Genomic DNA, 71,069 nt, shown 5'->3' with positions numbered 1-71,069 from the left:
TCAAAAAGTTCCCATAAACTGTCCTGTGTTTCTACTGGTGTAGATGTTGATGGTGATGATGATGATGATGATGATGGGTGTAGTGGCTCTCCAATGCCGCTGCCGTTGATGATAGAAGTATGCAAGCTTAGCACGCGTACAAACAGTCCATGCAGATGGATGTAGATGCATAAAAAATGTCTCTTTATTACTTGTGCTCCATTAAACATGATCGCAAACTTCCTGTGTCCTGTCCTTGTTCACATGTACACACGAAGCCATACCTTTTGGACCGTATACTAAATTCCACCTTACAAGCTACTCTGTTGTGCGGTCAAAAACTGTGTGCTTCCCAATCACCAACGCCACCACCTGTTGCTCAGGGAATCTAATTTATACACAGCACCACCCCGTGGACAAAAATGTTACTCTCATAAAAAATGGCTCCTACACACCGGCCCCTTAATTGAATATGACATATTGGCATAACAATTACAATCTCATACAAACGGAGCCATACATAGCAATTACCTTTTTTGCACAATTGTACAATACATGTTGAATGCCCTATGTTAGTCTGCGTCTAATAGAAGACAAAGCTTGTTAATTGGACGTTCTAAGATGTTACTTTTAGTTTGAACTTTTACTGCACGTACCAAACCCTTGTTGTCAGGGTAGGTATCTACAACTCTTCCAAGTAGCCATGAACCACGTGGTGCTGTAGAATCAGCAATAATCACGATGTCTCCGGGAGTAAAACTTCTTCATTCTTTGTTCCACTTTTGTCGCTTTTGCAATAAGGGTAAGTATTCTTGTATCCATCTTTTCCAGAAGAGATTGGAAATATATTGCACCTGTCTCCATCTCCTTTTGGCATACAGATCAGATCTTTCAAACAACCCAGGTGGTAACGCAGGATTTCCTCTCATGAGCAGGATGTGATTTGGTGTGAGGGCTTCCAAATCACTAGGATCGTTGGATAGTTTAGAGATCGGTCGATCGTTTAAAATAGCTTCAGCTTCACATAATACAGTCTGCAGGGCCTCGTCATCCAATGTTTGTTGCCGAAGGACTGCACAAAGAATGTGTCTCACCATTCGAATTATGCGCTCCCATACTCCTCCGAAATGAGAGCCCGTAGGAGGATTGAAGCTCCATTGAACTCCCTTCTGCAGTAAGGCGCTTTGAACCTTCTCATTGTTTAATGCGGTGAGAGCCTCCTTTAACTCCCGCTCAGCTCCGATAAAATTTGTCCCATTATCAGACCTCATGTGCATGACCCGTCCACGACGACAGACAAATCTGCGCAAGGCATTAATACATGAGTCTGTATCTAGGGAGTATGCCATTTCCAAATGGACAGCTCTACTTGCCATACAAGTAAAAATCACTCCATAGCGTTTCACTTTACTTCGTCCCCTTTTTACTTCAACAGGCCCGAAAAAATCCACTCCAACGTTAGTAAAAGGTGGCAGGTCAGGGGTGATCCTTTCCACTGGAAGGTCTGCCATCTTCTGTTCACCCAACTTCCCTTTATAACGTCTACAGATGACACACTTGGAAATTATCTTTCTTGCAACAGAGTTAGCGTTTGTAATCCAATACTTAAACCGGAGCTTGGAAAGCATCTGATTTCTGCCACTATGAGCCAACTCTTCATGAATGTCTCGCAGTATGAGATGGGACACATGCTGATCCTTAGATAACAAGATGGGATGTTTTCTTTCAATCGGCATAGCTGATTTACCAAGTCTTCCTCCCACTAGCAACAGTCCATCACACAACACAGGATCCAGACTATAAACACTACTGTTTCCTTTAACACCAACGTTTCTACCCTTGAGTTCAGCAATTTCCTCGTGGAATTGTTCCTGTTGACTGAAACGAATTATGCCATGCTCAGCCACAGAAAGATCCTCCAGTGTCAAACTTTGTCTGCAAAAAGATGCTTTAAATTCCTGTACCTTTACATCCACAGCGACACTGTCAATCTGCTCCAACGACAGCTTTTTTCGTTTACGACTCAGCTCTATCTGAAGCTTCTGCAGTTTCAAATACCAGGCGACTGCAACCTTTAGACGTTTCCAATCGGAGAAGTAATGAATAAGCCGACTTGTGGCATTCTGTCCATCCTGTAAGATCACAGCATTGACTTTCAACTCCTTTTTAATCTCTGGGTCATCCGTCGATATCAGATCACTTGTTGGAAAATGTGTCTCACTCGGCTTCAAGAGAAAACTGGGACCATCAAACCATCGCTTATTGCTCAGAAAATCTTTTGCTTTCAAACCACGAGATGCATCATCTGCTGGATTTTCTTTAGTGGGCACGTATCTCCACTGATGAGGTTGTGTTCTGTCTCTTATGTAGGACACCCTATTAGCAACGAATGTATGAAACCGTTTGTCTTCATTCTTGATGTAATTAAGAACAGTCATGCTGTCCGTCCAAAAGACAGAATCCTCCAACGAAAGTTGCAGCTCCTTCTTTAGCATGATGTCAACCTTGACAGCCAGGACAGCCGCTGTAAGTTCCAAACGAGGTATGGTCACCGGTTTCAGTGGTGTAACTCTGGCTTTGCCCAGCAAGAAAGCTACATGTACCTTGTTTGCACTATTCTGCATCTTAATATAGGAAACTGTGCCGTATCCATCTTCGCAAGCATCGGCGAAGTGATGTAAACGAGCATGGGAGGTCAATTCAAATTCCATAGGTTTAAAACATCGGTTCACCTGGAATCCTGCAACTCTGTCCAACTCAAGAATCCAATGGTTCCATTTTTTTTGATAGATTGATGGTACGGCATCATCCCAGCCCAAGTTCTGTCTGCACAACTCCTGCAAAAGTACTTTAGCAGGCAGAATAAGTGGTGCCAGAAAACCCAAGGGATCAAAGACAGAGCTTACCACCGATAAAATGCCTCTCCTAGTGCATGGTTGATTTTTCAAGGAAATCTTAAATTGAAAGGTGTCAGTTTCCACACTCCATTGAAGACCCAAAGCTCTTTCAACAGGCAGTTTGTCTCGATCCAGATCCAGCTGCTGTATATCCTTAGCTCTGTGTTCCTCAGAAACCGACTGCAAACTTTGCGACTGTTACTGATCCATTTTGTTAAACGGAAACCTCCTTTTTGACAGAGAACAGTGAGATTAGCAACCATAGAGATAGCCACTTCCTCAGAAGCAACGCTCTTCAGACAATCATCCACGTAAAAGTTATTGGTAATGGTGTCAACTACCTCAGCTGGAAAGCCTGCTTGATTGTCCTTTGCTGTTTGTCTCAAGGCGTAACAAGCACAGCTTGGAGAAGACACAGCTCCAAAAAGATGAACAGTCATCCTAAATACGATGGGTTCTCTTGCCAAATTTCCATCAGGCCACCACAAGAACCGAAGAAAATCTACATCTTCCTTGGTCACCTTAACTTGATAGAACATTGCTTCGATGTCAGCCATGAAGGCTACTGGCTCTTGCCTAAATCTCATCAGCACACCTACCAAAGAATTGGTAAGATTAGGGCCTTGCAACAATTGAGTATTAAGAGATGTTCCTTTATACGTTGCTCCACAGTCGAACACAACTCTCAGTGATCCCTTCTGGGGATGAAACACCCCATGATGAGGAATGTACCAAACTTTGCCATCCACCCGATCTAGTTGGTGAGATGGTACTTTCTCTGCATAACCTTTAAGTACAACATCAGCAAGAAAATGAGAGTACTTCTCATGAAACCCTTTGTTTCTTTCCAATCTCCTTTTCAGCCCATTTAATCGTTGCCTAGCGACGCAGAAGTTATCAGGTAACATAACATTACCATTCTTGAATGGCAACTGTAGGCTATAATGTCCATCCTGCAGTGTGACTGTGCGGGACATTATGTCCACAAACTGAAGGTCTTCCCTTGACATTTCTTCTTTATCAGCAGTCCTTTCGCTGAAATCATAATTGAACTGACTGTTGAGCAACTCCTCCAATTTAACCACAGAAATTCTGTTAACGGTAACCGCAGAATGCCCAGCTTCATTCTTGTGGTCACCGTTTCCCTCCAAGGTCCCATTAACAACCCATCCCAGTAGGGTTTTAATGGCAAATGGCCCATTACCATGACTGTTTATTATTTCATATGGCTCAATCACATTAGCCGCATTAGTTCCAATTAGTATATCAACACCTGCTTGAATGTGTGGTATCTTAACCTTGTCCAGGTATGACCATCTGGATAACTCCTCCTGAGTAATGATATTTTCAGAGTCAACAGGCATCTTCTGCTGTGTATATACAGCAGGAAGTGGGAAGAAATGGTTGGTATCTATTCCACTGATTTCCAGTCCGTCGATAACATTACAAGAGACAGATTTTTCCTGACCCATGGTACGAAGAAGAATGTTGACCCTCTTTCCACTCAGATTCAGTGCTTGCATTAGATGTTCTGAACAAAACGTAGCTGAGCTTCCCGGGTCCAGAAAAGCATAGGTCTGCATCACTTTGTTACCTTTAATAGCTTTCACTTGAACCGGTATGATTGGCATTAAACTCCTCTCATTACCGGCCCCTGTATGACCACAAGTTTGAGCAGACACTACCTTACGCTTTTCCTCTAGCTCTTTCACAACTACCTCCTTACGATATATATGCAGGATAGTTGGATGAGCTTCTCCACACACATCACAAATCAAACGATTGTCACATTCCTTACTCAAATGTCCTGTCTTTAGACATCCAAAACAAATTCCCTTGGCTTTCAAGAATTCAATCTTGTCTCGTTGAGTCTTCCTCTTCAAAGCAAAACATCTTTCCAATGAATGTTGATTTGCACAGAACAAACAGTTTCCATAAGACTTGGATACAGAGCTGTAACCTTGCTGTGATGACACAATGTCAGTCTTCTTAGAAGGAACTGAAACCGCAACATCAGTGGCAAAACTATTCCCTCTAAATGGCTTGTGCACTTGGGTTTTGAATTTACCAGTGCCCTGTTTGTCCTGGATATCTCCAAACACAGGATCAGATGCCACCCTGACCTGTTTTTCAATAAACTCAACAATGTGTGAAAACTTTGCTCTGCCATGACTGGACTCCATAATCTCACAAGCCTGAGCCCTCCATTGCTCTCTCAGCCTGTAAGGTAACTTTGTAACAACAATCTTCATGTTGCTAGGCATGTTAAGTTCTTGCATGTACGAAAGTTCATCGATGGTATTGCAACATGTACGCAAAAACAAAGCATTAGCCTGTAATCCCTGCACATCCTCTGCCTTTAAAGCGGGCCAGCCCAAAGCTTTCTCCAGGTAGGCAGTAGATACCCTGAATTCATTGCCAAAATGTTCTTGTAGTAATCTTTTGGCCAATGCATAGCCTCTGTCTGGGGCCATATGCTGACAACTGCGGACCAGATCTTTAGGCTGTCCTCTTGTAAACTGCTCCAGAAAATACAAACGCTCCTTTTCATTATTAGTTTTCTCTTCAATGCCATGTTCAAACGTTCTGATAAATGCAATATACTGCAATGGGTCACCATCAAAAACTGGGATCTCTCTTTTTGGTAGGATACGAGGATTTCCTTGCTGTTGAATGAGATAAGATGTTAATTCCTCTTGTCTTTTTAAGACTTCAAACAGTGGATCACCATGACGAGGAAGAACGTGTGCCATTTGATCGACTCCCATATTGCTTTGTTGCACTTGAGCAGAATATTGGAAATCAGATTGTTGAGCTGTGTGGAACCTTTGTTGTTTTCTCCATCCTTCCCTTTGATTTTCCGTTATGACTCGTGATAAAGAGAGATCAGCTGCTCCAACTGTATTCGTTGGCATTGAATTCACTGGTACATATTCATTAGCATTGTGATTCAGACACTTTGGCCGCAAAGAATCAAACTTGAGGTTTTCATTTGGATTAATCACACTTGGTTTTGCACTTAACTTGCGTGAGCATTTACTGTGATTGTCAGACTGTTGAAGCACGGCGATCTTTGCGGTTGAAGCTGCAATTTGAGCATCCAACTCCAGCTGTTCCTTCTTCTTTCTCAACTCCTCCTCCTGAGCTTCAATGGCATGTTTGACTTTCAATGCAGCAGCATGTGCCATGAGTGCAGCTTTTTCTGCCTCCGCTTGTATGCATGCGGATGACGTAGATGAGCTCTTACTGCAGTTTGAACTGCGTTTACTACGTTTGGAGGTAGCGCGAGACACATTAGAGACACTGTCTCCAGGACCAACGTCAATACCTATTTCACCCACGTCAGAGCTTTTCTGACCTTTTACGGTGTCCGCTACCCATTTATTCACACGCTCAATTAACTCATTATTTGGTATCATCTTTGCTTTAAACCATATTTCGTGTTTTTCAACTTCATCAACAGGTAAAATAACCAACAGTGATTCATGTGCTTCTTTAGCTTCTGAACATAACCTCTTAAAATCTTCAAAAGGCAAACGTACCTCAGGTTCATACTCTTTGTCATCATTGATTAACTTGTTAATTGACTCTCTTAGTTTCTGAGCCTTGTTTAACTTAGCCTTTCTTAAATTTTGCAAAGTGTCAAGTTTATCCATTAAAGCCTTAGCTGTTAATTTAACAGGTCTTTTCCCTCCTTCAGCCTGAGCTTCAACATTAGGCAGATTTTGATTTGACCCATTAAAACCTTCAGCATTCATAGATATTTCATTTTCCATTTTGCAAACATTTATGAACAAACATACAATTCAAATACACAAACAATGCTCGTCTGTCTTTGGCAACCAATGCATTGGAATTACGCAAATGTGTGCACACAATCTCACATGGCCATGTTAATGCTGCAACAACGTACCTACAATCCAGTTGAACGATCGGCCCTTTAATACAGCCAGATGAGCGCGCGGCAGTCCAATGCTGAAACCAACAAGGGAGGAAAATATAATCCCAACGAGTCCACTGAGGCTTGAATCCGGCCAGACGTGTTGACGAGACGATCCTCACGTGAAAAAACACAGATACTTTATCCAAACAGCCTCCCTCGGTCCATTGTAACAAACGTGTTGACTTCTACTCCAGACGATCTCCTTTGTCCAGTGAAGATAAGTTTTTGACTATGTAGTGGCTCTCCAATGCCGCTGCCGTTGATGATAGAAGTATGCAAGCTTAGCACGCGTACAAACAGAGTCCATGCAGACGGATGTAGATGCATAAAAAATGTCTCTTTATTACTTGTGCTCCATTAAACATGATCGCAAACTTCCTGTGTCCTGTCCTTGTTCACATGTACACACGAAGCCATACCTTTTGGACCGTATACTAAATTCCACCTTACAAGCTACTCTGTTGTGCGGTCAAAAACTGTGTGCTTCCCAATCACCAACGCCACCACCTGTTGCTCAGGGAATCTAATTTATACACAGCACCACCCCGTGGACAAAAATGTTACTCTCATAAAAAATGGCTCCTACAATGGGTCTGATGTTGACATTTCTGGCTCTGAATAAAAATGAAAACAGCAATTAGTAACAAATCCTAAACTGACGGCATATAGCAGTGCAAATAGCAGGGGATGTTCATGCTTTAAAGCTACACTGTGTGATTTTTACCCCCATCTAGCGGTGAAAAGGTATATGACCATCCAGTGAATATTAGTTTTATGTTTTCGTAATTTTTTTACCATTTCATTGCTAACATCAGCTATCAGGTTCCCAGACGAATGCAAGCTAATCTTAGTAAAGTAACTTTTATCAGTGCTATCGTTATTCTGTATATTGTACGACATCACTAGCGTAAGGCAAAGTTTACATTGTAGGCTATATAATTTTCTCCGTGAGCAGAGATCAGTTGATGTGACGGAGGTGCGAGGGAGAGGGAGAGGGAAAGGAAAAAATAAAAACAGGGCCGGTGCCAGTGAATTGCGGAGACGCGAAAGGCGAAGCTTGAATTAACGGGTATGTCCCTCTCTGGCTAATGTACTTTCAAGATGGAGGGGCAAACATGGCGACCGACATTCGAACCAGGGGGGCAGTGTTCCGAAAGACATTGAAGCCGACCTGGGCGCCGCCATTGGCTAGCGGACCCCCACCTGCTGTTAGCATTCCATTGACTCCCATTCATTTTGGCGTCACTTTGACAGCGAATAACTTTACATCTGAGGCGTTTAAAGACACCGTTTGTCCATTGTTTATTTATTTCTAAAGAAACACGAAAATGTATAAAAGGCTCCATTACCTTGTATCTTACGTTATGGCCCCGTAGAAGCAGTTTTTGTAAAAATAGGCTAACGATTGCGTCATACCCGCGTGACTCTGTCGCACAAGTCGAAAAATTACCGTATGGACAGGCAGAGAAGCTCGCAAGCAATCAGGAGGACGTGGAGGCATAAAGTCAAGGGAGAAGCCCATAGAGAGTGATAAAGTTGCTCCCGTTGCTAGCTCATGGACAGCTAATGCCCACGCTCTCCGTCTCTGCGAGATTCGGAAGGGAATGATTCAGATTTCTCTCGGCACAGCTACTAGAAGACCTACAGGTTGCTCACGTCACATCTACGTCGTCAAGCTCAGTTTGAGCCTGCGCAGTTCGCCTTGCGATCAGGAAGTGAGTGCTTCTAATTGACTTCATTTCTCTCCGTTGAAACCTATGGGGTCGCTGTGTCCAGTTTATATACTGTCTATGATTCGAACCCCTCACCCGTATGTATTTTCAATGGCATATTATACACTCACGAGAATACTTTATTACTTGAACAAAGTAAATATACATTAATGAGCACATATATTTTTGAAAGAACTAAGTGTTTTTAGCTGTGTGTTTAGAATAAACTAAAAAAAGTTACACAGTGTAGCTTTAAGTTCAATAAAGACAAGGGAGTGGATTGAACTGGTCAGATTGAATGGTCAAAGCACTGAGTTCAAGCTGGACACTGGCGCAGCTGTTACTGCAATCCCAGAAAGCAATCCCTGAGTATGACTCTAGAAGTCAGCTGGCAGAGGGCTTAAATAAGTTTTATTTACGATTCGATGTGCCTGATTTTGGTCCAGCGATAGAGTCTATGAAATCTAAAACGAGTTATGGTTGTGCTTATAACTTCTTTGATGAATTGTCTGTACTGAAAGTCTTCAAGGGTTGTAATGTTAGAAAAAGCCCTGGTCCACATAAAATCGGAGGGCGTTTAATAGACTATGTGCACGTTAGCATATGCTACTTCCGGCTGCGAAACCGATAGGGGGTGTCTAGTTTCCGGTAGCCTGATGGACGACGTAGTAGAGGATGTATATTCCGCCAAGGAGGCTACAGTACCCCACGTTGTGTAATCCCCTTTCTCTGGTTGTGCAGTCATTACTGCAGGGGCTCAGTGCAGCTTTCACTGTGTCATTGGGAGAGCGGAGAGCCCTATTCTCTTGGAGATAATCCTCAGAAAACTTGTAGTGGGAATTCTACTGTAACTGTAGTGACATTGCAGCCTTAAGGATGCAGCGGGACATGCATATCTTCAAAGCAGATAGAGTGTAACCCGGATAATCCAGGCTACGAGTAAGAGTTGAAAGATGTGTAAAAAGATGGGAAAATTAAAAAGAATAAGAGAGAAAAACGAGTGCTTTAGAAGAGAAAGTGTTTCGTCCAATCATTGATCGCGCTGCATTGATTGACACTCCAACGAGCCAATGGTAGCAGCGCACTGAGACTGCGCCGGTGACACTGCCGCTGTCAGAGACATTGAGAGAAAGAGCGAGTCAGATGAAGCAGGATCTCCAGACACTCCGTATCAAAGGATAGATAGTTGAGAAAGAGAACTATAAATGCAATCAAACGATTACAGTTATGAGTGAAAGTGATAACTTTGAAGAGCTGACGACGAAGTGAGAAGACGACGAGAGACAGAGAATCGAGAATAAAAGCCGATGTAGATACACGGAGCACCAAAGCACCGCAGATAATCTTCCTATTGAATAAGATGTGACTTTTTTGCCTTGGTGAGTTGTTTTCTTATATTAACTTGACATTTCACAAGTTTTTTTTGAATGTTTTAGGTGCATTGCGGACGATTAAACTAACTTAACGCCGGTCCACTGATGTAAACAAGACAGCAACCGGAAACGAAGTACCCAATTTCCACCCTCAAGCCGGAAGTTAGCATTTTTCTCGTGCACAGAGCGAATTAAGGTCTGTGCAGAACAATTCACCTTTGGCTAAGCCCCGCCCCCCTTAGTTACTGTTGCTACGTCCATCAACTTCATCTGGGCTCTGGTTTGGTATCAACATGGCTTATGCTGTGACAGCTCTTCCTGCTGAAATTTTATCAAACTTTTATAAAGCAGCAAATAAAGTGTCCGATACAAGTAGACAAAAGGGGCTCAGTATGCGTTCGAAGGCTATATTCAAGACATACCGGTGAAACGCAAGCAAGAACAAGGCATCCAAATAGAGCCAAAAGCATAACAGTCACAGTTTAAAAAATGAACCACCGCATATCCAGCCCGATCTCATCCCAAGGCGTCATATACTGACGCTTTTGACATATCGTCTACATCCAACGCACATGGCACCCTTTAGCGTCAATATGAGACGCAGATAGATATGAGCCAGAAGGTGCCTCCTAGCGGTCTAACCCTAACCCTAACCCAGACCTAAACCCAACCATAACCGAACAAAGCTCTGTGCGTGTCATATTGACGCTAAAGGGTGCCATGTGCGTTGGATGTAGACGAAATGTCAAAAGTGTCAGTATATGACGCCCTAGGATGAGAATGCATTGGCATATCCTAATCGAGACGGAGGCTGGGAGTAACAATATCAAGGAGCAACACTGTTCATGCAAAGCTGGGTAGGTCTCTATTCACTTCTATAATCGTTATTACAAAGCAAACGGACTACGCGAGTATACCGTTGTATTTATTAGCAGCGTGTGCTAGCGTATCAACAATTAGGGGGCGAGAACCGAAATCATAACCTAAACAGCATAAACTGTCTAACTAGTATAACTTCACAGTAAGGTTAAAAGCAAGATTTGTCTTAGAGCACAAAAGTGAGCTTGTTGATCTTGAGGGGTTTCGCTGACCGTGAGGACGTCCACAGTTTAATCCAAAGATGACACTTGTCAGTAACGTATTTGAAGGGAAAAAAACGGACACCCCCCTCCAACCTCTCTGGGAAACGCGTATCTGTGTTACAAATGCCCCAGGCACAACGTTTAACCATATTTTTGATAAAACTACGACGGTAATAGCCTGCCGAGACCAAAAATATGAGACGCCTGTTTTAACGTCAATGGAGCGCTGTGAAAAAGTGTCGGACCTCTGTGGGAGCTCGTTCTTGGCTGCGCTGTGATTGGTCAATCTACATTCTAGGGCGTGGCTTAGCCAAAGGCGATTTGGCGCCAGTGTTTTGTAACATCTTTCAAAGATCAATTGCCCTTCAGAGAGTTCCAAAACGTTGGAATGAAGCCACTGTAGCGCCAGTGCCGAAAACTACACATGCTGTAACATTAAAGGACCTTAGGCCGATAGCATTAACATCCCTTATAATGAAATGCTTTGAGAAATTAGTAAAAGAAGAATTATTAGACAAAACTAAGGATTTGTTAGACCCTCTTCAGTTCGCATATAGAACAAAGCGAGGTGTTGAAGATGCAACAGCAACTCTACTAAACATGGTATTGCAGCACCTGGAGGTTAGTAAGACTCATGCAAAGCTCTTATGTATTGACTTCTCGTCTGCTTTTAATTCTCTACAACCTCATATTTTAGCAGATAAGTTAATTACTAATTTTAGTCTTGATCTTAACTTGGTAGGTTGGGTCTTAGATTTTTTTATCTGAACGAACTCAGAGAGTGAGAGTAAATGGTAGTCTTTCAGCCCCCCTGACAACATCTACAGGTTCTCCTCAGGGATGTGTCTTGTCTCCCTTATTGTATATTTTATATACAAATGATTGTCTAAGTAAACATGAAAATAGGTACTTTTTAAAATTTGCAGACGACAGAAAGTATTGATTTTAGAATACAAACACATCCTTCCCAAGACACATTTTTTAAGAACAATAAGGTTGAATGTGTGGATAGTTATAAATATCTCGGAACAATTATTGATAAAAAATTGAGGTTTGATTTGAACACAGAGGCCCTGTGTAAAAAGGGACAGCAGCGCCTTTACTGTCTTAGAAAATTAAGATCATTTAACATAGACAAAACTCTGATGGAATTATTCTACAAGTCTTATATAGAGCCAGTGTTGTCCTTTTCCATTATCTGCTGGTTTGGAAATCTTAGTGTGAAATACAAAAATGCACTAAAAACATTAGTTAAAAACAGTGGGAAGATTATAGGTAAAGAACAAAGAAGCTTGACAGTTCTGTTTAACAGAAATGTTTTGAGTCGAGTCCATTCTGTGATTTCAGACAGTGGACACTTCTTATACCCAGAGTTCTCTATGTTGCCCTCAGGTCGTCGCTATAGATTACCAAAGATTAAAAATAATCGATACAAATACTCTTTTGTTCCGAGTGCAATTAGACTATTAAATAAGTCTTAAAGGTATTTTTAAGGTTTTTATATTTATTTATTTTGTAATACGTGTCATATACTATCATGATGTATTGTATGTGTCAGTTTTTTTTTGTCTGTTTACCTGTGCTGCAACCAAATTGCCCAAAAGGGATCTTAATAAAAGCTTGACTTGAAAGCTATTTTCTGGCAGATATTCACGGCAAACTCCAACCACCCTGCAAAGTCCTATATGGGCCCGGGAACCAGGCCCTCGATGTTCAGGGCCTATTCCAGGGAGTGTTGAACATAAAAAATAAACGAACTAAACAAGACATTTATGTAGTTAAAGGACTGTCCAAAGCACTGTTGGGACTTTCAGCAATAGAGGCTTTGCATTTGATTACACGCTTACACACTGTGCAGACTAAAACAGAAGATTTTGTCGCTAACTATCCAACTGTCTTCAAAGGGCTGGGAAAATTGAAAGAGCCGTACAAGATCGAACTAGAGCAGGGAGCCATACCTTATGCATTGTCATCTCCACGTAGAGTGCCACTCCCTCTGCGAGACAAAGTGAAAGTTGAACTGCAACGCATGGAATCCATAGGAGTGATATTGAAGGTCACCGAGCCGACTACATGGTGTGCAGGGTTGGTAGTTGTGCCTAAAGCTCAGGGGAAAATTAGATTGTGCGTAGACCTAACTCACCTGAACAAGTGGGTGCGTCGTGAGAGGCACATCTTACCAGCAGTCGATCATACGCTAGCCATGTTAGCCGGGGCTAAAGTGTTTGATGCTTGATGCCACGTCAGGGTTTTGGCAAATTCCTCTGACAAAGGAAAGTTCGCTCCTGACCACTTTCATCACGCCATTTGGCCGGTACGCTTTTAACCGGTTACCGTTTGGGATTTTATCGGCCCCGGAACACTTCCGGCGCCGTATGACACAGATGCTGGAGGGCTGTGCAGGAGTAGTTTGTCACGCAGATGATATTGTGGTGTATGGGAAAGACCTACAAGAACATAACGAAAGATTACATCAGGTTCTGAGCAAACTTGAAGAGAAAGGACTAACACTGAATGAGAAATGTGTCTTTGCCAAGGACAAGATAATGTTTGTTTGACACAGTGTTACTTCAGATGGGATGTGCCTGATGGATGTGCCTGATGGATAATGGATGTGCCTGAGCCCAGCTGTGTAGCTGATGTTAGGAGAGTCATGGGCATGGCAAATTATCTGGGTAAATTTGTGCCGCACCTGGCGTCATTCACATGTCCATTGAAAGATCTGCTGTCAGAGAAGAATGAATGGTGTTGGAGTACACCCCAGCAAGAGGCCTTTCAGAAACTAAAGAAAAGAGCTCAGTTCAACGCCAGTGTTGGCCCAGTATTCCCCAACATATGAGACTAGACTGTCAGCAGATGCTTCGTCGTTTGGATTAGGAGGAGTACTGACCCAAAAACGACCCGAGAATGGACTATGGAAGCCGGTGGTCTACATTTCCCGAGGGTTGACAGAAGCAGAAAAACACTACGCGCAGATAGAGAAGGAAGCTTTAGCAGCGTCGTGGGCTTGCGAACGCCTTTCTTCCTATCTTCTGGGCTTAAAGTTCACCCTGGAAACGGATCACAAGCCTTTAGTCTCTTTGCTGAGTACCAAAGCATTGGACCAACTCCCTCCTCGTGTTTTAAGATTTCGTCTTAGACTGATGCGCTTTGATTATGACATCATTCATGTGCCTGGAAAGCAGCTGATCACAGCAGATGTGCTGTCAAGAGCACCTGTTAAGCACATGCTTTCAGAAGAGGAGCTGGAGCAAGAGGCAGATTTGAAGGTGTTTGTCGATTCAGTTGTGCAAGGCTTGCCAGTCACAGAAACAAGGCTGAAACAAATAGTTGAAGAAAAAAAAGCTGACTCAGTCTGTGAAAAAATCCGCCAGTACTGCCGGTCTGGGTGGCCTGGGAAAAGTCACCTGCAGAAAGAGCTGTGGCCATATTGGCAAGACCGAGGGCATTTTTCAGCAATTCAAACATACCAAACCAATAATTACTAAAAACCAAGGGGGTCATCTAGCACCCGGAAAGCGTACCTACTACCTTCCATGGGGGCCGCCATTGGCTAGCAAGCCATCACCTGCTGTTAGCATTACATTGGCTCCCATTCATTTTGCCGTCACTTTGACAGCAAATAACTTTACATCTGAGGCATTTAAAGACTCTATTTGTCCATTATATATTTAAAAAGAAACACAACATAGAGTCATAAAGTTGCTCCTGTTACTAGCTCATGGACAGCTAATACTCACGCTCTCCGTCTCTGCAAGATTCGGAAGGGAATGATTCAGATTTCTCTCGGCACAGCTACTAGAAGACCTACAGCTGTCAGACAGGTTGCTCTCGTCACATCTACGTCGTCAAGCTCAGTTTGAGGCTGCACAGTACGCTCAGCCATCAGGAAGTGAGTGCTTCTAATTAACTGTTTATGCTAAAAACATACAAAAACTGATAATGCACGTGCACTTTGCACTAATTGTACAAATGCAAGCAATACTGCATCTTTAAAATATCTGTTGATTCGTCGATTTGAATGGCAATCAAGGGGCTTGCTCGCACTCGATCCAAAAGTTGCGTTTCAGCATCGTCGCTCATGTCTATAATCCATCTTGAGACAGTGCCATTGGAGAGTGGGATTTATTTTATTTTGCTAGCAGCACTTTCCCCAAGTACCTCCTGGCACATGTCAACTGCACATGGGATAACTAGCTCTTCACCAATATTAAACGATTTCTTAGCACGGTCGATATGGCCAACTGCCAGATAACTTGCCTTCAGGGTGCTTTTTGGTGCTGTTGTGAGTGACACCATACTACTTTGCTGTCTTTTAAGTAGGTCTCGCTTTCGTACAAAGTAATCCAGAGGTTTACCCACGGATGTTGGATGTTTAGTCTGTAGGTGACGTTCAGGTTTGGATGGCTTCGTGGACTCCTTTGCTAAGACCTCACCACACTCAACACTGTGGTTTTTCGTCCGACGCAGTAAATCCATATTTAATATAGTCTGGGTTGTACTTGCGTTGTTTACATTAAGCTGCCTTCGAAGTGGAAGGAGTTTCCGAATCTTCTGCTTTTTTTCTTTTAAAAAACGGATGCATTTTGTCAAGCTAACAGGCCGCGGCTGCGTACAGTAGCTATAATAAGGTCTGGCATAGCAAGTAGGGCTAGTGTGTGTAACATTAGGCCTACGTAAAGAGAGTAGGACCTTGTCCAATAAGAGCCGTTCACGGCAATAATAAATTATTGTGATAGGACAGTGAACAGCGTTAGTTACGGCAATAATGATTCAGCGTACAACATTAGAAAATACGATTCGTTGGAGGACCGGCTACGTTTACATGCACAACTTCTGTTTCAAACAGACTGAATTCATTCCGATTGATGAATCTGAATGTTTACATGAACGCTAAACATGATCGGGTTGATGTGCGTGTTTATGTCACAAGCTTCAAATCGGTATAGATTTTTTGACATGCGCACACTGCACGAATATACAGTTTCCTGCTGTTTGCGCATACTAACTATTCTCTTACATTGGTTCTTTATTTGTTTTAAACAGCAGACTTAATATGTATCTATTTCTGGTCATAATTTGGAGACAATGAACATATGAACCGTTGTGACAGTAGACCTTGGTTCCCTGTTAGAAAATGTTGTATTACAAATGTATTAAATGTTTAATTTAGGAAACTGCAAAAGTTAAGAGACTGAATGTTTAGATCAGCTGTGAAACAGTTTCCAGCAAGAGAATCCGGCCAGTCCTGTTCTCGCGTCTCAGTGTTTGAATAGTTATGCTGATTGGATTAGGATTGGTAACACTACTTCATTTACATGCTTTGTTCTCATCACAATGTAAATCCCTGCTCCTAAATGTATATAAATTGCAAGGGAACGTTCCCTTAGTTTAGACTGTTGGACGACCTACAGCAACACACAGCGAAGTCCTCAATAAAAGAATAACTTCTGTTTGAACGCGATCCCATCGTCTCCTGGTCTCTGCTTTGATGAAGGAAAAAGTTTCCTACAGTATTAAGAGGTGTGTTAAGGAAGGGTTTTTATAAGATAGGTAAAAATAGGGCCCTGAAGTTCCCATATATAGGCAGGCTATGCATACCCTTCCAATAGGCCTCCTCTTATTTAAAATAGTGAACAGGTTGGCTTTATTATACGAAAAATTTCTAGTGATGCCACTGTTCATCCGAGCATCAAACAGACATTTCTGCGTGAGATCGCTTCCTACCTATCGGGAGTTATTCTACTGACGCCACTAATCTGTCAAGCTCCAGATAAAACTACAAAATCAAGCGTTGGCCCTTCAGTCTACCACCTTATACTAGAGTAGCAGCTCTCCTCTCACTCTGGAGAGTCGTTTTGAACTTCAGACATATAATATTTGTGTGTCGGCCCGCATGGGGGCGCCTCGATATCTGGCTTAGGCTTAGTATCTAGGAAGTTTTGGTGGCGGTCTGCTAAGCATTCTTGTCACAAGCCTCTCAGTATCTGAGTGTAGGTTCCTTAGACCATCAGGAGATTTCTTCCTGTAAATCTAGTTATTCCTAACTGTCCTCTTACTACAAGAGTCGTCTAGACAAGGCTTTTGCATTAGGTGTAAAATGCTAGTGGTGTTACAGGGTAGATAGCAGCATAGATAGATTTTCGTATAATAAAGCCAACCGGTTCACTATTTTAAATAAGAGGAGGCCTATTGGAAGGGTATGCATAGCCTGCCTATATATGGGAACTTCAGGGCCCTATTTTTACCTATCTTGTAAAAACCCTGCCTTAACACTTAACACTTTGTTAAGCTTTTATTAATCTAGGTTCAGGTACTAAGGTCAGTTGGATTAGATTAATAAAAGCTTAACAAAGTGACCTAAACATTTTACTAGTAATCACACGTTTTATGTGTAATTTTACATGTAACGTTACAATAAATCGTAGGTATAATTTAATTATTTTTTATTTCAGTAAATGCAGATGGAGCTGGGAAAGGTGTATGGTTTCTGAAAACTGCAACTATTACAAATGCTAACAAAGTGTTTGAAGGTTGAGCACGCTAGCTCATTGGCTACTTATACAGCAGGAACCAATCAGCTGTGCCCTACATTGCCTACAGTGCCCTACTGTGCCCTTGACCATTATCTCTCTAATAATGCATGAATAGCTTCTTTAACCTAAATAACCAACGAGAGTGTCATGCAAAAAATTATATTATTGCCCACAGACTCTAGTCTCATTTATTATAGGGTGATGTTTTAGACAGGCTGTGTAAGTTTGCAACCATGTAGATATATTTTAAACCGTTTCACTTCAAAGGTTTCTCATAGGCTGAGACTGTTTAAAAGCATTTCTTTTTTTGGATTCATTGAAAGCATTTATTCAAAGGGGTCATATATACAGATTGGTTATTTGTAAAGCACTATATACATAAAGATGACTTGTCTTGACTTCTAAAACAAAGCAAATGTGGCTGTGATGACTTGATGTCTTCTTTCCAATCTTCAGTCTCTCATGTTCTTGCTCAGATGTGGACAGGCTCTGATCTCCAGTGTGGCGGCTTGAGTTCCTGTCAGGATGGGGTTGGACTTGAGGCTTCAGGTCAAGTCTCAAGCTCGAGCCCTCCACCAAGGACAGCAAGTATGTTATTCCCTGTCCAAGACAAAGATTTTATAAGCAAATCAACACATGAATGTGTTTTTTTTTTTGGTTTATAATTTTTTTTAATGCTGATTTACACAACAGAATTTAATTATAGCAATTGCATCACTTATTCTGTTATTTTCCTGTTTATTACCATGAAGCCGCTTTGAAACAATCTGTATTGTTTAAAGCACAATATAAATGAAGGTGACTTGACTATAAAAAGAACATTAAAATAAAAAGAAAATGAAAACCTCACTACAAATAATCCAGAATTGAAGACAAATGCTAATAATCTCACTCTGTCTGTTACACTTCCTCACACCTGAAATCACTGATCGGGTGAATCTCCTGAACGTCTCCATTCTACAGTAGATCATTTCTAATCCATTTATGTTGTAAGATCTGTTCTAACGTCGGCCGTTTAGTTGGATCCAGGGTTAGGCACTGGCTAATCAGATCACTGCATTCTGTACACATTTTATTAAGGAGAGAGCTGGTTAGTCATGACCATGTGACACTAATGTAGGCATGAAAACAGCATCTGAAACATGATTAATATAAGGTAAAGTGTTCTTTGTCTTTACTTTAAAGGTGAAGTATGTATTTGCTGCTGCACTAGTGGCACATTGCGAAATTACAAAATAAAGCGTATTTTCAAAAAACCTAGCAAACGCCTTTTGATGCATTACATCTTCCCCAACTCAAACATCACAAACGCAGCTCTTACGGGTTCTTTTCCCATGGCTCCGCCGGCAACAGTAGCCACGGCGCAAACTCTCACTATACGTTTAACTATATATTACAATTTGACATAATTCACCTTTAGCTGTTTCTGTACTGAGACTTTACTTTATGTGTGTGTTTATCAATGTTATCAATATTATTCACTCACCTTTGGATAAGTTGGAGTTCTGAAATGTAAGTTTGGCTTCCTTGATTTCCGTTGGATTGTGAAAAGGAGGAACTGCGTTCACCATCTCGTATAATAACACTCCTAGAGACCAGACATTTGATGGGACGGCGTGAAATCGAGGTTCTGTGAAGACTTCAGGTGGGCAGTAATCCAGTAATCCTGTAATCAAGACATTTGTGCATTGTTGAGCATTTTTTTCAAAGTGACAAATAATCAGCAAGTCACTACATCCAGGTTTAACTCCCAAAATGCTCACCAATGTATATGTAGCTGTCGTAGCCATCACTACTGAGCAGCTGACCAGAGCCAAAGTCTATCAGCTTGAGCTCTAACGTGTCTTTCTTCAACAGGAAATTGTGCGCATGAACGTCATTGTGAAAAACGTCATGCTCAATGCAGTGTTGCACTGCCAGCACAGCCTGTCGCATGATGACCCGTGCTGTTGTTTCGTCCATTTGAGGATTGCGAATGATGAAGTCCAGCAAGCTCTCGCAGGGTTCGGGATACTCCATCACCAGGGTGAATTTATGAGGGTGTTCAAACCAGTCGTGTAGTTGTATGGCGTAGGGGCTTATGGGTTCTTGCCTCATCATTAGGAGCAGCGCCACTTCTGTAATGAGAGGTTCGGGATGTCCAGGCTGGAGAAAAGTAGTAGACAGAAGGTTAGCTGGGTAAAAATCTGAAGAAAACTTAATTTTTAAATGTGTTGTTCTTTGATTTTGGTAGATACGATCAACAGAGCCTTTCCAGGCTTATTTGTCTATTACATTTACACCGAATGCTTCCTACAGGGGTATTAACTACAGTAATCAGCACTTAAACAACTAAACACACATTCAGCTTTTGGCCAACTTACAATAGCAAGATAAAGATCGTTGCAAGTCTTGTGCATCCGCTTGATGGCAACCTGCAAAAACGAAAAAGAAAAACAATGTTCAATAACAGTAACAGCATTCAAGCGCCTGACCTTGCACATAATATTAACGATTTGAGCATCTGAGTATTATGTGTATTAAATCAGTTTTGATGCATGCAAGAGCAAAATATTTGTTCAATTCAGCAAAATTGCTTTACCTTTTTGCCATCAAATTTGCGTGTTCCCTCGAACACTCTTCCGAATCCTCCGGATCCAATCATCACTCCCGCGTTATAGAGAGACTCAAAGGAGTCTGAAAAACAAACAGGAAAATATGAGAAATATATGAGCCTGCTAGATACTTTGTTTTGTGCTGGTGGAAAAAATCATATTAATATTCTCTGAAAACAAGCCTCAAGATATCTTTAGTGGAAACCAAGATGATAAAACTGTTTAAAACGATGTTTAAGAAATAATGACTGCAGATTTACCATGATTTGGCTCGACACCGGAGTAATCTGGATCAGAATCAGGCTCTGAGTCCAGATCTAGTGGAGGAACGAACGGCTCCACAACATCCACAGCTTTACTGTCACAACAGCTGCCGAACCAACTCTTCAAACTCCACACGTTCCTGAAGAAAGAACAAATTCTTCCCATCTTCTTACGTTTTCTAGGATTTTCTGAAACAAATGGGGGGGGGGGGGGGGGGGGATTTAAGCATACACAAAAATTAGAAACATCTCTGACCTCACATTTAACATAAGTAATATAATATAAGTAATAATCATTTTATTTCACGATAATGATAAATATTTTTTTGTTATTTTATTTAATCTTTAATAAAAAAGAGAGCATACATTCCCAGGCCTCATTTGGCACAGTTCTGGCAATGGTAAAGGCCATATGAGCCAGGTCTTAAAATATATTTCACATTTCTTTTTTATGAAATAAAATGTATTTAAATAAACATTGATTTTCATAAATACAGCAATGTCTTATTAAGACATAACGGTTTACATGAATACTGGTCACAACAGCCATTTTGACATAATTTTGTGTGTATTTGACCGTTCAAGCGCAATACGTTGTGAAACAGAACTCAATCGGGATCGTATGCGGTCTGAGAAGCTGTCAGAAACTTGTCAGAAATGTTAAGCAGTCACCATTCTGCCTTATTTCAGTCTCACCTGTCGAGCTCTTGTTCACAGGTGAATCCTCTATGGCATCCTGAGGAGTCGGGACATTAGAAGTCTTCATTGGCTCGACGGGAACTTGACCAGGCAGTGGAGGACACATCAACTCAAAGCTGTTGGATCTGGACAAACTCCCGTTAAGACTGTTGGATCTGGACAAACTCCTGTTTCCGCCACTGCCCTGTTCATGTTGGCTCTCAGATCTGTTGTTACTGCTCCTCTTCTCGATGATGTACGTTCCTCTGCTGCTAAAGCTCGACAACCCGCATAGCCACCTCTCCACATTCCCCACAGAGCGGGACAAAGATGGTGAGGACATGATGCCCGGTGGAGAATATGTGGAAGCGGCTGGAATATTCCAGACATTTTTAATAATATTAATAATCAATGTCAGTGGTCACACCAAAATGTTACTTTATTTTTTTCAACTTTCTATTTTCAATGACAAATCATTTATTAACTTTAATAAAAGCCTATTCTGACCTCTGCGAGAGCGTTTGGATGAAGTGGACGGACGTCCATCATCTGGGCTCTGCAACTCTCTCTTCCCGTGAGCCGGACCTGTGGACACAGAAACAAACTCACAAGACAGAGGTGTTAAATATCCAGGAATAAGCTCCTGGCTCTGGGTCGGGCCTGGCATCCTCCTTCAAACTGCAATAAAAACAATACAAATGCAATACAAAATACAATACAATAAAATATAATTCTCCTCAGAAGTACCCCACCCCAAAAATAAATTAATAATAAAATAAAACTCCAAACCCCCTCTAAAATAAGAAAAGAACAATCAAATATTAGTGTCCTCAGAAAATAATATGATAAAACTATAAATAAAACTATGTAAAGGATATCATCCGGTCTCCTTCTAGAATAAAAGTCCTCCGAACAGTTTCAAAATCACAAGATCAGCACAGAAAATATTCAGCAAAAGTCTCTGAATTCGCCTCGTCTCTCAACCACCAGAAAGCGATCTAGCGTGTTGATATTCGCTTTGCCATAGCAACTAAAATTCGAATCGCTCATATGCATCATATCATAACAAGCGTCGCCATAGCAACTTAAATTCTAATCACTCATGTACGCGCACCTGAAGTCGCGTACATCGATGAATGTTATTGTTAAATAACCATTTATCACACTTTTATTTTTAAATAACCATTTAACAATATACAAATGTATAATTACTGCTTAGCTGAAAAATGGCAGTTGAAAATTCAACTGTTAAAGCATGAAATAATTATTAAATTATTACTAACCTCAAGGTAACGTTACCGCGATTCAGTGAATATGACTTTGCTGTGGGTATATTATCAGTAATAAAATAAGCATGAAAAAATTGTTCAGAAATCAGAAATTCAGTAATCGTTCAGAAAAACAGTATCAGAAATTGAATAAAGCCCAATAATGAGTTTGCAAAAACTTACAGACCATGATTTTTTTATATTTTAATGATATTGACAACATATTTGTCAAGTTGCAGAATTGACTCAATGTATGTCCAATTTAAGAAGATTCACTATATAATTTGTCTTATTTTATATAGTAACGTTACATATATTAATACTTCCATGATAAAGAGACACTTAAAAACTCATATTTCTCCTCAAGTTAAACTGAATTGTTTCATTTACCTTCTGTGTCCGGCCCACAACGCTTCCGTGACAGGACTTTTAAACAGCAAAATGGTAAAACAATAAAAGGCATGATTTACATCGCAACCGGCTAGCCAACTCTGTCCAAATCCGTCCAACATGCATCATAGTTTGTTTTTTTGTTTTTTTTCGTTTGAACGCCCTGAGAAATTATTTTTGTAATGATATAAGCGAATTTAAATTCATCATGAAATAGATATTGGGCGTGGCTTTGCCTTGGAAGTCGAGAATGGTCCAATCACACAAGGCCAAAATATTCTAAAACAATTTTGATTCGCTTAAATCAAAAGTGGGAGGCTCTGCCACAAGGTCAATCTGAAACAAGCCAATTAGAGCTCAGCCTCAAGTCACATGCGTTTAAAAAAATACGACATTCATTTGTCTATCACCCCTGCACACACTAAACGAACGAAATACAATTTTAAGTTTTTTATTATTAATAGGTAGGTACTAACATGATTACCAGTCGAATAGTACGACTAAATAATGTTATTTTAAAATTATTTTGCAATATATATTACACTTATGTTTAACATGTTGAAGTGCCCTTCTTCGTATATCCTACATTATCTCTTTATGTAGATTCAAAAATGTGTGCCGAGGTTGACAACATTTTATTTAAATTTATCTGGAGAGGCAAGGAAGATTATATTAAAAGGAAACCCATAATTACAAATGAATCAGAAAAAGGATTAAATGATTTTGACACTATTAATAATATAGGCTTTGTGAGAATAATTTCCATGGTTCTTTATTCCCAATCTAATCTTTAAAAAATATGGTGGTCTTGAATTTTTTACTTGCCTGTGATTTTAAATGCACCAAACTCCCAATTAATTTGTCTAATTTTCACAAAAAAGTTTTGGATGCGTGGAAATTGGTCTACAAACACAATTTTTCTCCCCATTCCTGTGTTATTAGGAATAATAAATATATATTATTAAAAAACAAGACTACTTTTAAAGTGACTGGTTTAACAAAGGTTTAGCTTTTGTTACAGACTTATTCAATCAGTCAGGTGACCAATATAACTTAATAATCAATAATCTTAAAAGTCAATAATCTTGAGACAAATGTATCTTCAAAAGAATATTTAAAACTCATTAATTGTATTTCCCTGAAACTACTTTACCTTATATAAAATGAAAAGATGTATAATCCATAGACAGTATATAAACTGGACACAGCGACCCCATAGGTTTCAACGGAGAAAAGTGAAGTCAATTAGAAGCACTCACTTCCTGATGGCTGACCGTACTGCGCAGCCTCAAACTGAGCTTGACGACGTAGATGTGACGTGAGCAACCTGTCTGACAGCTGTAGGTCTTCTAGTAGCTGTGCCGAGAGAAATCTGAATCATTCCCTTCCGAATCTTGCAGAGACGGAGAGCGTGAGTATTAGCCGTCCATGAGCTAGCAGCAGGAGCAACTTTATGACTCTCTATGGGCTTCTCCCTTGACTTTATCAGACTTTATGCCTTCCCCCGATTGCTTGCGAGCTTCTCCGCCTGTCTATGCGGTAATCTCTCGACTTGTGCGACAGAGTCGAGTGGTTATGACGCAATCGTTAGCCTATTTATACAGAAACTGCTTCTACGGGGCCATAACGTAATATACAAGGTAATGGAGCATTTTATACCAAGATGCCTGTCTCTATGATCCGGTCTGTGAGCGACCTACCGGAGGCAAATAATGTTAGAGACTCTGTTTAGGAAACAGACAGGTTGTTGGCAAGACTAAGTCAGTAAAATAGACCAGGTCAGCCTCCCTGGCGGCTCAAAAAGTGACTGGACGGGACTCCTTTATGGACCCCCTGGCCATATTACCTTAAAGGAACCCCTTCCAAGGAAGCTGTTGGTTCCAAGCCTTTGAGCGGCCTTAGTAGGACTTCATTGTATCGGAGGCCTCTTTGAGGCTTAAAGCTTGGGCAGTGGCCGTAGGGAATAGTGTCACTGACAGTATATGACCCGAAGGGGAGTGTTTGGCATTTCAGTGAAACTACCATATCTGACGTTTTTGTCACAGCCATAATTTGGCACTCCCCTCAGCAAGGTGGGTTTGTATATCGATCCCCATAGCGTCATTGACGCAGTGCGAGTTCACTTTAGAAAGGGAACGTCTCAGGTTGCGACTGAGAACAGGGAACGAGACACTGCAACGCCAGCAATGCCTCTGGGATACCGGCTGAACAGTCCCTTCAGACGATAAGTGGATGACATGTTCTCTAGACGCCCGTTTTATACTTCCGGGTCGCACTAGTAGTGACGTCATAGGCTGTCGCCCATCAATAACGATTGCCATGATTGGATCAGCTTTCAGACACCGGTTCACGTGGAGACCGTTCCCCATAGCGTCATCGACACAATGTCTCGTTCCCTGTTCTCGGGGAACATAGGTTACAGTTGTAACCCAAGACGTTATTAGTTATCATCCTTAGTGTGAAATTAGATTAATCAGTTAACTGAACTAGTACCTGAACCTTGATTAATAAAAGCGATTAATAAAAGCTTAACAAAGTGACCTAAACATTTTACTAGTAATCACACGTTTTATGTGTAATTTTAAATGTAAAGTTGCAATAAATCGTAGGTATAATTTAATTATTTTCGATTTCAGTTAATGCAGGTGGAGCTGGGAAAGGTGTATGGTTTCTGAAAGCTGCAACTATTACAAATGCTAACAAAGTGTTTGAAGGTTGAGCACGCAAGCTCATTGGCTACTTATACAGCAGGAACCAATCAGCTGTGCCCTACATTGCCTACTGTGCCCTTGACCATTATCTCTCTAATAATGCAAGAATAGCTTCTTTAACCTAAATAACCAACGAGAGTGTCATGCAAAAAATTATATTATTGCCCACAGACTCTAGTCTCATTTATTATAGGGTGATATTTTAGACAGGCTGTGTAAGTTTGCAACCATGTAGATATATTTTAAACCGTTTCACTTTAAAGGTTTCTCATAGGCTGAGACTGTTTAAAAGCATTTCTTCTTTTGGATTCATTGAAAGCATTTATTCAAAGGGGTCATATATACAGATTGGTTATTTGTAAAGCACTATATACATAAAGATGACTTGTCTTGACTTCTAAAACAAAGCAAATGTGGCTGTGATGACTTGATGTCTTCTTTCCAATCTTCAGTCTCTCATGTTCTTGCTCAGATGTGGACAGGCTCTGATCTCCAGTGTGGCGGCTTGAGTTCCTGTCAGGATGGGGTTGGACTTGAGGCTTCAGGTCAAGTCTCAAGCTCGAGCCCTCCACCAAGGACAGCAAGTATGTTATTCCCTGTCCAATACAATGATTTTATAAGCAAATCAACTCATGAATGTTTTTTTTTTGGTTTATATTTTTTTTTAAAGCTGATTTACACAACAGAATTTAATTATAGCAATTGCATCACTTATTCTGTTATTTTCCTGTTTATTACCATGAAGCCGCTTTGAAACAATCTGTATTGTTTAAAGCACAATATAAATGAAGGTGACTTGACTATAAAAAGAACATTAAAATAAAAAGAAAATGAAAACCTCACTACAAATAATCCAGAATTGAAGACAAATGCTAATAATCCCACTCTGTCTGTTACACTTCCTCACACCTGAAATCACTGATCGGGTGAATCTCCTGAACGTCTCCATTCTACAGTAGATCATTTCTAATCCATTTATGTTGTAAGATCTGCTCTAACGTCGGGCGTTTAGTTGGATCCAGGGTTAGGCACTGGCTAATCAGATCACTGCATTCTGTACACATTTTATTAAGGAGAGAGCTGGTTAGTCATGACCATGTGACACTAATGCTGGCATGAAAACAGCATCTGAAACATGATTAATATAAGGTAAAGTGTTCTTTGTCTTTACTTTAAAGGTGAAGTATGTATTTGCTGCTGCACTAGTGGCACATTGCGAAATTACAAAATAAAGCGTATTTTCAAAAAACCTAGCAAACGCCTTTTGATGCATTACATCTTCCCCAACTCAAACATCACAAACGCAGCTCTTACGGGTTCTTTTCCCATGGCTCCGCCGGCAACAGTAGCCACGGCGCAAACTCTCACTATACGTTTAACTATATATTAAAATTTGACATAATTCACCTTTAGCGGTTTCTGTACTGAGACTTTGCTTTATGTGTGTGTTTATCAATGTTATCAATATTATTCACTCACCTTTGGATAAGTTGGAGTTCTGAAATGTAACTTTGGCTTCTTTGATTTCCGTTGGATTGTGAAAAGGAGGAACTGCGTTCACCATCTCGTACAGCAACACTCCTAGAGACCAGACATTTGATGGGACGGCGTGAAATCGAGGTTCTGTGAAGACTTCAGGTGGGCAGTAATCCAGTAATCCTGTAAGCAAGACATATGTGCATTGTTGAGCATTTTTTTCAAAGTCACAAATAATCAGCAAGTCACTACATGGTTTCCAAACTCCCAAAATGCTCACCAATGTATATGTAGCTGTCGTATCCATCACTACTGAGCAGCTGACCAGAGCCAAAGTCTATCAGCTTGAGCTCTAACGTGTCTTTCTTCAACAGGAAATTGTGCGCATGAACGTCATTGTGAAAAACGTCATGCTCAATGCAGTTTTGCACTGCCAGCACAGCCTGTCGCATGATGACCCGTGCTGTTGTTTCGTCCATTTGAGGATTACGAATGATGAAGTCCAGCAAGCTCTCGCAGGGTTCGGGATACTCCAACACCAGGGTGAATTTATGAGGGTGTTCAAACCAGTCGTGTAGTTGTATGGCGTAGGGGCTTATGGGTTCTTGCCTCATCATTAGGAGCAGCGCCACTTCTGTAATGAGAGGTTCGGGATGTCCAGGCTGGAGAAAAGTAGTAGACAGAAGGTTAGCTGGGTAAAAATCCGAAGAAAACATCATTTTTAAATTTGGCCAACTTACAATAGCAAGATAAAGATCGTTGCAAGTCTTGTGCATCCGCTTGATGGCAACCTGCAAAACCGAAAAAGAAAAACAATGTTCAATAACAGTAACAGCATTCAAGCGCCTGACCTTGCACATAATATTAACGATTTGAGCATCTGAGTATTATGTGTATTAAATCAGTTTTGATGGATGCAAGAGCAAAATGTTTGTTCAATTCAGCAAAATTGCTTTACCTTTTTGCCATCAAATTTGCGTGTTCCCTCGAACACTCTTCCGAATCCTCCGCATCCAATCATCACTCCCGCGTTATAGAGAGACTCAAAGGAGTCTGAAAAACAAACAGGAAAATATGAGAAATATATGAGCCCGCTAGATGCTTTGTTTTGTGCTGGTGGAAAAAATCATATTAATATTCTCTGAAAACAAGCCTCAAGATATCTTTAGTGGAAACCAAGATGATAAAACTGTTTAAACCGATGTTAGAGAAATAATGACTGCAGATTTACCATGATTTGGCTCGACACCGGAGTAATCTGGATCAGAATCAGGCTCTGAGTCCAGATCTAGTGGAGGAACGAACGGCTCCACAACATCCACAGCTTTACTGTCACAACAGCTGCCGAACCAACTCTTCAAACTCCACACGTTCCTGAAGAAAGAACAAATTCTTCCCATCTTCTTACGTTTTCTAGGATTTTCTGAAACAAAGGGGGGGAAATTTAAGCATACACAAAAATTAGAAACATCTCTGACCTCACATTTAACATAAGTAATATAATATAAGTATTAATCATTTTATTTCACGATAATGATAATTATTTTTTTGTTATTTTATTTAATCTTTAATAAAAAAGAGAGCATACATTCCCAGGCCTCATTTGGCACAGTTCTGGCAATGGTAAAGGTCATATGAGCCATGTCTTAAAATATATTTCACATTTCTTTTTTATGAAATAAAATGTATTTAAATAAACATTGATTTTCATAAATACAGCAATGTCTTATTAAGACATAACGGTTTACATGAATACTGGTCACAACAGCCATTTTGACATAATTTTGTGTGTATTTGACCATTCAAGCGCAATATGTTGTAAAACAGAACTCAATCGGGATCGTATGCGGTCTGAGAAGCTGTCAGAAACTTGTCAGAAATGTTAAGCAGTCACCATTCTGCCTTATTTCAGTCTCACCTGTCGAGCTCTTGTTCACAGGTGAATCCTCTATGGCATCCTGAGGAGTCGGGACATTGGAAGTCTTCATTGGCTCGACGGGAACTTGACCAGGCAGTGGAGGACACATCAACTCAAAGCTGTTGGATCTGGACAAACTCCCGTTAAGACTGTTGGATCTGGACAAACTCCTGTTTCCGCCACTGCCCTGTTCATGTTGGCTCTCAGATCTGTTGTTACTGCTCCTCTTCTCGATGATGTACGTTCCTCTGCTGCTAAAGCTCGACAACCCGCATAGCCACCTCTCCACATTCCCCACAGAGCGGGACAAAGATGGTGAGGACATGATGCCCGGTGGAGAATATGTGGAAGCGGCTGGAATATTCCAGACATTTTTAATAATATTAATAATCAATGTCAGTGGTCACACCAAAATGTTACTTTATTTTTTTCAACTTTCTATTTTCAATGACAAATCATTTATTAACTTTAATAAAAGCCTATTCTGACCTCTGCGAGAGCGTTTGGACGAAGTGGACGGACGTCCATCATCTGGGCTCTGCAACTCTCTCTTCCCGTGAGCCGGACCTGTGGACACAGAAACAAACTCACAAGACAGAGGTGTTAAATATCCAGGAATAAGCTCCTGGCTCTGGGTCGGGCCTGGCATCCTCCTTCAAACTGCAATAAAAACAATACAAATGCAATACAAAAAACAATACAATAAAATATTATTCTCCTCAGAAATACCCCACCCCAAAAATAAATTAATAATAAAATAAAACTCCAAACCCCCTCTAAAATAAGAAAAGAACAATCAAATATTAGTGTCCTCAGAAAATAATATGATACAACTATAAATAAAACTATGTAAAGGATATCATCCGGTCTCCTTCTAGAATAAAAGTCCTCCGAACAGTTTCAAAATCACAAGATCAGCACAGAAAATATTCAGCAAAAGTCTCTGAATTCGCCTCGTCTCTCAACCACCAGAAAGCGATCTAGCGTGTTGATATTCGCTTTGCCATAGCAACTAAAATTCGAACCGCTCATATGCATCATATCATAACAAGCGTCGCCATAGCAACTTAAATTCTAATCACTCATGTACGCGCACCTGAAGTCGCGTACGTGAGCGCACATCGATGAATGTTATTGATAAATAACCATTTATCACACTTTTATTTTTAAATAACCATTTAACAATATACAAATGTATAATTACTGCTTAGCTAAAAAATGGAAGTTGAAAATTCAACTGTTAAACCATGAAATAATTATTAAATTATTACTAACCTTAAGGTACCGCGATTCAGTGAATATGACTTTGCTGTGGGTTTATTATCAGTAATAAAATAAGCATGAAAAAATAGTTCAGAAATCAAAAATTCAGTAATCGTTCAGAAAAACAGTATCAGATATTGAAAAAAGCCCAATAATGAGTTTGCAAAAACTTACAGACCATGATTTTTTATAGTTTAATGATATTGACAACATATTTGTCAAGTTGCAGAATTGACTCAATGTATGTCCAATTTAAGAAGAGGCACTATACAATTTGTCTTCTTTTATATAGTAACGTTACATATATTAATACTTCCATGATAAAGAGACATTTAAAAACTCATATTTCGCCTCAAGTTAAACTGAATTGTTTCATTTACCTTCTGTGTCCGGCCCACAACGCTTCCGTGACAGGACTTTTAAACAGCAAACAGGTAAAACAATAAAAGGCATGACTTACATCGCATCCGGCTAGCCAACTCTGTCCAAATCCGTCCAAACTGCATCATAGTTTTTTTTTTTCGTTTGAACGCCCTGAGAAATTATTTTTGTAATGATAAAAGCGAATTTAAATTCATCATGAAATAGATATTGGGCGTGGCTTTGCCTTGGAAGTCGAGAATGGTCCAATCACACAAAGCCAAAATATTCTAAAACAATTTTGATTCGCTTAAATCAAAAGTGGGAGGCTCTGCCACAAGGTCAATCTGAAACAAGCCAATTAGAGCTCAGCCTCAAGTCACATGCGATTAAAAAAAAGTACGACATCCATTTGTCTATCACCCCTGCACACACTAAACGAACGAAATACAACGAATTTTAAGTTTTTTATTATTAATAGGTAGGTAGGTAGTGTACTAACATGATTACCAGTCGAATAGTACGACTAAATAATGTTATTTTAAAATTATTTTGCAATATATATTACACTTATGTTTAACATGTTGAAGTGCCCTTCTTCGTATATCCTACATTATCTCTTTATGTAGATTCAAAAATGTGTGCCGAGGTTGACAACATTTTATTTAAATTTATCTGGAGAGGAAAGGAAGATTATATTAAAAGGAAACCCATAATTACAAATGAATCAGAAAAAGGATTAAATGATTTTGACACTATTAATAATATAGGCTTTGTGAGAATAATTTCCATGGTTCTTTATTCCCAATTTAATCTTTAAAAAATATGGTGGTCTTGAATTTTTTACTTGCCTGTGATTTTAAATGCACTAAACTCCCAATTAATTTGTCTAATTTTCACAAAAACGTTTTGGATGCGTGGAAATTGGTCTACAAACACAATTTTTCTCCCCATTCCTGTGTTATTAGGAATAATAAATATATATTATTAAAAAACAAAACTACTTTTAAAGTGACTGGTTTAACAAAGGTTTAGTTTTTGTTACAGACTTATTCAATCAGTCAGGTGACCAATATAACTTAATATTCAATAATCTTAAAAGTCAATAATCTTGAGACAAATGTATCTTCAAAAGAATATTTAAAACTCATTAATTGTATTTCCCTGAAACTACTTTACCTTATATAAAATGAAAATATATAATCCATAGACAGTATATAAACTGGACTCAGCGACCCCATAGGTTTCAACGGAGAAAAGTGAAGTCAAATAGGCCCTGTCCCAAATGGCACACTCCGGACTTGTGGACTTCCTCAGAGTCCACACTTTGGTGACGTCATGTAGTGCAGACCTATAGGGGCCTTGGCGCGAGTCCACGAGGGCGCATTGAGAGGTATTTTTGGGACAGACTCGATCGTCACGCCGGAAATAGGAAGACGGTCCGGTTGTTGCTTAAATATTATATTTCTACATTTACACATGACTCAGTTAAGCCCTGACATTCGGTTCTATTTATTTAATGAATCATAATGCGATCGTAGCCTATTATTCAGCAAGCTATTTATGTTTATATTAAATATAAATATATATTTATGTTTGAGACATCAACCACTGGTTGATGACCATAATGTTTGTATTAACTGTAGGTAACAACTGGTAAAATGTACACCTAGTCATACAAAACATAATGATATTTACACTTAAATATTTTCTTCTCAGACTTTTAACATGTTAACAATTGTCCGTGAGCGAAAAGCTCCTCCCATCCGTTGTCTGATTGGCCTTTCGCAAGGATTCCTGGATAGTTAAAGTGCGTGAAGCCTGCATCCATGCGGGCTTCGCTGAAGACCGCTTCAAGGGTACAAAGGGGGCGCTGCTGAGCACACTTCAGAGCGTTAAAATTATGAATGGGACGGCCTACGGACTCGTAGACTCAGCGAGCACGCGCAATTTAAGTCCACGAGACCGAAAGTCCACATGAAGTGTGCCATTTGGGACAGGGCCATAGAAGCACTCACTTCCTGATGGCTGAGCGTACTGCGCAGCCTCAAACTGAGCTTGACGACGTAGATGTGACGTGAGCAACCTGTCTGACAGCTGTAGGTCTTCTAGTAGCTGTGCCGAGAGAAATCTGAATCATTCCCTTCCGAATCTCCCAGAGACGGAGAGCGTGAGTATTAGCTGTCCATGAGCAGCAGGAGCAACTTTATGACTCTTTATAGAGCTGGTAAGTCCCGCCCCTTCCGCTAACCCAATTTTCTCAATGTTTTCTTCAAAACTACACAAAAATGCCCTCATTTTGCACAGTTTTAACCATGTTACAATTCAGGAAACATTTATCCATGTGAAAACATTAAAGGAGTGATTGATTATGATTTAACTTTTCTAACTTTAGTTAGTGTGTAATGTTGCTGTTTGAGCATAAACAACATCTGCAAAGTTACAACGCTTAAAGTTCAAAGCAAAGGGAGATATTTGCTTTTAAAGAAATCGTTTTTTAAGGACAACAACAAACGGATGTATAGGGACTACACGACACATCACTCAAACTGTAGCATCTGTCTTTTCACATGCAATAGAAAGTCACTCTGTGTGTATCTCACAACAGTTCCTGTACGAGCTATTTATAGATTATAATGACAGAATATGCTAATTGAAGATAGTTAACACATCAGTAACATAAATTCATCAACTAACCATTCAGAGACGTCCTTTTGCTTCTACATGTTGTCACTTCTTCTTGAGTCTCTCCATCTTTGTCTGACTCCGTTTAAACATAAAAGGCAGAACAGTTTCTGTCATTTTAGTGTGTGTCTGCGTGAGATCGGAGCTGCTAACACACACGAGCTCTTGAAGCTCCGCCCTCTGTGTCGGGAGCAGCAGCTCTTTTGCATTTAAAGGGCCAGACACAAAAGGTGCGTTTTTGCAAACCCTCATAAAATGACAACTTTAACATGCTAATTTCTGTGAGGTATTTTGAGCTAAAACTTCACACACACACACACACACACACACACACACACACACTCTGGGGACATCAGAGATTTATTTTACATCTTGTGAAAAGGGCATTTTACCACCCCTTTAACTAGCAGAACTGATGACACAACAATCAGAATCGCAGGATAATATAATTAAGTTCAGAGGTGATTATGTGCTTTGGGAAAATGAATCCTAGTTGTGGGAGACAAAGACTAAGAGGACAGAAAAAGTAAAATAACGGGGACGTGGTCAAAAGACATTTGCTCCTGATGAAATACAAAGCATTATAGTTGGCCATGTTCTTGTGCTGGAATGACCATGAGGGAAGTTTGTCTACAGGCTCTTCATTCTTACACATACAGTATTACAGCACAGCAGCACTTTAGATGGGAGAACTTTCATTAATAATTTCAACAGTAATTTTCAACCTGATTTGTAGTAGGCTCCTTAAATTTTTTTGCAGAACTGAGAGACAAATGCCAAGGGGAGGGGGAGAAATTATTTTGACAGAAGACTAAGACTGTTATAGTATGGCAAATATGGTCATTACCAGTACTGCAATGCGATTTTGAATTTATTTTTCTGTTCTGTAATTGACAGTATACTGTATATGTTATTGCAATTCCAAGTTCAATTCTTTAGTATTTAAACTTTTCTTTTCTAGTGATTTTCATCTACTGCAAGATCTCTTTACATTAGTGCAATGAAAATAAAGCTTTCTTAAAGCTCATTGTTGAATTTCACTGTATCTGCACCCCTCTGTTTATGTAGTAAACTGTAATAGACATTACTGTATGGCCTGACCCAGACCTGAGACAAGATGATGTTGATGCGGAGTAACCTGAATATTTGCTGCATTTGGAAATAAAGCTTTAGAAAATGTAAATATTTTACTGTGCATGGACTCTTCCTTGCATGTTTGGTCAGTGTGACATTTCAAAGGTCAGGTTTTGTCCAAAACGTCATGCACAGGAGTATTGATTTATCTACTTATGTAAGAGTTATTACAGTACTGTTTTGCATCTTTTTTGTCAGGGTTTTCAGTCAGTGCTGTGATTTCACAAAGTTCCAAATTATTAATCTGAAAACCCTTTGCAAAGCGTTTGGTATTGTTTTGAATTAATCCCTCCAGTGTGTAACAAACAGTCATGTAGTCTGTGTTTTTGACACTTTGTGTGTTTTGTTGCCTGAGGGAAAAGTTTGAATAGGTATTCAGCTGTTTGTACCGTTGGGTGTGAGTTTTTAAAATTGTGTGTGAAGATTTGAGAAAATGGTGAGTTGTTCCCAGAATTGTGTCTAAGCAATTGAGACAGTCTATATGCAAAAAAATTAATTTCAACAAGAGCAAAATCCTGAAGCAATAATAACTAAAAAACGACAATAACAACAACTTTCTTTGATCAATGTTTCCAAACATATTCATTCTGACTTAAAAAATAATATTACTACTATAATAAAGACTAAAAATAGGACACCTGGGTAAGCTTTCAACTGAAATTGCAATTAGTTGTCCTTGTAATAATTATTATTTAATTTCATTGTAAATATTCTGCTAATATTTTATATTTCAATATAATTCTTGCAGAAATGCAGTTTGCCATCGTTCGGATTTCAATGTGCTTTTATCAGTTTTGAAAGCAGTGTGTTAGCATTGGAAAAATGTGCTGCAAATATATAGTGTTTTGCAGATGGTAAAATATGAATGACAAAAGTTATGGATTATGGGAAATGTGGTCATTGAATGCATTTTGTGGGAAAGCAAAAAATGATTCACAGTTTGGTCCGTTTAGACTTCTGGTTCGCTGAATTTGTGAAGAGTTTTTAAAATGTCGCTTCAGTATTGACCGATGCTTGTTAGTAATTAATTACAGACATTTAATAACACGTGTATAATAAAAAGGAAGAGTAGTAGTTAAAAGTATCTTAGTGGCTGATTAACCAAGCTTTCCATAAAACAAGCCCTACAGTGTAATAAAATAACATTGTAGAAACACTTCAAATTTAGTTGTTTTAGATGATTTGTTAATTGCATTTTATAGAATACACTTTTAATAAAACATTTACAGTTGGTTTATAAAAGGTGTTGTGTGTTTTTTTGTTCTGACCGGCAGGAGTTACCGGCTTGTGGCGTTTCGATATAGGGAATTATTTTGTGAAGCAGTTCAATTGATTTAAAGTTTCGAAACGCTTCATTTCTCCCATCACTACATAAAGGATTCATCATTTCCAGAAATCTAAATACAAAAAAAAAAAAATACAAAAAAGAAAGAATGAAAAATAGTGAATCTGAAGACAATACTTCCAAATGAATTGACAAGAAAAAGAGGATTTAGTAGTTTTAATGGGACTGGTATTATGGATGGTCCGCATCACATTTCAGATTATGTAACCCCAGATATAAAACAAACTTAAGCCTATGGGAAAGAATAAAATTAAAGAAATGCTAAAAAAAAATATATAACTAAGACGGGGTGAGTAATTCAAGCGGTTTTTAAACTTTGATTTTTAGTTATAAACAAGCCATCTTTAAAAAGGATGATGCTCCTCGACACATGGTCACTATGAACAACACGGCATCATGGACAGTCACATGGTAAATGGCACGCTTCTTAAGCAAGTCCAAGTGCATTGAGATATTTGTTGTGTTTAATCTCAAAGTCTGCAAAATATTTGTAGAGAAAATTCAATGCGTTTCAATCAATCAAGAAAACCTTATGTGTTTTCCTTTGTGGGATTGCTCAGTTGTGTTCTTTCTTTTGGTGTCCTTTCTTTTCTTGTCCTCTGGCTCCCACAGTGCGCTCCGGACAAACCGTGATGCTGCATCTTTGTCCAGACGGGCAGCTTTTCTTCTGTCCGTGATCTCTTTAACTTTGTTCATATATGTCCTGATTCTCTCCTGTGAGGTAGAGGAGGATGTTAGTGTCCGTTCTCTGTTAGTGCAATTTCTAAACCAATATTCACAAAGACAAGTAGTGACTTTACGTAGAATTCTACTTTCACATACTGGATTTCAGTTCACAGTTTTAATCAGGGTTTCTGCTGGTTTTACGAAGGTAATTTTATTTAAAGATCTTTAAGACCAAGTAAGGAATACATTGAAGGGAAAACAATATGTTGTATTAGCAACACTACAGGCTTTGAAAATATAACTTCCAGATTTCCATTATTTTTTTTATTCATTTTAAAAACCTCTGCTCCCAACCACTAGAATTTGGACATAACTTTTACTTTACATCCTGATGATCACACTGCAAAAAAGTATGTTCTTGCTTTTTGTGAAATTAATCAAAACACAGTGACTTTGATTAAAACAAGAATAGATATCTGGCAGTGGGCTCAGAAAAATTAAGGGCAGTTTTCATAACTTATTGACAGATATTTGTTCTTGTTTAAAGCGTGAACTCACTTAATTTGGTTCAGTTTTTCAAAACAATGTATCTTAATTTAAAAATGTTTAGATATGTGTATTGGGAAACAAGATTTTTCCAATGCAGGCAACATTTAATGCTCTGCTCTGATTTAAGACCTTTTAAAGCCTTAATTGATGTAAATTAAGATCATAATTGAGAGACCTGAATTAAGACTTTTTGGCCTGGTTTTAAGACCCGCAGAAACCCTGTTAGAGCCACAGCATGTAATTTTCGCCACTAGAGGTCGCTTATTCAAACCAATAATAAAAGCGTAGCTTGATGACACTGTGATTGAGCGTTGAATCATGGGATGTGTCGTCTTCACCTTCAAGCCAAAAGAAAGCAATCTAACGGGACTCATGTTCATGTAGGAGCTAATGTAGGCTATCAATGTTGTATTAATGTTACTATGGTATGAAGGAGGGCGGGGCGAGAGCCTGGGACATTTTACCTTGCTGTTTTTATTATGCTTATATGCTGCAGTCATCCTTTCGTTTTGTTCTTTATGCATATTTTACGATTTAAGTTACATTTAACGTCTGCCTCTTTCTTCCCTGATCTTGAACTTTGTTACGGTTACGTTTCATCACTTAAATTCACATTTTATTTCATCCCAATCAAACAGCCACAGGTGTTGAATTACTACTCATACAAGTCACTTTATTTGACGTACTAAAGTTGTGGGGTAATGCAGCGCTGTTTAACTAAAAAACGATCATACTAAAAACACATTTGAGTGTGTTGAAAGTTATAACGTTACTTGTCGTTCGTTTAGTGGCTGGTATGAGACACTTGTTGAACATTGCCTTAAGCTAGATTGATATTAGAATATCATATTAATAAAAGCTGGATGACTTATGCTGCTAAATGGCATGCAATTAATTTTAAAACATTGTATGGTGTGGAAAATGCTGCATTACTACTACAACAAATAAAGCCCTGAGTATGCTGTTAGCCACTTGAAAGAATAGCAATGTCAGTTTATCGCTCTTAGGCCCCGTTTACACTAATGCGTTTTCGTTTTAAAACGCTTAAAGGACAAGTTCGGTATTTTACACTTAAAGCCCTGTTTTTTAGATCGTTTCTGATGAAATAGAACGGTTAAGATTAAAATTTGGACACATGCTGCTATCCCGAGAATTTTCGGTTTCTTCAAATTAAACTTTCGTTTACAAAGACGTGAAACTCACCGAGTGGTCAGGGGTGTTCACTGATATGCTCACAAAAATCGCTGCAAAAGATGCTTTCCAACAGGTTTTATCGTAGTTTTTGTCCAACTCCATTGACTTGTATTGGATATGCTGTGAGGTACAAGTCAATGGAGTTGGACAAAAACTACGATAAAACCTGTTGGAAAGCATCTTTTGCAGCGATTTTTGTGAGCATATCAGTGAACACCCCTGACCACTCGGTGAGTTTCACGTCTTTGTAAACGAAAGTTTAATGCGTTTTAGGAAGGATATTCCAGTGCACCTATGCAGCCATTGTGGAGGTGGGGGGGAAAGCGAAAGAAAACGAAAATTCTCGGGCCAGCAGCATCTGTCCACATTTTAATCTTAACCGTTCTTTTTCATCAGAAAGGATCTGAAAACAGGGCTTTAAGTGTAAAATACCGAACTTGTCCTTTAACTTTAGCTACGGTTACACCTGACGTCTACACTACGCTGGAGTTTTTTACGTTTGAAAACTCCAGGGTTGCATTTCAGTATAAACGGAGACTTTTGAAAAAGATGGTGTGGCTGCACACATTACGCTCCCTGAACACAACAATAACAGACCAGAGCCAGACCAGCCTCGACGACCGTGTAAACAATAACATGGAGACAGAACTGCAAGCTTTGTTGTCCTTTTTTTATCAGCCATTGTCAGTTAAACTCTGCATTTATAATACTGCAGCTGCCCACATGCGTAAGAGGCAAGCTATTATTATTAAAGCGATCGGCAACAGTTTACACTTGTAAGCGCATGGCCAGTGTGCACGAATGGTCATGTGACGTGCGTTTTCGGTCGTGCAGTGTGGACGGAGATCGTTTCTTAAATGCAATGGAAGCGCCAGTGTGGACGAGGATGGGGTGTTAAAACGAAAAAATGTAAACAGCGCCTCAGAAAACCCTATGGTTCTTAATGGAATTTTAAAGAACATTTATTCCAAAAAAGGTTCTAAGGGGAAATGTCTTATTTCATGTTTAAAGCGTTATTTAATATTTTTTTCTAGTGATACATTGTTAACAAACGAACTCATACAATTTCAAATTTAAAGTTTGATGACAATGACACTAGAGTGATTAAAATAACTTACTAACCTAATGTCTGCAATATTTCAACTGTTATCATGAGTTAAATTAATTAAAAATGAAATGATAGGCAATTAAAATTATTTACTGTGGTTATCCACAATGTCACAAATGCTACTGATGAATTTTAACTTATAATTGGAACCAAAAACATTTTAAGTAAAATTAGTCTTTTCTTACCAGTTCTTGTTTGATCGCATGGTCTTTTGGATTGACTCCTTGTGTCACCAGATACACTAAGGAGGAAAGTTAAATCTTGTCATAACCTGTTCAATTTCATTACACCTGACAAGTTAAACACAAAAGGTGTGAAATCTTACTCCAGAACATAGAGTTGAGGGCATATGCAGACATCAGATCCAATTTAGCTTGATCAAGAGGATCCAGCTGGAAATGAGGTACAAAAAGATCAAAACCTTCCAATAACAAGCCATTCATATGTAGCAAGTTCATTTAACTGTTGATTTGTGCATTTGTTTCGACATACCTTACGCAGATGGTCACTTCTGGATACAGACACGAGTGTTTGGACCATATTCTGGACAGAGCTCACAGAGGAGTCAAAATCATTGAGGTTTTCCTCGATTTCGGTGGGATAATCCTCTGCTGGACCGTCATCAGCCATTGTCTGACAACTGACTGAAAAAAAACAATGATATATTCAAAACAATTTGACATAAATCCGGGTTCCTACAAATTGACAACCAATGACCTGGAATTTTTTTATATATATATATATATATATATATATATATATATATATATATATATATATATATTTGAATGAGAATATTTAGACGTCTGTGACATTTTTAGCTAATACTTAATTAGATTAAATAATAATTAATTAGCTTGACTTCTCAGGCCTTGGCAGGACATTATACATTCCCTGTTATTTGACTGTGGGGAGATGCATGAGAGATGCTTTAATATACAGTTGTGGACACCACATTACTGATAATGTTAAAATATTATATAACAATAAAACCATATCTAATAAATAACACACATAAAAGTTAAAACATTCACGATTATAACAAGAGTACAGATTTAATGTGATAGTATGGAGATGTCCAGCTTGTGGAAATAAACACGTGTGTGTTGGTGACTGCGTGTTTTTACAGCGCAATTGCTTTTCTGGACAAAAAAAGATCAATGCGACGCCATCTGAGACAGATCATTAAACACTTATTACAATCATATTGTCAGACAAGTATGTTTGTTATTTAAAAAGCCCTTACCTGTAATCACAAAAAACGACTCCGTACACACGTAATCGCACTTCCGGCGAACACAGAAAGAATGAGCGACGTTCAATTCCAGTGTATTTCAAAATAAAAGCCACGCAAGATTACTTTTATAAGCAAACCCCATAATGTGCTGTTGTGTGTGGATTGCGAAATGAAATCTAAAACATTTTAATTTACTGAGTGTTAGCAGTATTTTTACAACAACACACTAAGTAATTATTACACTGATAAACACGGCACACTTAAATACAAAATATTGTAACTGTAAAAAAATATTATTTTATATTTTATTATTTATCACTCGTCCTCTTTTTCAGATACTCAACCTTGCATAAAATGGATAAAAGCTGTGCTTGCATTGTATTTATTAACTTACTTTATTAGTGGATGTTTCAGGATGTAAGAGGAAAAAATGGTTTCAACTTTAAATTTAAAGTTGCGTGTTTAAAATAATCTACCTATTGAGAATTTATTTTGCATAGCATATTCTTTCTGTATAAAATCCTCAGCTGACTGCAATTTCGTGAACATAATTATTTATCATAAATTTGTCTCTTTTTTGGTTACATGACTTTTAACTTGCAGTGAAGCTTTTAATTTGAAGTCGTGTTATTCATGTTCACCAACTGAACTGTACTATAACCGTTTATATACTGTCTATGACTATAACGTTACACTATACGGATGGTGTTGTTGTTGTGAACTCTCCTATGTTTGTGTAACGGGCACCACGTCTACTATAGTGTTACTGACTAACGTTATATGTGGAAACCAGGTACAAGAAAGATGAATTCAGCTAAAATCAAGCTATTGGTGAGTGAGAATACGTGAAAATTCATACTATTGCAGTTCACAGGTCAACCTAAGTTAGTTCAGCAGGTGAAGGAATGTCATATAGTCACCTGATTGCGATAAACATTAGACTAAACAAGGTTAAACACGAGACTTTTATCTGGTGTACGTGTAATATTGTCATTATAGCCTCCAAAACAGCTGTTTCGTCTCATAACAGCTGTATTTCTCTAACAGCTGTAACTTACGTTACATTTATTATTACAGTAACTTTATCTGAACTTACCATTCGACTTGTGATTTCTTTTCTTAGCTAGGCCTATAACGTTAGCAAGTTTTCTGTTTGAAATGTCATTTTTTTCTACACATTTTGCTGAATCTGTCTTTCCTGTCATTCTGAAACACACTTCCCTTCACTGTTTCGGGATCTGGTGACATGGGCTGTCTCGAAACTCTGACTACCGACACCAACTACCGGGTATCACGATAACCAGTAAAGTTGCTGCCTAGGAGCACCTATATAGGAAAGAACAAAATTAAATGTAACCCTCTTTATTATTATTTGATTTGTTTCTCCCAGACAGCATTGAGAGTGAGAGTGACAGAGCAAACTGAGACATTTTGCTGCAAATTCTATAAAGAACAAATGATCTGAGCTTCTCTTCACACTAATTTAAATTTTTATACTCTTTTACTGTATGCCAACAGTTGTCTCGTTTCTCTTTTTCTTCTAATGAATTTGAGGAAAAACCTGAGATACGTTTATTTTTCAGTAAAACATATTTGAGAACTTTAGAACTAAATGAATGAGCAGCTTCCAAGCAATTCTTTTTTTCTTGGTGTCTATATTGTCAAGTATTATTTGTAGTACCATGTGAACTCTATAGAACATGTGTATGGTAATCATTTAGTTCCATGATATTACCATCGGACACAACTGTACCCTTTTGTAATGACAACTTATCTTTCTAATGGCTGTGCATAAAACCTTAAAAGTGATCATATTTGCCACCGTTACTATTGATGAATGACTGTTCTTTTTTTGACAGAGCAGCCCAGCTAACAAAAATATGTTATAAGAATGTTCTGCTAACATTCCCATTAGTTATGAAAAAGTTATTTCTGAACGTTCTGAAACAAGTAGTAACATTAAAAAAAGCATTAAACGAACGTGCAACTAATATGTTTATAAATAACAACAACCCATGAACGATGTATAAATAACGACCGTTATATTAACATTACTGGAGGAATGTTTGCTCATAACTTTGAGAGAACCTTGCCAGAACGTTGGTGAAAGTTCTGAGAACGTTCCCTGTTAGCTGGGAGAGTGAGCAATGGGCAACAATGCAATTTAATTGGTGAAAATTGGTGAATTTAAATGAAGACTTAAGTTACACAATATTTATTTAAAATTATTAAAAAAAAAAAAATGTAAATGTGCACTGTTCATTGATGAGGATATCATATTATCAGCTGTATATTAGAGAGTATAATTTGTGAGTATGTTTGTAGTCTTCTAGGTAAATGTCAGTCATGTCATGTGATCGAGTGGAGTACAGGAGGAGCATGTGAGAATTTTGTAATTGGTGTGAGCAATGCAGATAAAGCATTACGAGTTACTCCAGCATTCCCTGAGTGACGCATCAGAGGAGATTGGGATAGAGACCGATTGTTCTGTGTAACTGGCTCACATGCTGTACTTTGAGTAATGTGGTGGAGGTGTTTTCTCATGTCTCTTGCAGCGCTGCGAGTCCTGACGGAGTGTTTTGCTTCTTTCTTCTTTGTGATCTGAGCGGCCAGCATCTCCAGAATGGCAGACTGGTTTTAAAAGCAGACTGACAGTAATCTCACAGCAGCAGAGGGGCTGACGGTCGGTCTAGTAAGTTTGGATACACTCTTTCCTTCGTTTTTTATGGGTTCTGTGTTTTATTGAAGTGGTTGTTATATTTTTGAAATTCCTTCCTCTTTATTGCTTAAGCAAACATGGACACGAATGATCATGTGACTTGTGGAGGTAAGGCATGCTATTAGCCTACTTTTTAAATCATGAGTTACTTTGCTTTAATTTATTTTTGATTTTATCAGACTTACGCCTTTTTCGCCTGGTGGATGATAAACTGGCATAAAGATCCCTAAAGGGAGAAACTAAGCCATGTCTAGAGATCTGAATACTTAGCCTTTCTCAAGCACCAATGTTTTCAAATGGCATAAAAAACACTGAATGGAAATGCCAAGGTGTGCTTAAAAAAAACTGTGCTCAGTTGAAGTGGCTATTTTTTTATGAAGACATGCTCATAAACTACAGTGGAAACGCATTTACCAATTAATGTGCAACAAAAATCTTCATGTGATTAGATAACCGCACTAACCAGCGTGCAAATCTCATTGCACACCATCTCAAAAGTTGTTTTAGTCATCCTGAAATGCCTGAGGCAACAAAAAAGCTTTAGTTGCTTCCCACAGTTGCAGCTTTGTGTCTCTATGTCCAACTGAAAACCACCTAACCACGGCCCACAACACCCTAGCAACCATATAGCAACTATCCATGAGTGGTTCTCAACAATCCAGTCACATTTCATTACTTTCAATATATATATATATATATATATTATAACACTTAACACTTGACTCATTAATAGTACCACTTTCTATTCTATTTCTATTGTATCTTTGTTTTCTATATATACATTTTTTTTTTTTAAATAACTACAAAAGATGCTTTTCTAATTTAGTATTTGTCTGGTTTCAAGTCCAAATATCTAAAAATTCTTAAATCAAGATGCATTTACTAGTGAAAGTAAAATATTATAAGATATTTTGGGCCAGATTTACTAACAGCGGACACTAACCCTCTTTTGGTGTTGAAAAACCTTTGTCAGAATATACTAAAGATATGCAGTGAAAAATTTGTGCTGCGGCCTCCCTTATTGCATATGCATTTGTAAGGAGTTTCCCTTTCAGACGCTAAATTTATGGGAGGAGAGTATTTAAATGAATAAAAGTTTTGCTCTTGTCAATTTACAGATGTTTGCGCAATTATTTAATGCCCCCAAAAAAGCATGTCTTAAACCAGACGCTAATTTGCGCTGCTATTGGTGGATTGCGTTGGTCATTGTGGAAATGATCCGGCTACGTCTGTGTTCTTTAAGTTGCTCGTTGTCAGTAAATCAAGCGCTGAACTTTCCACTCACATTGGCACTTTTGTGGACTTGCCTTCTCAGGATAATTTAGTTTAGTTTAGTAAATCTGGCCACATATGGTCTTGTTTTCTGGGAGGAAATAAAAATCTAAATTAAGTGAGTTTTTGCTTAAAACAAGCAAAATGATCTGAAAATAAGAAAAATATTCTTAATTCAAACAAAAACAAGATTATTTTTCTTAGCCCATTTGCAGATAATTTTGCTTGTTTTAAGCAAAATTTCACTTAATTTCTAGTAAATGCATCTTGATTTAAGAATTTTTAGATATTTGGACTGAAAACAAGACTTACATATTGTTGCTCTTTTGTTGGTTCAACTGCTTTTATTGTTCTATTGCTTTGGACAAAAGCATCTGCTAAAAGATTAAATGGAAATTTATAAGCAAAATATTATTTATACATTTTTGGGGGTGAAATAGGTCCATATAGTTATATTCCTGACAGTTTTTGTAAGATTCACACCTGTTTACCCCCATTATTGTATTGGCAAGCTTTGCAAGGACAGGCACCACTCACTTTTTACTCTGGAAATGTTTAAATCTAGTTTTTATTTTCTAGTTGTTACCCTTCTCCTCTTTTTCTCTCTCTTCCAGCATTAGTTTATCCTGGTCACCCTCACATATACAATCTGTTGGATCTCCCTCCCTCCATCCTCTCTCTTTGAGAATGGATGGTAAGCAGTCTCTTCAGGCCAGCACGAACTCCTCCTACATTCCCACTGCCATCTCCTCCATGTCTGACGAAGAGCATTCAGAGGGTGAGGCGGCGGGGGACGACACTTCCCCATTGCTGTCCCGACAGCAGCCAGCGGGACCCCTGGCGACCCGTCGCTGCCCGGAGGACTCCTACAATCTAGTGTACATCATCTTCTTCCTGATGGGCATCGGCTCTCTGCTGCCCTGGAATGTCTTCATCACAGCCAAACAGTACTGGCTGTACAAGCTCAGTAACAACTCCAGCCCTGCTGGTCAGGAGGAACCTCACAATGACCTCAGCGTAAGTGTGTAAAAAAAAAAAAAAATGTTTGTTTATAAATGTACATGATTTTATCTATTAGTACACTGTAAAAAAAAAAAAAAAATTGTATATTAAGCAATATAATGTTAATTATAAACCAATCTACTTAAAGTACCAATCTACTTTTCTTTTTTTTTCTTTTTTTTAAATCAGACAATTCAGAAACTTGCAATTGTGAGGAAAAAGGTCAGAATTGCGAGCTTATATCTCTAATTTCTGACTTTTTTCTCACAATTGCGAGTTTTGCTTTAAATTAACATTTTACTGTTTTGCTTTAAATTATATTGTAATTCATAGTTTTTACAAACAAAACCTATACATTTGACAGTATTTTACAATATAATTTAAATATAATTTTATGTTAAGTCCTTTACAAAAAGTTGTGTCATGAAACTCTAGATGGTGCAGGCTAATAGGTCTTTGACTCAACCTGCTTGCAATCACATCATTCTCTATAGGGCAGATCTGATTGGTTCCTGTTAGGGGTGGCTCGATACCACTTTTTCATGTCCAATACCACAAACTTGAGTATCTACCGATACAATACCATATTTTTCTCCCTCTTAATTAAGCTGTTAATAACACATTTGTCGGGAGGATGCACTGTGCTTAACCTAGCCATCTAAAAAGCATCATGCTCAACAGTGCAATAAATGTTCTACTCCCCTAAAGAAAGAAATACGTAGTCCGCAACATGACTCAATTTGAATAAAAAAATTTTTTAAACAGAACTTGTAGCAGCATTTTTAATTATTCAGCACCATTCAATGAATGAAATTTAAAGTGCAACTGTGCAAATTAAAAAAATAATAATTCCAGTGCCAAATACTGGATGTAACACAAAACTCTATGTAGTCGTTACTTAAATATGTATAACCTAACATAGAAATAATGGTATCTCCATTGTTCATGTACAATAGAACACAGTACAACAAGGCACTCACAAATTAAACTCTAGGGCTAGGCCATTACACCTGATGAAGGAAAAAAAAAATCTAGGGTAGAGAGTGCAAGCTCTAAAGTTTTTTCACATTAAAGGATTAGTTCACCTTCCTGATAATTTACCCCAATGCCATCTAAGATGTTCATGTCTTTCTTTCTTCAGTGGAAAAGAAATTAAGTTTTTTGAGGAAACCATTTCAGGATTTTTCCTCACGATCCCCGCTGAGGAATAGGGTCTTATCTAGCAAAACGATCTGTCATTTTCCAATGTAACCCAATGTAACGTTACTATTGAAATTGATTTCTAGACATCGTAATATAATTTTTATCCTAAAGTTGTTTTTGTTGTACATTTATCTGATTTATAATAACTCCACACAGCTGACATGATAATTGCTGACAGGTCTCACCTCAGTCACGTTCTAGCTACCGTTCACGTGACGCCAGTGTTGTCAAGTCAGCGGTTCCTCTCCCACCCTGAAATGCAATTGCCTATTTTTTAAGAAGCAATTGGGCGGGTTTTGTTGTGAAAATCTGGCAACCCTGCATGTTGCTCATCTCTCTTTATGGCATGTCTCTCAGGTGTTGTTAAGCATTTGTATGACAGTTTAGGACTAAGGTCCGTGATCGGATCATATCGGATTATACTCCTGCGATTCATACAATATCCGATCCAGTGATTTTGGCCAGTATCGGACTAATACCGATACTGAATATCGGATCGCCGCACCCCTAGTTCCTGTTGTATCAGTAGCCGATAAGCTTGTGTGCCCAGCCTTCAAATACTTGGTTAGCATTTGACTTAATAGTGCAGTGTGCTTTCAGAAACCCTCCACCTTCCCCAGCTCCACCTGTATAGATCTGCTACGGGTAATTAATGTATGCTATATTGTACAGCAGCAGCATTTCTTACTTGCTAACAGCAGAGTGTCGTGTATGTATTGGCAGTAGCAAGTCCCGTTCTTGCTCTGCAGAAGCAGCATCGTAGCAGAACTATTCCCCCAAGACCAAAACATTGTCATAATGGGTAACTATTTACCAAGCCAAACACTCTGAGAGTTGTCATGAGAGTTGATCTGGCACATTGCACAACCATGTGCCAGATGTTGCTAAAGCGTGTCAGATGACAGAGAAAGTGTTTGTCACCTACTTGCTACCACACTGAAGAACTATTTAAAGGAATCACAACATGTTTCTGCGCTTTCCGCTCACCCCAGCATTTTCAAGGTCTTGTGATATTTGACAGAACTGACGTTCTTTTCATATTCAGAATCACAGGACCTTTTTTGTTTTATAGGGTCAGTGAAGGTAAAAGAAAGTAATAATGGGTAGAACATGTCCCCTTTAGATGGGGACATTAGTTGCATTAGTGTGTGATTTATAGTGTTGTGGCTGGTTTGCACGTGACAGAACATGTTTTTTCCACTACGCTACTTTTCCATTGTTTTTAAACACACACTAGGCGCACCATTGTGTCCACGTCTTTTGCAGCGTCTTGTGCATCACACATGTTAAAATGAGTTAAAAAAATTTTTTTATGTATGTGTTTATGTGAACTTTTTTGTGGTAAAAGTTTTTGTGGTATTTTTCCATTCCACTGCCCGTCTCACGTTTTTCAAAGCAAAAGGGCATTCTGTGTGAATAGCGCCTTAGTCTCCTGTTGTCATTCCTTCTAGACTGCAATTGATCTAATTACGCCCACTGGCTGCATTTTCATGTTTGTTTCTAAATATATTGAATTAGCAGGCTTTTATAGCTTTTATGTTTGTATTTAATTTCTCTCTTAGTTGCTGGGGTGTCAAAGGCAGATCACATGATTTTAAACAGGAAGAAAAACCATCAGGTTTATACATCAGTTCTAGTATTTGGATCATTCACTGCATTGGTTAAGTTGCAGTAATCTGGTCACTTTTTGTGAAACGATTAAATGCATCATTTGCAAATTCAAAAGTATGATTAGATTTTTTTTTTCTTCCCTGTTTGTCACTCTCACTTCTGCTCAAACTTTAGTTTTATCTGACAGTGCAAGAAATGGTGAAAATGAGACTCATCCACTTGTGTTTGTGCGTGCCAGTCTTCAGGAGCACATGAGCTTTTCCCTTTTGAGCATGTGGCATATTTCTCAAGGAATTGTAAGATGCATCACTAAAGATGATTGACATATTTATTGCTTAGCTTTAAAGGGGCTATATGCAGAATTCAGAAACCCTTGTTATTAGAGACACCGGTGGTGGTTAAGTGAACTGCAGCCAGCAACTTAATGCTCGTGCTCGTGCACACGTAGCATACAAGAGACTGAACGTGATTCAAGGCCCTGATATACTCATTGCGAAGTTCTTTGTTTAGAAGTAAGAAGTTGGAAATACGAACATCCTGAACATTTACGCTGCTGAGAGAGAGGTTTAGATGAATATTTAAATATGTGTGGTAAGAAAGCAGCAGTTGAGGAAGCATCTGATCATAGCGATGTGGATATGTTTGCACCAGCTCTGCGATTCACATGCATCATGACAACAGTAATACGTCATTTGGGATTACAAAGTTAAGAATCTGTTTAAGATCTGCTGATCCTACGTCCTGACATCATGACATCACATGAAAAACTAAGGGGAACTACACTGTATTGGGCATTCAAGGTGAACATGATGGCATCAGTTTCCAGTGAAGGGGATTTGTCCGTCTTTGATCTTTCTACTGAGAGTCTAACTATGAATGTTTACATTGTCTTAGTTCTCGTGGCCAGCTACTGTTTATACCATTTGGGGGACTATTTTCTTCACAGTCGGGGGTAATTGCCCTGTATTGTCTTTAGATGCTTTTGTTTTAGTGGTCACTTCTAAAGCCTGTGTAAGGTCAACACCTTTAAGGACTGCACACTTAAAGCCTATAAAACACAATATACAGCTCCTCAGACTTGATGACTGCAGCTGCCAACAGCACGTGTTCCCAATGAAAAATCCTGCTGAAGTTACAACCGAGTCTCATGGCCTTCGCTTCTAACATTTCCAACCGTAATACAAATTACTGAGGAAAACTAGGTCACAGGACAGAACCAAAACACAATGAAAACAACAGAACGGGGCATACCTATGGCTTCTTAACTATAAAGATTTATTTTTACTCTATTTTTCTGTCTGTAATTTGTAAAAAGTGTTTCAGTGGATGATATCTATCTAGAGAACTAAGTGACCAATACATGTCAATAAAATTATATAATAATACAATTAATGATTGCGAATAAAAAACGATAAAATGGCTGAAATGAACCTTTATTGTACACAAGGTTTCTCAAAAAATGTTGGAATCAGAAAATGTGGCTTATCTATTTACAAATCTGGCACTGGATTTATAAACACAGAATCCCTATTATCAGATAATGATCTCATGTCAAATAATAGCCAATTAATCATCCAAAGCTGCCTATTAGTCTGCCACAACTTGATATAAATTTAGAGATGAATACTTTCTGCAATACGTCTGATTGGTCAATTGTGTATTCTGCAATCAGATATATTTGTATGATGACCTTAAGCTAACTGTGTAATTGACTAGTAACCATTGTCTTATGTAGTTGTGCTAGTTTTCTCTTTTATCATTCTGAGCCTCATTATTCTTGCATAATAATAATATTTCATGCCCATTTATTAATTGGGTTAGTAAAAGCCAAAAATTAAGTGTTATTTAGGAACAATTACTGGCATTGTCCCTTACATACACCACTGATACATGTATTGATTTTGAGTAACGTGAGTTCACTGATTTTTTTTACTTGACTTTTTTCTTCTTCTTTTTTCTGGTGTCCAGGATTACTTTGAGAGTTACATCTCCATCGCTTCCACAATTCCATCAGTGCTGTGTCTCATCCTCAACTACCTCTTGGTCAACAGGTATAACAAACACATCTGCTCTTTTTCTGTATCATCCACCCAGAGCATGTGATTTTTTTATTTCAAATGCCTATAAATCAAGGTGGGACTTTGAGATTTGCATTTCTGATTCTATAGCAGTTGAAAAGTAGCATTTGTTTGACTTCCCATAAAACACACAAAAAAAATTCTAACAGGCGCAAAAGGTTGCAACTTTTCAGGCAGCACAAACAAAGCATCTGTCTGTCTCAGCCTAAATTGAATCAGTTAACACACACAGTGTCCTGTTCAAGTGTACTGTGGTATCTTATTAACTGTTGCCAATTCCTGTACTCTTAGAGAATAAAGATTCACTGTGTCTGTTTTGCAACATTACATGTTCATCTCCAGGATTCCCGTTTTTATGTTTTTGTGAACATTGGGCTATAATTTTAAAGAGTCAAGACAAGTTGCAAATGAGATCTGTGTGGTCAGCAAGTAAAGGAGAAACATCATGCCTGATGTGCACACTGCTGTTTTGTGTGAAGACTAACTGAATTAGGATGAGTGATAGGATCATACAAACTGGATTGCCTAAAATAAAATACAAATAATACTAATGTTGACCCTCTGCATTGATGTAGACCTGTAAACAAGGGCTAAATTGGCTTTAGAACATTCCTTGACTTTCTGCAAACTACTGAAGGAGCATAAGCAGCATGTCAACAAGCCTGGACTGCAAAAAATAGCTGTAAAAAAAAAAAGAAAAAAAAGAATTGGCAAGTAGGAGTGTACTGATCTTTGAATATACCATCTGCCTCACATTTCCTAATTTGTGCACAGGTATTGGTGAGGTTTAACTAGCATTAACCAATATTGATATCAGTATCTAGACAGCAGGGTGGCTGATGGCAGTATGGGGCCAATATATAGTATAAACCAAGAAAAAAAAATGTATCTGGTATACACAACACATCAACTAGATCAGGGGTGTTCAATTAAAGTTTTAAGGGTTCTGGTCTCTATTTTTGCTTCCCAGTGGAGTTGCAGACAATAGTTTTTTGGAAACATTATACATTTCCATTGGGGCAGTCGTAGTACTTTGTAAAAGAAAACATCCTAAACATATTTAATTATTATTCTAGCATGCTACCATATTTTAGCACATTATATACATATTATATATGTGTGTACCGGTATATGTATACAGTATATAACATTTCAGCCAGCAACAAGCCAGTTTGAGATTGTGATTGGGCTCTTTTAAATTAAGCCAGTATGTAATTGCCTAGCAACCACCGAGAAGACCCTAGCAACATGCTAAAAACACTCAGAACCAGCTGCACAATATAGCAACTGCACAGCAATGCCCTAGCAACTATCTACAAACACCATAGCAGAACACTCTAGCTACCACCTAGAAATGTTCTTAAAACTACTACTGAGAACAATGTAGCAACATTGTGAACAATGTAGCAAAAATAAACCACTTAATACCAGTGCCATGGAAAAAAGCCAGAACAATCTAGCAACCTCACACTTGTAATATTCTAAAAGCCATTCAGAACAACTAACCAAGCAACACCCTGGCAACCACCCACAACAACCTAGTTCTCTCTGTGACTATGTATGTGTATTTCCTTTCAGATTGTCCTCTCGGGTCCGGATACTGTTCTCTCTTCTGGTGATCTTGGTTGTGTTTGTGGTGACCACAGTGCTGGTGAAAGTGGACATGTCTGGCTGTAGGATGCAGTTTTTTGGGGGTACACTGGCCAGTGTGGCGCTGGTCAGTGGGGCGTCCAACATCTTCTCTGGCAGTGTGTTCGGTATCAGTGGCCATTTTCCCATGAGGATATCTCAAGCTATCATATCAGGTACTGCTGAACTTCCTCCTGAGTTGACTGAATAAAAACATTCCCATATGCCACCAGCACATTGTTACAATACTTTTGGCAAGGCTTTACACTTATCTCACGCACACCACAGTCATTTAGGCCATTTGTCCACAAAAGTGATTTTTCCCACGGTTAACATATTTTTTCAATTGTTTTCAATGGGAGCGCCACATATTTAAAGGGTTAGTTCACCCAAAAATTAAAATTCTGTCATTTACTCTACCCATGTCGCTCCAATCCAAACCCATAAGACTTTCGTTCATCTTCAGAACACAAATGAATATTTTTTTTAATGCAATCTGAAAGGCATTAATGATTATTAATGATTTAAATGAGTGATTCCAATTAATGATTTCTGTCCCTCCATTGACAGCTACGCAACTACCACTTTGACGCTTCAAAAAGTTCATAAAGAGATAAAAACTAATCCATATGAATAGAGCAGTTTAGTCCAAATGTTCTGAAGAGACACAATCGCTTTAAATGATGAACAGATTGAGTTTAGGCTTTTATTCACATATAAACATTGATCAACATCAGTTGTGGTAAACAGAAGCTCAAGTATGTTTGCTTGACGTGCGAGAACCAATGAGGTTCATTCTCGTGTTACGCAGCACATTTAAGCTTCCACAAGAACCAATGAGGTTTGTTCTCGCGTGTCAAGCATGTACAGGTGAGCTTCTATTTGATTTTTTTTTTTTGCTGATTAATGTTAAATGTAAATAGAAAAACTCAACTCAATCTGTTCATCATATAAATCGATTGTGTCTCTTCAGAACATTTGGACTAAACTGCTCTATTCATATGGATGCATAGCTGTCAACAGAGGTACAGAAATTGACCACGTCACATCCTTCTTGTACAACGACAAGAGACGACAACAAGAAGTACAACTACGTTGCCAGAGCAAGCACTTTACATTGTGCCAACATTTCTATATTCAGAAACAAACTATTTGCAAAATCAAATACTAGTAACACTGCCACGGATATTCCATTTCATGTCAATCAGTGCATCTCAACTGAAAAACTGCACCCACAGTTAGGTGTTTTCAGCTGGCTAAAAATGCTTTGGTGGACACATGCAGCCTTATTGTCAATGCTCTTGCCATTGTACTCTTTTCTGAAACTATTGGGTGAGGTTTGGAGAAAAAAATCCTTTAAAGAAACTGAAAGTAGTAGTGAGAAGTAGTAGTCTGGCAGATCAATCGTCTGATGTCTCAATTTATGGGTTTATAATTGTTGCTTATTTCCAGATAAATCGATTTTGAGCCACAAATAAATGTAAAGAGATTCACAAATAATTACAAATTCACAAACAATTAAATTTTTACACAAATTCACAAATAAATAAAATGAGATTTGCAAATAAAAAAGTATCCACATTTATGTGGTCTTTGTCTGCTGTTTTTTTGTGGACCGCATTTTTTACATTTGTGAATGGCTTCTCTGCTTTTGGGGCACACATTGGATTTGGTGTTGTTACATGGTTTTCCCATAACAAATCTGTGAGTGATTGATTCTGCTATTTCTGATTATTTGCCAATTGTGTTTGAATCTGTCTGTGTTTTTCCCACCTCCACTTGCTCTCAGTCAGTGAGTTATTCTCGTTTTATTCAACCTTCCACTGCCAGTTTATTTTCAGAGTACTATCAATCTAACTTTGCTGATGCCATCTTCTTTGACAAGATGGTGGAGGATTTTACTAAATCCTGCTCCATTTCGATAGACTCTGTTGCTCCCCTTAAGCCCAGGAAAGCCCAGAGAAAGGGCACTGCTCAGCCTTGGTTAAATAATAAAACCCGCTCTCTTAGACAAGAGTGTCGGAAGGCAGAGCGAAAGTGAAAAAGAGAAAAGCTCCAAGTATCTTAATGTTTAACTGCATGCGTGACCAGTTCCTCACAAAACTCATCACTGAAAATGCTAACGGACCGAGAATGCTGTTTAAGACAATTGATTCAGTGCGTAATCCCTTACCAGCTCCTTCTCTTGTTCCATCTCAGGAAAACTGCGAGTACCTTTTAATTTTTTTTTATAAATGTCTCGCTCGCACAGTCCCAACATTCGCGACCGTGCCAGTGTATTTTGCAGTCACCAAATCGGCATCAATGCCCGTTTGCCTGCACACAGACGCCGTTTTCACGACGCCCCAGGTAAATCTGAAAATGTATTTACTGGTGTCCCGGCCACGGCCGATGGTGTAATGTGTGTATCCGTAATGCCCACGACCTAGTGCCCATTCGTACACACAAGCACAGCCCTACACAATACAGGGCTTGCACACATAAAATCGACTCGTGTCGGTTGTGCTTCACATGTAAGCTAGTGAACGTGCCCGCTTTTCAGTGCCCACAATCACTACACACTGCATGTCCCGTGGTTTCTGTAAAAACGAAACGAATGTACGGTCAGTCGGTTCTGATAGACAGTACTCTCTGTGCTACACGGTGTCCCGGCCATGGCCGATGATGTAATGTGTGTAACTGTATGCCCACGACCCAGTGCCCATCTGTACACACAAGCACAGCCCCGCACAATACAGGGCTTGCACACATAAATCGACTCATTTCGATTGTGCATTATATGTAGTGAGCGTGCCCGTTTTCAAGCGCCCACAATCACTACAAGCTACATGTCACACGGTTTCTATGAAACGAAACCTATGCACGGTCAGTCAGTTCTAATAGACAGTACTTCCCAGTGCTATAAATGTACCCGCGTTCACGCACCCACATTTATTCTCAAACATGCCGAGCCGTACGGGGCTCGCACCGCGCGCTCCCTCTTTCAGCTGAGAGAGCTGAGAGCGCGCGCGGGCTGCCCGCTCGATTAAGCGCGCCCCCGCATCACGCTGCAATGGCGCCCATGTTACAGCACACGACTGCTCTCGTGTCGCCGCCATTTCGCGACCAGAGCCCGGTTTTTCAACCCGTGCAAGCACAGCCCTGAACAACACAGGGTCTGCACACATAAAATCGGCTCATGCCGATTGTGTTTTACATGTAGTGAGCGTGACCCACTGCCAAGTGCCCACAACCACTACACACTGCACGTTCCGCGGTTTTCTGTAAAAACGAAACTAACGAACGGTCAGTCAGTACACAAAAACAGTGTTCCCGGTGTTATAAATGTGCCCGCCACCAAGCGCCCACGTTTATTCACAAACATCACGAGCCCTACGGGACTCGTCCCGCGCGCTCTCTCTCGACACAGAGAGCTGAGCGCGCGCGGGATGCATACTGTGTTAAACATGCCCCCCGCCTCACACGCCACGGCGTCCATGTCACAGCACACGGTTGCTCTCGTGTCGCCGCCATTTCGCGACCAGGGCCCAGATTACATTCAACCCCTAGTCACACGTGCAGATGCATGGGAATGACTTCCCGGGGTCTCAGAATGGGTGCTAGAGACTATAAAAAGAGGCTATTCGCTACAGTTTCATCGACGCCCTCCCCGTTTCACGGAGAAAGTCGAAACTACGGTGAAAACAGAAGTAGCACATCTACTTCGAGCCGAAATAGCGAAGCTATTGAGCAAAGGGGCCATAGAGCCTTTATCTCAAGCTCAGAGCGAAGGGGGTCTGTACAGCAGATATTTTCTGGAACCGAAAAAAGACGGGGGTCTCAGACCCATTTTAGATCTCAGGCATCTGAACAAAGCGCTGACAAAGCGAAAGTTCAGAATGCTCACGACCAGAGCTATCCTCGCGCAGATTCGCCGAGGAGACTGGTTTATGGCAATAGATCTGAAAGACGCGTATTTTCATACAAATTGCGTCACGTCACAGGCGATTTTTGAGATTCGCCTTCGGGGGCCAGGCATATCAGTACACAGTCCTGCCATTCGGCCTGTCTCTAGCACCTCGTACATTTACAGTGTGCATGGACGCGGCGCTGGCACCCCTGAGACTCCGCGGCATTCGAATTCTGAATTATTTGGACGATTGGCTGATTCTAGCTCAATCACCTTCAGAACGCATCCGCCACAAGACCCTAATTCTCGATCACCTCGAGTGCTTAGGTCTGAGAGTCAATTGGGAGAAAAGTTCACTGTTTCCCAGTCAAAGGATCTCCTTTTTAGGACTGGATCTGAACTCACTGTCTATGACAGCACAGCTGTCATCACAGCGCAGGCAAAATACCCTGCAATGGCGAAATCCTTCCTCAGCGGCCACATAGTGCCACTCAGGAGATTTCAGAAAATGCTGGGCCTCATGGCCTCAGCCTCAACAGTGCTGCAGTTGGGCCTGCTGCGCATGCGCCCACTACAGTTCTGGTTGAGAGCGCACGTACCGCGCCGAGCATGGTTACACGGTCGTTATCGCCTCAAGGTCACTCAGGAATGCATTTCAGCCCTGACACCATGGAGAGCGTCAGACTGGTACCGGTCAGGTGTAAGCCTGGGGACTTCCTCGAGCCTGAAGGTGGTGTCCACGGACGCGTCCACCTCAGGCTGGGGAGCACTGCTCGACGGCAGTCCGCTCTTTGGCCAGTGGTCAGAGCGAGCCGAACTACCGCACATAAACTGCCTGGAAATGATGGCAGTGGACTTTGCGCTGAGGCGCTTCTGTCCCCGGATAAAAGGACACCACGTCCTGGTCCGCTCGGACAACATGTCGGTAGTAGCCTACATAAACCGCCAGGGTGGCGTGAGATCCCGGAACCTATTCAGGTTAGCGGAACGCATACTGGTGTGGGCCCAGCACAACCTGCGCTCGTTAAGAGCAATGCACGTGCCAGGTCACTTGAACGTAGGCCCGGACAGACTCTCACGGAACAACGTTCCTACGGGAGAGTGGTCCCTACACACACAGACAGTGCGTCTGCTGTGGAAAACGTTCGGCAGAGCGGAAATAGACCTGTTTGCAAACCAGGAAAACGCTCATTGCCCAGAATTCTTTTCGAAGAGCGCGAACGCGCTGGCCAGAGTCTGGCCCCGCCGCCCGCTCTATGCTTTTCCTCCTGTCTCACTCCTGCCTCAAGTGCTGGAGCGTATCAAGGAGAGCGGATGCTCAGTACTGCTAGTTGCTCCATTCTGGACGAATCAGACCTGGTTCCCAGCTTTGATGCGACTGAAAAGTACTGCCCCGTGGCCGATTCCAGTGAGGAGAGACCTCCTCTCACAGGCCAAGGGCTCGATTCTGCATCCTCACCCCGAGCTTTGGTCCCTACACGTATGGGCCATAAACGGGTACCCGCTAACCTCCCAAGAGGAGTGTTAGACACGATCGAACAAGCTAGGGCTCCGTCTACTAGACGGCTCTACGCTTCCAAATGGTCGGTGTTCTCTGGATGGTGTTCAGATCAAGGTCTGTCACCACTTCAGTGTGGAGAACCGGAGATTCTCTCCTTCTTGCAAGAGCTATTGGATAAGGGAAGAACCCCATCCACGCTCAAAGTCTATGTGGCTGCCATATCAGCATTCGTTAATCCAACGCTTGGCCGTTCACTAGGCAGGAACGACCTGGTGGTCCGCTTCCTGAGAGGCGCCAGGAGGTTAAACCCTCCAAGGCCTCCTTCAGTCCCCGTTTGGGACCTTTCTACAGTGTTGAACGCTATGAAAGGGGCCCCTTTCGAGCCTATTCACTCAGTTGACATGAAACACCTGTCTCTCAAGACCGTGTTTCTTTTGGCTCTCGCTTCAGTGAAGCGTGTGGGAGACTTGCAAGCGCTCTCAGTGAGAGCTTCTTGTATGGAGTTCGGGCCAAACGACTCTATAGTCGTATTGAAACCGAAGCATGGGTACGTGCCTAAGTCCCTCAACACACCGTTCAGGGCTCAGGTCATCTCCCTGTCGGCCATGCCGGCCTCAGAGGACGGAAATAGCTCCCTTTGCCCGGTCAGGGCATTAAGAGCTTACGTGTCCCGCTCCGCTGTTTTTCGACAGACGGAGCAGCTCTTTGTTTCGTTCAGCGGGCGCTCCAAGGGACGAGCCGCAACGAAACAGAGTCTATCTCGATGGGTAGTGGACGCCATTGCGCTAGCCTACGCATCTAGAGGCTTGGAATGCCCTTTGGGCATCAGAGCACATTCCACGAGAGGCATGGCCTCTTCATGGGCTTGGTATAGCGGAATCTCGTTACATGATATCTGTATGGCGGCAGGCTGGGCCTCCCCGTCTACATTTATTAGGTTCTGTAACCTAGAGGTTCCTGCGTTGCAGGCTAAACTGCTCTCGGTCTAGAAGACTATGTATAAGTGTTCCTGCCCCGCGCTGCGGCCCAGGTCACTTCAATGGTAATATGTACAAGTGCTCCTGCCCCGCGCTGCGGCCCAGGTCACTTCAATGCCTAATATGTATAAGTGTTCCTGCCCCGCGCTGCGGCCCAGGTCACTTCAATGTTTAAGCATCACTCACTGACAATGTGTCCCATGAGCATGCTATTACCCTTCATATATATCTATATTTACATATATATGCTATTATGCCTTAAGAGGCACTACTATAAGGGATGATGCTATTTAGCCGCTCTCCCTATACTTCTTGGGGTAGGCGCTTGTATACCAGGGCGCGCGCGCCCTTAGGTGTCTGTGTCGATCCAAGAACACGCACGGCGGTTTGCATAGGGTTCCCGTAGCGTTCTTCGACGCAGTACGAGAGAACTCTACGTAAGAGAACGTACTCGGTTACTAACGTAACCTCGGTTCTCTCTAGGAGAGGGAACGAGTACTGCGTCTCATGCCGTGCGTGTCCACGCTGCGTCGCTTCATTGACGAAAATCGGCGTGTTAGACAGCTATGCTCGTATTTATAGGCCTAGGCCACGCCTGTTTGGGCGGGAGGTGACGCAGAAGGGCGCGAAGCGTCCTCATTGGTCAGCGTCCTGGCCTCGCATAGGCTGTGCTTTTCTGGCAGAGCAGCCAATGGGTGAGCTGTATTGCTCCGCCTAGGTTGTATGCTTCAGAAAAGCGTTTTACAATATTACAAAATTAAGGATTAATTTTTGGCTTCAATCTCGACAAAGAAATATCTTTCCCGTAGCGTTCTTCGACGCAGTACTCGTTCCCTCTCCTAGAGAGAACCGATGTTACGTTAGTAACCGAGTACGTTTTAAACATGCGGTGGTTCACCCTCTGCTAAAGCATCATCAGCAATTTTAGACCTATATCAGTATGTCCAATATTTCTGATACTTTTCAGCCCGGTTTTAAATCAATGCATCAGAGTATGGAAACTGCACTGTTGAAGGTCAGCAATGGCCTGTTGCAAGTTCTCGATACTGGTTCGCACGCGGTGCTTGTGATGTTGGATTTAAGCGCTGCTTTCGATATAATCGATTATAGTATCTTCTTACGTCGGTTGGAAAAGGTGGTGGGTATTCAGGGTGTTGGCTTGCAGTGGTTGGCCTTTTACCTCAAAGACAAAACCTTCTCAGTTAGCATGGGGAAGTTTTCTTTTTTCGTTGGTTCCCCTGTTATGCGGTGTCCCCCAAGGGTCCATTCTAGGCCCTCTCCTCTTTACTTTATATGCTGTATATTGGTGGCATTTTTAAAGGGGTCATGACATGTTTTTTTTTATTTTATTATTATGTTCCCTTAGAAATTATAGTATTACTATAGTTTTTTTTTACAAAAAAACTTTTAAAATGTAGTGATTTATGACCTTTTCCCACCCTGTTTCTCATCCTCTGATTCAAACAGTCTGTTTTGGGGGTGTTTCCCCTTTAAGAGTTCAGTGTTAACGCCCACTGTTATGATTGGCTAACGTCAGTGCCTATGCATCAATTATTAACGCCACCAGCCAGAACATTTGCGGATTCGGCGCAACTGTTTAATAGCGGGTGATGCATGCGAAGCGATGGCTCTTGCAATGATAAAACCTTATTATGTTTGAGCTGGAATCAGATGAGGAATCAGAGGAAAATGAACCATCACCACAACAACGAAGACTGGATCAGCCCATGTCCACATGGAAAGTGAAACTATTTTGAATTAATAAAAAAAAATGTAACCCCAGACACTTGAAAACGGATTATTGTTGCATAATTATCCTATAGCTTAATTTGCTAACAGTTTAACATTATTTAACTAATTTCAATGAAATTATAGGGTGTACCACGGACAAAAATGCATGCACAGGCCATCTTTGAAGATGCAGCATTGATAAAGGCAACATTTTTAATTTTCTATCACATGTAGGCCTACTAGAAAGGCGACATATTTTAAATATTCTCTTATACAAATGTGTTTATATTAGCCATGATAAAAAGTAAGTTTGCGTTGTCGTTGTTGAGCCCAGAATAGTCGGCACGGACTTATCTTTGAGCAACAGTTTTCTGGCAAAGCCAGCATCATATTGGGATTTTTTTCTCAAAACAGTCATCCTTCAAATGTATAGAACAAACGCTTAAATTAACACTGCCGTAACTGAGACGTCCGCAAAAAATAAAGTGCATCCATTTTTCCCTGACGTCTGGATCTTTCGCAGCGTATTCAAAGATGTTGTTTGTCCACAGCCAGGAACAGCACATCTGCTTGGCATCGTAACACAGACCCACTCGCTGTCCGTCGACTGAACACTTGTGAGGCGCGGGGCGACAACGATACGAAATGAGCGTAGTTGTCTTGTGATTAAAGCGTAGTTGTCTTGTGTGGTCATATGCAAACGTGTGTACGTCACTTCGCACCGTGACGTCACTTCTTACCATGGATCCAGAACGAGCTGTATTTAGAGCTTGATTAAATAAATGATTTGTTTATAATGGGGAGGACGTCTTAAGCTATGAAACTTGCAGGACGTTCTAATGGTACAAAGACCTCTTATATACCAAAAGATCAAGGCAAATTTGGTTTCTCATGTCATGACCCCTTTAAGAAATATGGGATTTCCTACCATTTATATGCTGGCGATACACAGTTTTATCTACCAGCTAAAACTGACAGTTTTTAATCTTTGGATGTGTTCTGCAACTGTTTTGAGGAGATCAAATGTTGGATGGGTAATATTTTTTTGCAATTAAATGAAAACAAAAGCTAAATTTTGATTTTAGGCCCCTCCAGGTCTTCATCTCTTTTTAATTTAGATTATATTGCCGCCAGTGTTCAACCTCATGTAAGGAATCTTGGGGTTACATTTAATTCATCACTACATTTTGAGTAACAAATCAGTTGTACAGTTGTAAAGGGCAGTTTCTTTCATCTGAGATCGATTGCAAAATTAAAACAGTTTCTACCTCAGAAAGATTTGGATCCTGTAATCCACACTCTCATAACATTAGGTCTGGACTACTGTAATTCCCTGTACTGGGGCCTGCCTCAAACTGCAATCTCTTGCCTGCAAATTGTCCAAAATGCTGCAGTGAGACTTAGTTATTATATCGGCACAAAAAAGAGAGATTTTTATGCTTTCTTTTATATATGCAACAGCAGACAAAGTTGTGCTTGTGATATAAATAGATAGATAGGATAGATAGATAGATAGATAGATATTTGTATTTTTGAAAATCAAATTTTATTTATTTAAAGGGGTGGTTGAGTATGATTTCACTTTTCTAACTTTAGTTAGTGTGTAATTTTGCGTGTAAAGGACTAAAACAAACGGCTGGTAGGGACTACAGGACATTCCTCACGGGTTAGTGACATCACCAACCCTAAATTTACATAAACCCCGCCCCCGGGAACATGCAGTCCATGTTGAGACGAGGAAAAGTTGTTGTAGTCGAGCAGATTTGTGAGTCAGCTCAAACTTGAGCATCCGTCTTTTCACGTGCAATAGAAAGTCACTCTTTGTGTAGTCTCAGCCTCAGACGTCACGCCCACGGAACGTTGGCTAAACGTCTGATGCATATGGTACACTTAATTGGAAACACTTCAGGAATGTCGAAGTCGTCATCTGATTGGTTGAATTTTATCGGATTTCCGGGGGGGCGCGAGTGTCGCGTTTATTTTCGGTCTGCCGGGAAACAAAGCGCAGACGTGTGATTGCGGAAGAAAAACTGTTGTGTTTACATGAGTGACAATGAGCATTTATCAAGATCAGCTAAACGTAGGATTCTCAAAAGTATGCGAGGTTCACGGCATAGACTCTTTAAGAGATGTCCAGGAGTTTTGTCTGAGGCACTTAGTGGAGACTTGTTGCACGCCAGTCTGTTGTTGTGGGGACATTTCCACGCCCCGAAACGTGACGCTGAACGAAACGAACTGTAATTGGTTGTTTGACATGTCGGTCAAGCGGCCTTATGGGCGGGCCTTGGCCAAAGAAAGCTGCTATGAATTCCAGACCTTCAGCCGTCAGTCTGAAGATTTGGCTACGCGAGACTACTCTTTGTGCATCTCACAACAGTTCCTATACGAGGGATTTATAGATTATAGTGACAGAATATGCTAATTGAAGATAGTTAACTCCACATCAGCAACATAAATACATCAACTAACCATTCAGAGACGTCCTGTTGCATTCTACATGTTGTCACTTCTTCTTGAGTCTCTCCATTTTAGTGTGAGCTCTTGAAACCCCGCCCTATGTGTCGGGAACAGCAGCTTATTTGCATTTAAAGGGCCAGACACAAAACGGTGCATTTTTGCAAACCCTCAAAAAGTGACAACTTTAACATGCTATATAAAAATATCTGAGGTATTTTGATCTTTCATTTTAAAAAGTATTTTAAAACTTCACACACACACTCTGGGGACATCAGAGATTTATTTTACAAACTGAAAAGAGCATTTTACCACCCCTTTAAGACATTTTTGTAAAACTTTTGTATATATTTATGGATCTCAATCAAATTATTTGTGAATTTGTTTAATATTTGTGAATCTCTTAACAATCATTTGTGGCTATTTATATGGAAATATGCAACAATTTTTTCTAAGAATTACTTTTTTTATTTTTATACAAAAACATGTGAAATGGGGTCTAGCAAAATCAACGTGCATGTCTGCCAGCACTGGGATGACATAATTTTTTGTTACATGCAAGCAAGCGAACTTGAGGACGTGGCGAGTACAAACCAGGCTTAATCTTGCATCTTTTGACTTCAGGTCAGGCCATGGGCGGCACTTTGAGTGCGTTGGCGTCGATAGTAGACCTGGCTGCCTCGAGTGACGTGACCGACAGTGCACTGGTGTACTTCATCACAGCTGACGTCTTCACTGTTATCTGTATCATCATGTACCTGCTGCTGCCCATACTGCCTTACTCGAGGTCAGTGAGTCTCCATAACATGTTGCACAAACACATTTCAGGTATGAACAGACCAGCTGACACATTTCCATATATCGTCATACCACCCAACACTTGATAACTATTATGAACATTTCACTACACTAAACATTTGACCCTACAAATACAACAGGAACATAGTTTTCTTTCATTTGTCTCATGAGTATCTGCCGTAAATCCTCACCACATGATATTCACACTGTCCTCTGTTGAAAGATGGGAGAAAGAGGAACTGTGCTGCTGGTAGTGAATCTTGAGTTTCATCGGCGGTTTCGTGACACCACAGTTTCATGACACAGTTGTGATGTTGACGATGTGCTGATATACTATTGTTATATGGGTTATATGCTGATTGTCAAATCTGCCGGTCAGCCAGACACAAAAAGAGAGAAGTTTAGCTGAATCTCTCTTTCATACAGTGTCACTGAAACAACAATGCAGTAAAATAACCATGAATGTATAATTAAAGTTCATGTGATTTGTGAATTATATTCCAAATATGAAACCATATGATGGAATTGTTTGAAGAACAGCTCTTAAATCTCATTCAGATTCAAACATTTACTTTCATCGTATGGAAAAGAGCATCTTGGAGATTCTGCTAAATATCCCTTTTGTTCCAAAGAAGAAAGAAAGCGAAGGAGATTTTAGAACAATATAAGGGTAAATGATTATATAATTTTGGGATTAAAACTATAGGTGTAAATGCAGTACTCCGAGATGCCATTAGTTGGCACTAGAGTGCTGAGACAGTAAGTATCGCTAAATCATTTAATTATTACTTGTTTAAATCACAAGAAATTATTTAAATAATGATGCAAGAGAATCACTTCTGTTTTGTGATTTTGTCTAAATCATTGCTTGTAAATCCTTACTTTTAAGAAGATCATTTGAATGTTTTCTATTCTTTTGGTCAGCACTATTTTCATGGCACATAGCATTGTTTTCTTTTTCTTTTCTTTTTTTTTGTTGGTTAGAAAACACTACTGTTAAAAAATTTGGGGTCATTAAGACTTCAAAAAAACTTTATTTTACAGTATGTTTATTTACAGTGTACTTAAGAAAGTACTGGGTAATGTAAGGTAACTACATGGGCTAAGGTTAGGTTTAGGGGTAGTACAGTTATTACCCAATTATTGTAATTAATATAATACGTACATATTATGTACATGGGGAACAGGACTGTAAAATAAAGAGCTACAGACATTTATTATGTTACAAAAGATTTCTATTTCATATAAATGTTGTTCTTTCAGACTTTATATTCATCAAAGAATCCTGACAAAATGTCATGGTTTCCACAAAAATAAATAAATGACCAGAAGTAACAACTGTTTTTCAAAAATGATAAGAAATGTTTCTTGAGCAGCAAATGATCATATTAGAATGATTTCTGAAGGATGATGTGACACTGGAGACACTGGCTTTGATCACAGCAATAAATATATTCAAAATTTCGGATTGTATTTATATTTGACAATATTGTATTTTTGAACAAACAAATGCAGTCTTGGTGAGCAGAAGAGACTTCTTTCAAAAACATTTAAAACATCTTACTGACCCCAAACAGTAACGGATTGGGGGAAAAAACATCAATATTTTAGTCCATTACCATCAGTGTGATTAATTTTAAGGCAACGTGCTTCCTCACCTTTTTTTAAATCAACTGATCTCTCTTTACAGTCCACATAGTGACCTTCACGCACAACCATGAGGGTCTACAGGGGGTTTCTGCTTAAATTAATATAATTTACTGTTTTATGGTTTTCTTGTCACAACACAAAAAGAGGCTTCTGTTGGTTACACTACACTGACTTTTCAAACAAAAGGGATTTTCTTTTTTAAATCATTAATATTATAATGTATTATATAGATGTTACATTTCAGTGGGGAGGAGTAGATGCGAGGAGATTAATACTTTATTTTAAATAACCAAAACAAGAAGATAAATCCACAAGGCTACAATGATGATGATAGCAAAAACAATAATCCAAAAAGGGAAACACAAAGAAACTTGTATTCAAACAAAGACAACAAACTGAAGAAAATACAGTTTAAACGGTACACTAAACTTGACACAGGTTAATCAAATTATTTGTAACTATAGAAACCGATGAAAACATATTTAGAAACCAAGGAAACATGAAGCAATGGAACAGAAATAGCAATCAAAACACAAGCTGTGACAATAGAAATGTATAGCATTTCATAGAAATGATAAGATTTGACAAAATACTATTTAAAAAAAAAAATCTGTCTATTATATATTATACAATAATATATAATATTCAATGAAACCATTTATTTCAGTACCCAGAAAGTTACACCAATTAAAAATTGCAGTTTTCATTTTCTTTTCTTCCTTTCATTTTCATTGACCTTAATACCAGGTGTCAACCTGTCTTTCAGATATCACATGGACCTGGCTGCCGCCCCCTTCAGTGAGTCTGACACCAGCAGCTCAGCCTCGTCAGATGTATCCGTGCCGCCCCTCAGACCCATCCTGAAGAAGACCTGGGTGCTGGGCGCCTGCGTCTTCTACGTTTTTTTCATCTCCATCATGATTTTCCCCGCCGTCTCCTCGGGAATCCAGTCAATGAATAAAGACTCTGGAAACCCTTTGACTACCACATACTTTGTGCCTCTGACTAGTTTTTTATTGTACAATGTTGCAGATTTCTGTGGCCGCCAGGTCACCGCCTGGTTGCAAGTGCCGGGTCCGACCAGCCGCGTGCTGCCATTACTGGTCATCTCCAGAACTGTCTTAGTTCCTCTGTTCATGTTCTGCAACTATCAGCCGCGGTATCACCTGCACAATGTATTATTTGCACATGACCTCTTCCCCGTTGTCTTCATCTGTCTGCTGGGGATTTCTAACGGGTACCTGGGCACACTGCCCATGATCTACGGGCCCAAAGTCGTGCCGCGGGAGCTGGCTGAACCTGCGGGTGTCGTCATGTCCTTCTTCCTCACGCTTGGGCTCGCTGTGGGTTCAGCCGTCTCTGTGGCGCTCGTTCACAGTATCTGAGAGTCTATGATAGGCTGCCCTTCAGACTTTTAAAAGGATTGCCACAAGACTGATCATTTACACTACAGCACAACAAATTTTTTTCTCATATTTTTTTGTTACAGTCTTTATGCGTATAGGTTTTTTCTTTATTTTAATATTTTACTTTTTTTGTTTTTATTGTCATTTTTTAATAGAATGTATGTGGTCATGTTCAGGGCCAATTTAGACCTTTTATAATAAAATATTTGTATAAAAAGCATTGTGTATTATTTTCCTGCCATAATACACAGACATAAACTAGAAGGGTTTTAGTGTGCTTTAAGGGTTTAGTCATGTTTAAAGTGTTATTTTTATTGTGATAGTACATTTTAATGGTAACTAAACCCTAAAACAACTTTTTTTAGTTAAAGAGCTGTAAGACTGGGGCTTTACTAATGCTGTTCATTGATTCAAGTAATTTTTTTGGTTACAAAAAAAATTCAAGTACCGTAAAAACATTTGGGTGTAAAGTGTTTTAATTCTACAAGATATGGTGTAAAAACGTCTGAGTGCTGCCCTCTTCAGGTTGAACGGTGGATACTGCAGTTGAATTTTTCTATTGGATGTTGTGGTGCCGCGTGATGTAAGCAGGTACCAGCTCACCACGGCCTTGCCTACAGAGAGAGACGTGGGTCTCGGGTGCACACTTTTTTGATTTTAAAAAACATTCAGAGTGTGATCTTAAACCTGTGAACCTATCTATAATTATATGACTGTCCCCTTTATACACATTTGTGTTTTTATCTAATATTAACAGATACAAATTTTAACCTTAAAAATGTTTTAGTAAATGTTGAGATTGACATTAAATAAGATTAGTAAATGCTGTAGAAGTATTGCTCATTGTTAGTTCGTATTAACTAAGTAGTTAACTAATGTTAACAAATGAAACATACTCGGTTACTAACGTAACCTCGGTTCCCTGAGATGACGGGAACGAGTACTGCGTCGCTAGACGTGATGGAGAAGAAAAAAAATCTGAATGTTGAAGACTTTTTATTAAATAATGCATAACGCACAAGCCATCCCAGTGCAGGAATCTGCGTGAGTATAATGGCTGAGCAGTGACAACTCCACAAACCTATGGCGACGCAGCGTATGTGTGCGAACCAATCGGTGGGCAGCCAGCCGAGCGGGCACTGAAGCCCGCCAGAATGGGCGGAGCATTCGTCTATAAAGCTGGGCTCGTCTCACCATAGGATTCAGATTAACTCGACTGAAGCGACGGACGCCTAGTCGTGTAGCATAATAGCACAGCAAGCTACGCAATACTCATTCCCGTTATCTCAGGGAACCGAGGTTACATTAGTAACAGAGTAAGTTCCCTATCGATACGGTTTACTCGTATTGTGGTGCTAGACACGATGGGGAACCAATCCAATCACGCCCTGCTATAATTGCAGAACGACAATCATTCTAAGGCCCCGGCTTAAGACACTTGAAATAAGGGCCTTGAGAGCAGTAGGGCTAAACAAGGGCAACGTATTCACCCGACCGAAAAGGGGCTCGGACCCTGGGTCTGAGCCTCCAGGGAGATATCAGCTGGTCACTCCGAGGTCAACTACAGCTAAATAGAGAAGACTCGTGCTTGTGACACAGGAATGTCCAGGTTATAAAACCTGGTGAAGGTGGACGGCGAGGACCAGCCGGCCGCTGCACAGATGTCGCCAATAGATACGCCACGACCAAGAAGTGGAGTGTGCTCTTACACCGATGGGGCATTGAAGGCCCATCTAAGTATATATCAAAGCCATAGAGTCCACTATCCAGCAGGATAATCTTTGCTTCGTGACCGGGTGCCCTTTGGTGCGGCCTCAGAAGCATACGAAAAGCTGCTCTGACTGTCTGAACTGGGCAGAGCGCTTGATATATACTCTTAGGGCCTGAACGGGGCAGAGTAAGTTCAATTCTCGCTCATCTTTAGAAACGGGAAGAGCAGTCAGTGAAATGACCTGTGCCCTGAATGGAGTTGACGGCACTTGTCTTGGTCTTGAGAATGACTTTGCAGTCGTTAGGCCCAAACTCAAGGCAAGATGCGCTCACGGAGAGCGCTTGCAAATCACGAACTTGCTTGACCGATGCTAATGCTAGCAGGAGGGCAGTCATAAGTGAAAGTGGCCGTAATTCGACCCTTTGAGCGACTCAAAGGGAGGTCCAAACTCGTTTCAGCAGTTCATCAAGTCGTAACAGGGTGAAAGGCACTTCTGCCTTCACTTTGCGGTCCTATATCTGCTATAATCACACTATGTAAGTTTGCCAGATCGGGTCGTGTTTCGGTAGTTCAAATGAGACATAAGAAAACTGCAAATTTGGCTTGCTTTACGTCAAGCGTTACAATAGTCATTTTGTTTTTCTTTGTTTCTGATGTCGCAATACATCATACTTTCGTGAAATCATGCAACATACTCTACCTTGTCTGTGGACATCGTTCATTCCAAAGGCGGTGCTGGATAAACAGCGAGCGTGCGTGCAACAGTAGCTGCGGTAGGCTAAATTATTTACAACTTACTTCCAAATTACTTCCAACCTGTAGGGCGACCGAAGAGGAAAAGTTATTTAGTGTTGCATTAAGTGTGGAAGGGGTACGACCACCACCAGTTGGAGAAAACCGACCACTTAAGGGCGTAGAGGCGTCTTGTAGACGCCGGGGCTCTAGCCTCAGATATAGTGTTCAGGACTCCCGCTGGGAGGTCCATAAGTTCCTCTTGAGAGGCCATGGGCTAAGGTTAGGTTTAGGTCCATTTAATTACCTGAGGGAGCAGCGCGACTGGAGGAAAGGCATAAAGGCTGGGCCATTCCCTGCTCTTTGAGAAAAATATTGGGCATTGAGAGTTCCCGAAGAAACTCCATATTCTCAAAATCGTCTGGGGATGGAGGGTCCACTCCCCTGGGGACACATTGTCTCGGGACAGCATGTCTGCTCCCTGGTTCAGGAAGGGCAGGTTGCGATGTGCCCATAAGAGGCTGCTTCTGGACAGCTTGTACAGTCCACCTTGGTAGTTTATGTAGGACACCACTGCCATATTGTCTGAGCGGACTAAGATGCGGTGTCCTATCAAGTCTGGTAGGAAGGCTTTGAGGGCTAGAAAAACCACCAGCATTTCCAGTCAGTTCATATGTAGCCACTTTTCCGTCCTCGACCAGGAGCCGGAAGTCGGTCTACCTTCGCACAGAGCTCTCCAATCCGTTCTGGAAATGTCTGTCGAGACCCACCTTCCTCCTTGAGACCAACCTCATGGTCACACCGGTTTGGTATCAGCTTGGGGTCCTTTCAAGAGGCCAGGGCTCTGATACAGCTGGGTTTACCTTGACGCAGAGGCAACCTGAGTGCCAAGAGTTAGCTGGGACCTGGGGTTTCAGCCAGTACTGCAGAGGCCGCATGTGTAGCAGGCCCAGCGGGAGTACTGATGATGCAAAGGCCATGAGGCCCATCATCCTTTGAAAGGTTTTGAAAGAGGGGGGCAGACTCTGAACGATGCTGCGAGCCGCTGAATCGTTAAAGCATTCTCTGATGTAAGCCAGTCCCGCATCCAGGCCGAGTCGAGAACTGCCACCAGTTCAGGTGATGCACTTACTGTGCTTGTCAGATGGGTGCAGAGGGGCTCGACATTTGCAACAATGCCTTGAAATCTGCATCTTGCGACTCAATACGAGAAACCGAATCGATACTGAACCTTATTGTAAAGTTTGACTAATACATTTTTTAAAATTAAGAAAGATCGGGGATTATATTTGTTTTTCTGTTATAAGAAACATTAACATTTTTCCATTCAATTTTTTGGGTGAACTATCTCTTCAACACTCTTAACAGGCAGACAAACCTGTTCATTCCTCCTCTGTCCTGCAGGCTGCAGCAGTTGTGTGTGATTGTAATGCTGGGATGTACATTGATGTACAGAATGCAGATGTTACTTGACCCACCCTTAAATTTACAAAGCACGACTCAGGGTCATTAAAAAGAAGAAAAACCAAGATTTATTTTTGTCACACACACACACACACACACACACACACACACACACACACACACGCCTGTAGCGTCCTCGTGCTGCAGTAATAAATAGTGGGGGAACAAACAATATATATATAAAAAAAAAAAACTAGACTAGACAATATACCCCAAAAAAACAAACAAACAAAATGAACCAAAAAAGCAAATACAACCAGAGCAACAAATGGGCTCCGTAGAGCTAAAAATACAAGCATAAAAACACCTTTATTATTTATATTAAAACAATCACCCCATATCAATTTTTTTTATAATTCAAATCAACTTAACCTGTCTCAAAGATCCAAACAAATCCCCATGCGAACCTCTCGCATGAATACCACGAGTAATTATTTCCGCCGGCCAGAAACAAACACACCTACTATTTTCGATTCTACCCCCGATATTTATACTTTGCTAACCACCCACTTGATTCACATCTTTACTGCCTTAATATCACCCGCTACACAGATATGGAGAGATACATTAATCAGCTGTTTGTTTCGACTTTGTGATGTTCTTGGAAGTTGGAAGTGTGAGTTAAAGCCCACCCACCCATGCAAACCACAAACTGACCAAAGGCAGGTCCACCACTGGTGGATTAATACACCCCCCGGAGCACATTTCCTTGAAGACATGGTATGTAAACAGCCTATTTCGTTTTATTATTTTTAGGGATTAAAAAAAAAAACGACCATCTGAAAGAGAAGACTGTACTTATACTGAAGTAAAGAAAAAAAAAAGGGGAAATTCCGTGGAAATTCTGACGTTCTATTTGCAGTGCACTTTGCCCTTCATGA

At 40.0% G+C, this 71,069-nt stretch overlaps 5 protein-coding genes across 9 annotated transcripts in view; 2 read left to right on the top strand and 3 right to left on the bottom strand.

Annotated features, from left to right (window-relative positions):
* Positions 1-17,894: 17,894 nt before the first annotated feature.
* Positions 17,895-21,190, bottom strand: LOC307011027 (serine/threonine-protein kinase pim-2-like). Of its 2 annotated transcripts, XM_079636281.1 has the most exons (8): positions 21,076-21,190; positions 20,377-20,568; positions 20,104-20,198; positions 19,886-19,936; positions 19,286-19,667; positions 19,009-19,188; positions 18,439-18,583; positions 17,895-18,122 (listed from the first exon to the last, which is right to left on the bottom strand). In XM_079636281.1, exons 1-7 carry the CDS (start codon positions 21,182-21,184, stop codon positions 18,480-18,482), a joined length of 1,113 nt encoding a protein of 370 aa, XP_079492407.1. In that variant the 5' UTR covers positions 21,185-21,190; the 3' UTR covers positions 17,895-18,122; positions 18,439-18,479. The 2 variants fall into 2 exon arrangements, with proteins under 2 accessions (XP_079492407.1, XP_079492408.1); XM_079636282.1 differs by lacking the exon at positions 18,439-18,583.
* Positions 21,191-25,774: 4,584 nt separating this feature from the next.
* LOC307010553 (serine/threonine-protein kinase pim-2-like) lies at positions 25,775-28,935 on the bottom strand. 2 transcript variants are annotated; one of them, XM_079635337.1, is made up of 8 exons: positions 28,821-28,935; positions 28,134-28,325; positions 27,861-27,955; positions 27,643-27,693; positions 27,183-27,564; positions 26,906-27,085; positions 26,336-26,480; positions 25,775-26,022 (listed from the first exon to the last, which is right to left on the bottom strand). In XM_079635337.1, the coding sequence occupies exons 1-7, from the start codon at positions 28,927-28,929 to the stop codon at positions 26,377-26,379; spliced, it is 1,113 nt and encodes a 370-aa protein (XP_079491463.1). In that variant the 5' UTR covers positions 28,930-28,935; the 3' UTR covers positions 25,775-26,022; positions 26,336-26,376. The 2 variants fall into 2 exon arrangements, with proteins under 2 accessions (XP_079491463.1, XP_079491464.1); XM_079635338.1 differs by lacking the exon at positions 26,336-26,480.
* A 4,538-nt stretch (positions 28,936-33,473) lies between these two features.
* c1d (C1D nuclear receptor corepressor) lies at positions 33,474-41,599 on the bottom strand. 2 transcript variants are annotated; one of them, XM_079635939.1, is made up of 5 exons: positions 40,371-40,476; positions 39,617-39,768; positions 39,450-39,516; positions 39,310-39,365; positions 33,474-36,321 (listed from the first exon to the last, which is right to left on the bottom strand). In XM_079635939.1, exons 2-5 carry the CDS (start codon positions 39,752-39,754, stop codon positions 36,127-36,129), a joined length of 456 nt encoding a protein of 151 aa, XP_079492065.1. In that variant the 5' UTR covers positions 39,755-39,768; positions 40,371-40,476; the 3' UTR covers positions 33,474-36,126. The 2 variants fall into 2 exon arrangements, with proteins under 2 accessions (XP_079492065.1, XP_079492064.1); XM_079635938.1 differs by lacking the exon at positions 40,371-40,476 and adding an exon at positions 41,458-41,599 and having other exon boundaries at positions 35,748-36,321.
* On the top strand, positions 40,954-66,727 carry slc29a3 (solute carrier family 29 member 3). 2 transcript variants are annotated; one of them, XM_079635934.1, is made up of 7 exons: positions 40,954-41,192; positions 42,917-43,053; positions 44,967-45,369; positions 50,137-50,219; positions 51,825-52,051; positions 63,052-63,214; positions 65,642-66,727. In XM_079635934.1, exons 3-7 carry the CDS (start codon positions 45,040-45,042, stop codon positions 66,258-66,260), a joined length of 1,422 nt encoding a protein of 473 aa, XP_079492060.1. In that variant the 5' UTR covers positions 40,954-41,192; positions 42,917-43,053; positions 44,967-45,039; the 3' UTR covers positions 66,261-66,727. The 2 variants fall into 2 exon arrangements, with proteins under 2 accessions (XP_079492060.1, XP_079492061.1); XM_079635935.1 differs by having other exon boundaries at positions 40,980-41,192; positions 42,917-43,188.
* A 3,964-nt stretch (positions 66,728-70,691) lies between these two features.
* abcg2c (ATP-binding cassette, sub-family G (WHITE), member 2c) overlaps positions 70,692-71,069 on the top strand; it is a 14,651-nt gene continuing 14,273 nt past the window's right edge. Inside the window, exon 1 of the mRNA XM_079635080.1 lies at positions 70,692-70,908. Within this exon, the coding sequence (XP_079491206.1) occupies positions 70,906-70,908 (3 nt within the window). The 5' untranslated portion in view covers positions 70,692-70,905. The remainder of the gene's footprint in view (positions 70,909-71,069) is intronic.

The sequence above is a fragment of the Phoxinus phoxinus genome, assembly GCF_949152265.1.
Source record: "Phoxinus phoxinus genome assembly, chromosome: 14".
Classification (NCBI taxonomy): domain Eukaryota; kingdom Metazoa; phylum Chordata; class Actinopteri; order Cypriniformes; family Leuciscidae; genus Phoxinus; species Phoxinus phoxinus.
Note: the sequence above shows the minus strand (reverse complement) of the source record. Positions and strands in the feature narration are given on the sequence as shown.

What these genes read in the sequence shown, in the direction of transcription:
- LOC307011027 (XM_079636281.1), bottom strand. Translation starts at nt 21,184, where the DNA reads ATGTGTCCTCCACTGCCTGGTCAAGTTCCCGTCGAGCCAATGAAGACT. An exon ending in CGGTGTCGAGCCAAATCATG is followed by an intron (nt 20,199 to 20,376) that starts GTAAATCTGCAG and finishes TTTGTTTTTCAG; the next exon opens with ACTCCTTTGAGTCTCTCTAT. An exon ending in ACGATCTTTATCTTGCTATT is followed by an intron (nt 19,668 to 19,885) that starts GTAAGTTGGCCA and finishes ACTTTTCTCCAG; the next exon opens with CCTGGACATCCCGAACCTCT.
- LOC307010553 (XM_079635337.1), bottom strand. Translation starts at nt 28,929, where the DNA reads ATGTGTCCTCCACTGCCTGGTCAAGTTCCCGTCGAGCCAATGAAGACT. An exon ending in ACGATCTTTATCTTGCTATT is followed by an intron (nt 27,565 to 27,642) that starts GTAAGTTGGCCA and finishes ACTTTTCTCCAG; the next exon opens with CCTGGACATCCCGAACCTCT. An exon ending in GAACTCCAACTTATCCAAAG is followed by an intron (nt 26,481 to 26,905) that starts GTGAGTGAATAA and finishes AAATGTGTACAG; the next exon opens with AATGCAGTGATCTGATTAGC.
- c1d (XM_079635938.1), bottom strand. Translation starts at nt 41,566, where the DNA reads ATGACAGGAAAGACAGATTCAGCAAAATGTGTAGAAAAAAATGACATT. An exon ending in AAGAAATCACAAGTCGAATG is followed by an intron (nt 39,769 to 41,457) that starts GTAAGTTCAGAT and finishes GTTTTTTTTCAG; the next exon opens with TCAGTTGTCAGACAATGGCT. An exon ending in CCTCAACTCTATGTTCTGGA is followed by an intron (nt 39,366 to 39,449) that starts GTAAGATTTCAC and finishes TTTCCTCCTTAG; the next exon opens with TGTATCTGGTGACACAAGGA.
- slc29a3 (XM_079635934.1), top strand. Translation starts at nt 45,040, where the DNA reads ATGGATGGTAAGCAGTCTCTTCAGGCCAGCACGAACTCCTCCTACATT. An exon ending in AACTACCTCTTGGTCAACAG is followed by an intron (nt 50,220 to 51,824) that starts GTATAACAAACA and finishes ATTTCCTTTCAG; the next exon opens with ATTGTCCTCTCGGGTCCGGA. An exon ending in ATCTCAAGCTATCATATCAG is followed by an intron (nt 52,052 to 63,051) that starts GTACTGCTGAAC and finishes TTTTGACTTCAG; the next exon opens with GTCAGGCCATGGGCGGCACT.